We start from the raw sequence: 72,089 nt of genomic DNA, 5'->3' as shown, positions 1-72,089 counted from the left end.
ATTTTCAAGATTTTATTTCATTTGTTCTCAGTTAGTTTCAATCCACTCTCATTGGGATTGTACTTCAATATGAAGTTGGGTAATGTCATCCTTTTGCTTTTTTGTGATATTTGTCAACTTTTGCACTTCCAACTCCAAATTATTTGTTCAATTTTGTGCATTCTTAAGTTGATTTTGAATAATTTGTTTATGTGAAAACTTCTTTGTTATTGCTGCATTGCCAACACCTAAATAATGGCTTAACTTTCTTCCTAATACCATGGCAGAGTGGTACAGGAGCTTTTGAAATTTCCTCTTGATATATATCAACCACATTCTCCAAAGCTTATTGTACAATGTTCAAAAAATATGTCTAATTTTCATAATGACATTAAAATCTTCACATTACTAGTTGATAAATGGAATGAAAAACATTTCACAAAAACATAACTAGATATGATATCAAAATACAATTAATGTCTTTAATTCTAACATAAACATCAAGACTTTAAAATGAAATTTTTCTTTAATTACCATTATTTCTTCTCCTTTTGGAATGCACCAAGTTCCATTAGATCTCATGTGTGTGGCCTTCCAAACTTTCATAGCATCTAGCCACTCACCAGATATTGAATCTTTTTTCTATTAAAATTAAATATAGCAAAAACCAAATTAAATAATATAAAAATAATATAATCTAATGCATAATGCCTTTACAAATTTCACCAACCTTTCATATATCATATAAAAACAATCACAAAATAAAAAATGAGTTATTTTTATATAACTTAAAAAAATTAATATAATATGTTAAAAGATGTTACTATTTCAAATGTCTTTTGCACAATTGATTTTGTGCCAATAATTAATTTTATTTCTTGCTTGCTTCAATTAGCTTTGTTTGTCAAGCTTTTTTCCTACATCAAAGTATAAATGATTTTATATTATAAGTATAAATCTATTAAAAAAAATATGTTCAAAATAATAAAATAACTTTACCTGAAATTTTGAACCACTCCACTTGTTTTTAATTAGCCAATTTCATTCTTCTAAAGATATATATTTTGGACTACCTTTTTCTTTAAGATAAGCTTGGTGTAAATGATAAAGTTTATTCTTGTGTTGAGATTAATTTTTCTTCATTGCATATTCTTTCACCTCATTAGATAAACTAAAAGCATCCTTATATCACATTTTTTCATCAGAAAAAGTAAAAAATTAAATACTATCAAGATATATTATCAAACCAATTTGAAGATATCACTAATATTCAAATATATAAATAAATTGAATATGATTGACCTAATTATATATTAACCTTCATATGTCGCCACATTTCATCTATATCGTTTTTACTAATTTCACTCCAACCATTAACTTGCAAAGGAGTTTTATGGCGAATATATACTTGTACCTCAGACTTGAAATATTTTGCATGTTTTTCGCAAATCTTATAAAATGGTGGAGGAAATTGGATGTTAGTGCTTTTTCCTTTTGCCCAAAGCTTTTTCTTTTTCTTTTGAAATTTTGCATTTTTTGTATGCCCACGTCCCTTCTTTATGACATGTTTGCCTAAAATAAATAAGTTATAACATTTTCAATAATAATTTTTTATTAAAGATTATTCTATAAAAAGTACCAGCATTATATCCAACTTGTTCTACATTGGTCAATTATGAGGCATGAGATGCACTATTAGGTAGAGACTCATTCACTTGTTTCTCAAGAGAGTGGTGTATGGATGAATCATTATAAACTCTTTTAGAATTCAATATGGATGATTTCACCATCTATCAATTACAACGAATAATCATAAAAATAAGAAATAAAATATAAGTTAAACTTGTGTCTAATATAAACTATAAATGTAATACATCAAGAAAGCCCAAATATTTATTTGAAAAAGTATATATTTTAATTTTTTTCATGCCTAAAAGAATAGATCAATTTATAAACAAAATATATACAATTTACAATTCAAATTAACCAATTCTCCAAATTTAACTTCCTAGCATCAATCGATACACTTATGGCACAATTAGTCATTACCTAATTTTATTTTTTTAAGCAAGAGTGAATTTGATTGAGATTTTTTTTAAGCAAGATGTAGATAGATCGAGAAAATGAAACCAATTTCCTATGGAAAAGAAAGACCTCACATGTTACACGGGTACATTATTTTTAACTAAATTGTTTATTGCATTGAAAAGTTGTCTAGATTATTAATACACACTATATATCTTACTCTCACTCACAAAATCACCCTACTCATTTATTAACAAAATATTGTATATTAGCATTATATTGAAAAAATTTCAAGAGTTACCTTTCTTTTTGTGACTCAAGATCATTTATAGTAGCAAACTCATAATGTTTGTCGTTCTTAATGTTCACTTGAAGAATTTGATCCAAGTTCCCCTTCTAGGTACATAGTTTTCATCATCATCTTCATTGACCTTTTTATCCTTTTTCTTAGCCTTTTGAATTCTGTCCTTGAAAATGATGGCCAATTTGGACAACCCTAAAAGCTTTTATTTTTGCTTGATTCTATGTCATTCTCCGCATTCTAAGTTTCCTCGTACTTGGAACCTTCAACATTTGACATTATTTTCTCCTTCTCTACTATGTAGAAGAAATGAAGGAATAAACCATTTAGGAATTTTTCCCATAACAAAATATTCATGTTTAGTGCTAAGTATATAAGAATAAAATAAATACATATATATTTAAGAACCAAAACATGAAAAAAAAATACTATTCATAAAACCATATATTAACATTTGAGAGGAAAATCATATACCTCATCATCTCATTAAAGAAAGCCAATTTTTTTTCTAATGGTAATAGGGATCCTAGCTAACCCATGCTACCATAACTTAGATTAGTTGATTCATGTAAATTTTGGAAACAATTGATTCAACATGTCAATAAAAAGAAACAGAGAAAATCATTAGTAATAAAATTATTCATTAAGCAACAATGAGAACGGATACAATTGTACTAAAACATCAAAATCTCTACCAAATAGTGGCCAAAACATCACTTGCAAGGACGGAACTAGAAAAAAATTGTTAAGGGGACAAAAAATTTTCATATGATCGATAAGCAAGAAATTTGAAATTGTTGGACAATTATTCCATTGTCCTGAAAAAAAAAACATATATAAACAAACCTTGATTTTAAACACGTCATATTTTATCTCTTAGATTAAAAGGAAAGTACCATATCTTTTGGATATTAAAAAATGTAATTGAGCACATCAAAATAAAATACAAAGTTTAGAGTTTATGAGTTCGGTTGAATGAAAATCTAATTCAAACGTACCTTAAATATCCTAGTAATCTATATAATCTAGTAACTCAAATTCAAGTAACAATTGTTGCCTTGCTAGTACCCGAACATAAAGTCTCTAAACCAAAACTTTGATAAAAATAAATGATTAAATAGTGAATAAATGATTTAGAACAATAATTTATGAAAAAAGGAATAAACGGTGTTTCATCTCTTTGGTGCTTAGATAGTTGGATAAATATTCACTTACTTATTTAAACATGGATAAAGAATTTAACTTATAAAATTATCTTGTATTTCCTCTCTCCTTCTCTTTCGATTACAAATCATTGACCTTTTGAACAATTTTTTCTTGGACAAAAGAAAAAAAAACTACAAAACTAGAAGATACACAATCTAAATTTTGACTCACTTTTTCCCTGCTTGTTTTTTCTGATAAGTTTCATTCCCCACTTGTGCTCTCTCATGTGTTTTTCAAATGTACCAAGAGTGGGCAACAAAACGGTGTTGAACGCTCAAAGTGTAATAAGTTTTGAAAAATTATCTAAAAATAACTGTAAATCTAAATAATTAAATAAAATTAAAACTGAACTTTTAGTCGATTTAAAAGAAAGATAAATTCAGGTAATTAAAGTTAATGTAATAAATTGCCTTTTAACATTTTTTTAAAATGTTGATAATACTATTTTTTTAATCAAGATAATTGTATCATCATAATTAATTTATTATATATATATATATATATATATATATATATTTACTATTATTTTATCATGTGCATTACATGGGTCTATTTTAATGTATAAAATATATAGTTATCGTTAAAATATTATAATGTAATTAGACTAAATAAATATTATGGATTAAAAAATATTTTAAAAAGTAAAAAAATCAAATTATTTACTTAAAATTTATTTATTTTTATTTTTGGATGAACATTTTTTCTTATAATGCAATTTTGTCAAAAATATTTTTTAAAAAACATATTCATTTGTAACCAATTAAATAATGAGTAGTAATAGTTAATATAAAATGACAACAAATATATAAAAATGATAAAAGAATAGTTGTTAATAAAGCAAAAAGATACGGAAAAAAAATAAGAAAGATAAAAACTAACCAAGATAAGAAAAACAAAATTCCGGTGAATTTTTACCCCACACACCCACCCACACACACCCCCCCCCCATTTTTCACCCCCCCCCCCCCCCAACAGTTAATGCATATGTGAATGAAGAACATTTTTCTTCCTTTTTCAGTTTTTTGTTTTATTTCTTATTTGTTTTCATTAATTTTTTTTTAGCATTTTTGTGTAGCTATTAAAAAATTAAAATGTATCAACTTTTATCTCATTATTTGAATTAATTTTAACATCAAGATTAGATCAATAAACTTAAAAAGAAGTATTTGAAAATTTAAAAAAGAAAATTTTAACCTTAAGTAAAAAAATCATTTTGCATCACGCAAAATTATCTCTATTGAAAAATTTGAAATTTAAATGCTAGATTGTAAAATAAAAAATAAAAATATTATGTTTACTATAAAAATTAGAAATGAATTTCTATGAAGAAGAACATTTCTTTTACCTTTTGGTTTGTCATTTTACTTCTTATTTATGAGAATAAAAATGTAAGTGTTTATATTGATAATTTATTAATTTTCTTTGATAGATATGCAGTTAAATAAAAGTTAGATGCAAATAGCGACTCTTCTATATGATAAAGGAGTTTAAGAATTTCTTGATTTTGCATTCAATAGTTTTGAAAAAGTAAAGTTATTTTGTTGGCCCGTAGAAAATACAGAAATGATTTTTTTATGGTCGAAAAGTTATGTACAAACACTTGATCATAAACGAGATAAAAATGGACTATGTTATATGGGAGCATCATGGGGAAGTGATTAGTGAGCCTAATGAATTTGATGATGATGATCAGAATAATTGCAATGATGGGGTTTATGATGTGTGTTAGATGATCTTGGAAGTGCTGCGAATATTGAAAACATCACAAGAGCTAAGGAAATAACTTATACAACTAGCACAAACAGTAATAGTGTGAACAAAGAAGAAGATAAGTTTTATAAACTATTTTTTATTGTCGAACAAGAACTACATCTTGGTTGTGAGAACTTCTCTAAGCTATCATTTAATGTTCAACTATTGAATATCAAATGTCTCTTTGGCTTGAGTGGGAAAACAATTGACACCTTACTTTCTTTGTTGGCAAAAGCATTTCTACATGGAAATAAAGTTCATGTGTCTTACTATGAAGCTCAAAATTTTATTCGTTAACTTGGGCTAGATTATGTTAAAATAGATGCTTGCTTGAATGATTGCATCCTTTAACAAGGTGATTATTTGGAATCTACATCTTGTCCAACTTGTACTACTTCTCGTAATAAAGATCCAAATAAAAAATTGCCCCACAAGGTTTTATGATATTTTTATTTAGCACCAATGTTACAAAGGTTATACATGACTTCACAAATTGCTATAGAGATGAGGTGGCCAAAGATAGAAAAACTGAAGATGGGCAATTGAGACATCCAACTGATTCGATTACTTGGCAAACTCTTGACTCAAAATATTCATCTTTTGCGGCAAATCCACGTAATGTAAGGATTGAGTTAGCTAGTGATGATTTTAATCCATTTTGGAATTATGAGCCCTTCAAACAATATTTGGCTAGAAGTTTTAGTTCCTTATAACTTGTCGCCTTAGATGTGCATGAAAGATCCTTTTTTTCATGATATCACTACTTATTCTAGGTCCTATGGCTCTTGGAAACGATATTGATGTATATCTACAACCTTTAATTGAAGAGTTGAAGGAATTATGGGAGAAAGGTGTAGTGACATATGATGCGTCAACCAAAGAAACGTTTAGGTTATATGCGTGAATTTTACCGACTATTAATATTTTTCCAACATATGGAAATCTATCAATATGGAGCACTAAAGGGTGATATGTTTGTCCTTGTTGGAACATACATGGTCTTTATGGTTACTAAATGGAGGAAAATTTTCTTATATTGGAAGTGGTCGATTTTTTCCACATGATCATTCTTGGAGAAATAATGCAAAAGCATTTGATGGCAATAAAGAAAAAATAATCTACCCCTAAACCATTATCCAGGGATGATATACTTGAATAATACTAACATGTTGACCAGAGTAGTATTTTTAATTGCTTACCCTAAATTTCAATCGATAGCCATTTACAATGTGTATTAATTTATTAGTTGACACTCATTCAAATAAAATTATTTTAACGTTATTTTAAATAAATTTTATATTCACTTTTAAATTAACAACAACAAATTAGTTATATTAATTTATAGGTTTAGTTATCTATTAAATTTATCTATTTAAATAAAATTATAAAATTAACGTAACTATAATTAATTATATAATAAATAAATTTAAATCTTGTTAGTGGAATAAAATTTTAAACTTATTATACTAACTCTCTAACCATAATATATTATTAGCGTAGTAAAATTTAAACTTACTTATTTGATCAAATTTAGTTATATTGATTTAAGTTCATTTAAAATAAAATTTTTTAAATATTGATTAAAGAATAACATATAAATGAAATTAAAAGATACTAGTCGAGAGAGGCACAACCTCTCTAAATTTTTTAAATAATAATAATAAAATAAAAAGAAAGAAAAATAAGAAATTAAAAAAATATAAAAAAGAATTAATAGTGGATAGTTATAAAGGGTAGAATAGGTATAGAAATGTGGACACCAAAAAGTGGTTACACAAAATGGTATCCCCTCTATATATTGTTATAGATAAAAGATAATGCAAAATTATTGTAATGTTAATTATTTAAATAAATTTAAATTTTTAATAATTAATTTAGTTAGTATTTTATTAGGTGAGAAAGGATCATAGTTATACATAAGTTTAGTTAAATTCTAATTTAAAATCTTTAAAGATCGAATATCATTGAATAGATAGGTTTTTTTTATATATATAATTTTATATCAAATTCTAATATTTTTTTTTAAAAAATGAGGTGAAGTTTGGTAAATATGAAAAAGAGAGAAAGAGGGGAGAAAAGATTCAATTGCCTTGGAATTGGAATAAAAAAAGTATTTTCTTTGAATTACCTTATTGGAAATCTCTAAAGTTACAACATAATTTAGATGCCATGCATATTGTAAAATATGTGTGACAACATAATATGAACACTATGAATCTTGAAGGGAAGACAAAAAATAATATAAAGTCTCATTTTGACTTAGAGTGTTTGGGTATTTGACCTAAGCTTCATGCAACCATGATTGAAGAAGGTAAATATACATTCCAAAATGCATGTTACACTATGTCATCTTAGTAAAAACGCACCTTTTGCCAATTTTTAGTTGATTTAAAGATTCTTAATGGTTATTCATCCAATATTTTTCGATGCATAGATATCCAAGAGGGAGAAATATCTCGGATGAAATGTCATGATTCCCATGTGTTTTTGCATCGTTATCTCCCGCTTGCAATATGTGGTGTTTTAGGAAGTTTGTGAGACATTAATTGAATTTAGTTTCTTTTTTAGAGAATTGTGCTCTAAGACATTGAGTTTGGAGAACTTGGACTTGCTACAAAGAACAATAGTTGTAAACTTATGCAAGTTAGAGAAAAATATTTCCTCCTTTTTTTTGTTGACATAATGGTCCATTTGTCCATTCACATAGTAGATGAGACAAAGATTGTTATGTCAAAAATAAGGTCGTCTAGAAGGATCTATTGCTGAAGGATATATTGCACAAGAATGTTTGCATTTATGTTCTAGGTACTTACATGGAGTTGAGACAAGATTGAATAGACTTAGAAGAATTTATGAAGGTGATTTAGATCAACTGAAAAATTCAAAGTTGAATTTTTTTTCACAAGTTGGCAAACCATTGCTCGGGAAAAAGTACATTGAGTTGGGTTTAGTAGAATGTGTGCAAGTAAAAATTTATGTTCTTCAAAATTGTCATGAAGTATCACCATTTATTAAGTAATTTTATTAAGTTATATATTTACATTTATTCTAATTATATGTAATTCATCATATTTATTATATGTGTCCAAATGACTATACTACACAAAAAAAGAATTAGAGAAAACAAATTTTCAAAATATGGAATAAAGACAAGAAAAGGAATTTTTGCAATGGTTTAAAAATCATGTAAGTATGATTTTATATATGTTCATTATCTATAATCTATAATCTATAATCTATAATAATATATAAAGGGGATATCATTTTGTGTAACCACCTTTTGATGTCTACATTTCTATATCTATTCTATCATTTATAACTACCCACTATTAATTCTTTTTTCATATATATATATTTTTTTAACTTCTTATTTTTCTTTCTTTTTATTTTATTATTATTTTAAAAATGTAGAGAGACACGAAGTGCCTCATTCCCTTTTAGTTATAATAATAATATTATCTATTATTGTTATTATTATTATTATTATGTAATTTAAGAATATGACCACTTATATTTTTTTTCAACATAGTGCAACACTTTTGAAAAAACATGGGAGAGAAAGTATGAACAAATCATTGTTTAACTTAACTTGTGGAATTGATACATGTGTTTTCCGATACACGAGTTATCTTATAAATGGTTGGAGGTTTAATATAAAGGATCATGATATGCATTTAAAATCACAAAATAGTGGAGTTTTAGTTAAAGGTGATGGAAATACAGGTAATTTAGATTACTTTGGTGTCTTAATAGATATTATTGGATTGAGTTACTCTGGTGGAAACAATGTTGTTTTGTTTAAATGTGATTGGTGGATGTGTCCTTCAAAAAAGGAAACCAGATAGATAAATATGAATTCTTTCTTATTAATAGTAATCGTAAACTAAGGACTAATGAGCCATATGTCTTCGTCAGTCAAGCTCAACAAGTATATTATGTTAAAGATACCAAAGATCATAATTGGTTAGTTATTGTGAAAACAAAGTCTCGAAACACTTGTATGATGTGCATGAGAAAGTTACGCCTCGAAACAAGTATATTATGTTTAACCATTCTTTTATTACCCAATTATTATAAACAATATAATATAAGATACCTTATTGTTCCAGCCATGATTTATAAATACCTTGTCCTTCATCCTTCTAATTAACTATCTTAAACTTCATAAATATAGCAAATGCCTTATAACTCCCCCGTATAGCAACCAAACATAAGGAAACAAAAGGATAAAATACTATCAATTCAAACATGATAAATCCTTAAAATGCTTTCTACTTAGAATTGTTATTAAAAAAATGCTATGATGTAAAGTGAAAGAAGAGAATGCTCAAGAATTGTAACTAAATACATGCAACTAAGATCAAAGAAGATACTTGTAATAATAAATTAGTGGACATAAATCTTTAAAGATTGCTCCAAAAAGAACATAAATCTTTAAGACATGAGACGGGAGACACGTTGCAGGTTCCGACGGGCATCCAAAGAGGCTGAATAGATCTCTAATATAAATGAAATGGAATCAAAATAGTGGAAATATATAGAATAGGAATTTCGATCATATATAATGCCATCAGAAAAATAGGGATGCTGTGAAAAAAAGGAATACTTGAATGGGTAATGCAAGTTAGACATGCACATAAATCTCACTCATGTGGGCATACATGAGTCTCATCCCATACGAGTGTACCCAAGCTAAGAAAACTCATTTTCCTACTTATAACTATTAAAAATCTGCATGGACCACTCCTCAAAATAAATAGAAATTTAAATTTATGACAATCACCATATTTGATGATGTTTTCTTCACTTTCATTTTCAACTAAACATCTTGATTCATCTAATGAACAACTTACACTCAAACTAATTAGAAGACATTTAGGCCTATTAAAAGAGCAAGCTCAAATTCATCTGCTGCTATGGGAAATAGAAAGACAAGACAGACACACTTTGAAGTTCAACAACCTTCATAGTTTTTGGTGTCTCAAGTTACTCAACCTTTAGCTTGCTTCAATTACTTGTTCAAGCTGGAAAATATAAGTTTGAGGCTCCCACTGTTACTTAGGACTAGAGTAAGCATTTCTCTTTATTAGTTTAAGTCACACCTCATCCATTTAAGCCAAAACAGCAGTTGTGCCAAAAAATAATCTGCATAACACGCATTGAAACCTAACTGACAAGAATATTCAGCAAATATTCTATAAAACTTGAAAAATTATGGGACCAGTGAGGCTGCAAAGAGGACTTCCAGATCTAAAGTCCCCTAAAATATCAAAGACTAACTCTTCCAGACCTTAACACACGAACTTCTGCAAGAAAGCCTATCTGCTGTCAAAATTTGGCAGCAACCACTAACCATTTCAATTCTAAGCTTTCTTGAAGTTTTAACCATCCCACTCTTAACTTTTCCCAAACCCATTGTGCTAAGCTTGTTAAACCTTAGAGTTTATCTTAATTAGAAGATTTTACCCTTTTGGTTCAAAACACTCTAAATATAAGTCCAATTAATCAACATGATGAAGCACAGTTTCTTCACAAATAATCCAAAGCTCTTCATGAAATAAAAAAAAAATTACAGCTAGAAATAAACTATTGAAATTGCTTTGCACCTTGATCCAGACAACAAGGCCATTGGATTCACTGCCAATAAATTTCAGTCCATAGAATGCTTTCTGACTGCACTGCTTCCTAAGCTCTCAAGCCACCAACACCGTTTCAGACCCACCTTGAGCTCCTGTGAGAGCTATGTAATTATTGTTTAAAATGAATATAACTCAACATGTATTTTATTATTGGTCAAAATGAATATAACTTCATAAACGATATGCACATCAATCTAGCATATTTTTCCAAAAGAGACAACATTTAAAGGCAAACAGAAATCAAACTCACCGAGTCCTATGTTCAAATTATCCGAACACTACTTAATTAAACTTCAATTAATCCTTCACTGCAAGAAATCAAATCAACTACGAACAAATCCTTCAATTAAAACTTCAATTAGCAAATGACATTATATTTTAGTTTCTTTATGATTTTAGGCAAAACACCAAAGCATGCTCAATTCAGAGCTATATCCAATATGCAACAATGTAGTTAACGGACTAAGTTATCAAACCAAAATTGAATTAAATATGTGAACATTTAAAATCCCAAAGCAAGACCACTTTGTTTGGCATGAATGAGTTGCTGAAGTTACCAGCTTGATAGGACCTGGTGGTGAAATTCCATTATGGTTGTTTGTGAGATAAAACACTCTATCAAGTCATCATCAGGGGTCAGCAACAAAATAACAGAACAAAGCAGTAATTAGATAAGTGAACAAAAAGGGGGAAATACATGGAATTCAATTGCAAATTTTGTAATTCAGAGTAAAGCTTTTTGTGTCATCTACCATTAAAGTCAATAAAAAAAAAAAATTCAGAGTTAAAGATCGAATTCAATCACAAATTTAAAGTTAAAAATTATATTCAATGGAAAAAGAAAAAGCCAAAGAACCTGGTGTTTGTAAATGGAAGAGTTGTTCAGGGTGAAAGAATAATAGGCGTAAGTGTGACTAGTGCTCTTTTGTGGGCTAACAGAGCGTAAGCGTAACTGGTGTGGGCTTGTCGGAATATTATCCCTATTCCCTATCTAATTTTCTCCTCCAATTTCCCCCTTATTTCCCTAAAAAACTGAACCCAGAGATTAGAAATCCAAATGATACTAACCCCAATAGCCATAACCACAACCAAAACTCACTAAACCCACATGAACAATCTTTAAAATTAGCAGCAACACCATGGATAGGGGAGGACAAACCTGATTTCACAACTAAATGAAAAAAGGGGACCTAATTTGAATGAGAAAACGAACTAAGCATGACCAAATTAAGGAGTAAGAACGAAAAGGTTTTGTTCTTCGAAAATTTTGCGAGAAACGTACTAAGCAGGACCAAATTGAGGGACTTACCAGGCTGCAAAGTGACGAGAAACAAGAAAGGGATTGAGGAGACGAATGGTAAGGGGGAAAGTGTTTCAACGAGGGATATGAAAAAATTCAACTTCAATTTAGGGGGGTTTGGTTTGGCGCCTAGAACTAAGAAAACTTGGTTCTCATTTTTAATCTAACGGCTCACATTAGTGGAAGAGAAAAAACATATTCCTAATTGAGGGTGAGGATTGTTGTAACAGTCTAGTCTTGATAATAGTCATTAGATTTAATTAGATAGGATAGGATAACAATAAAAAAAAGTTTAAAAAATTTCTATAACTTACATTTTAATTCTTTTTAGTTCATATAGTTTTAAAAATGGTTTTTTTTAATCCTTTGTATTTTAATTCTCTTTTACTCATTTGAAAGTGATCTTTTTAGTATCTTCTATACTTTATATTTTAATTTTCTTTTAATCCTTACCATTAAAATATGAATAATATTATTATTTACAATTAACTAAAAAAATATTAGTAAATAATTCATAACTAATTTATCCTAAAATAATTTGCAATAAAAAATAATTAATAATTTATAATTAATTTATAGTTAATTATTTTTATATTTGTTTTGTATTAAGAACTAAAAGGTAATTAAAATATAAATTATAAGGACTAAAAATATCACTTTTAAACTATAAGAACCAAAAGAGAATTAAAATACAAATTATAAGAACTAAAAAGAATACTTTTAAACTATAGGAACCAAAAGAGAATTAAAATACAAACTATAAGGACTAAAAATAATACTTTTAAACTACAAGGACTAGAAGAGAATTAAAATGTAAAGTATAGGGACTAAAAAAACCACTTTCAAACTATAGGGACTAAAAATGTAAAAACCATGAAACTATAAGAACCAAATAAATAATTTAACCTAAAAAAATATTAGTAGATTTACCTAAAAAAATAAAAAATTACAATATAATTTTTTTATAAATATTTAAATTTTTCATATAATTTGAACAGTATTTTAACATGGAAAATAATGTTTTTAAAAATAAATTACCAATATAATAAATTATAATTATCATATTATCTTATTTAGAAAATAAACTACTATCTGATAAAAAAAATTCCTTAAAGATGAAATAATTTAATAGACCACACTCTTTTATTAGCAAACATATAAATTTTCTCTTAAATTAAAAAAAAATAAAACTATGAGAAAAAACTATGCACTTATAATATAAAATAATTTTATATTATCATCCAATCACAAATCATCATGTATTATAAGTTTACTTTTACAAAATTATCTTCAAAGTGTTACTAATGATTATTTATAATTAGATGACAATATAAAATTATTTTACATTATCGTATCATCGTTAAACTCTTGAATATTTGTATTTACTTGTATAATATAAATTAAAATAAAAAAATTAGGTGTGGGAATTTCATTCTCCTCAAACTTTTAATTAGACATTTTTTATATTCTCTTAGGATTGGTCAATCATTAGTGTTATACTTGAGCCTTATTGGGTCTTGATCAATGTTCACTATTACACTTATGACTTATTGGATTTTGGTCAATTATCAGCGCTACACTTAGATTTCGTTGGATCTGGGTCGATCGTCAATCTTTCACTTAGACCTTGGTCAATCATCAATGTTGCACTTTGGTTTTATTAAGTCTTGGTTAATCATAAGTGTTATACTTATGTCTTATTAGGACTTAGTCAATTATAAGTATTATATTTGGGCCTTGATCAATTATCAGTGTTACACTTGGATCTTATTGAATCTTAGTCAATCATCATTGTTACACTTAGGTCTTATTAGGTCCTAATCCATCATTAGGGTTACATTTGGATCATATTGGACATTGGTCAATCATTAATACTACACCAAAGTCTTATTAGACCTTGATTAATCATTAATATTTAACTTAATCTTATGGGGCATTGGTTAATCATCAATGTTGTACTTGAACCTTATTGAGTCTTGCTCAATTATAAGTGTTACACTTGAACCTTATTGGACCTTGATTAGACATTAATATTATACTTGAGCCTTATCAAGTTTTAATCAATTATTAGTGTTACACTAGGATCTTATTGAATCATAATCAATCATCATGGATACACTTAGGTGTTATTAGATCCTAATCCATCATTAGGGCTACATTTGGGTCATATTGAATCTTGGTCAATCATTAGTATTACACTTAAGTCTTATTGAGCATTGGTCAATCATGATAATATATTACACAAATTAATTATTATAAATATAATATTTTTTGAAATAATTAAAAGGGTTGAAAAGGTAAAAATAAATTATTATTATATATATTTATCAATTTATTTTTTATTTTATCTTTACAACTTTTTGCAGTCATCTTTTTCAACAAATTGTCTAATGGAGCAAAAAAAATATTTCTTTAATATTGAAGTAAAAATATTTAATATATTCAATAAACAAATACGTGGATCTAGGAGGGTTTAATTTCATATATATATATATATATATATTTATTTAAAATTACAGTTAACATTAGAAATTAAAAAATAAATTCTTATATATATTTATCAATTGATCTATTTTTTTTTATATTATATTAATACACATTTAAATTTCCATTTTAAATATATCTTAAAAACCTTTTTAATCAACAATAAAACTTTTAATATATGTAATTATATTTAACAACGTTTTGGGACACAAGTCATGTCAGTTTGATATTTTAAGACTTCTTTTAAAATTGGCATTGATAAACCTAATCATGTTGATAAAAAAACAAAAAATATTAAATGAAAATTTTATAAATATAAAATCTAAATTTATGCTACAATATTAATAATAATGCAATCTAAAATATAATTATTTTATAATTAGTTAATAACAGTTTAAAAAAATTAGTTTATAATTTGATAAAAATAATTTATTAATGATAACAAAAATAATTATCAGTGAAAGGATTAATTGGATGTAACATCTTAATCAGTGGGGACACATCTTGATGTGTTGAAACTTCTCTCTAAATTGGCACTATTAAATCAAATTAATTTGCTAAACACACACACATCAGCAAGAAAATAAAAAAAAACAAGTCTTTGTCTTTTTTAATTTATTCTGGGTGAGATAAATATTAATAATAAAAATGTAGCTTAAAATATAAACATTATGGTAAGAAGTTAGTTTTTTTTTTTAAATTAAATTTATTTAAATGATTTGTTGTAAACAAATTTTTAAACATATTATCTGTATTCATCAATAAAATCAATTGTACAGATTGACAACTCTTTTTAGGGAGATTATGATCGAAACAAAACATATCAAAGATAATTATAATGAGATAGTTGATTAAATACTTTATTGAAAATACATTAAAATGCAGTTTACATATTTCTCTCCTTACTCAATAATTAAAATTCTAAATTCTCCTAACATTTATCTCCTTATTTGATAATTAAAATTCTAAATTCTCCTAATAATATCACTCTTGACAAACCGGCATAGATTGAAAGCATCACGCACGAAATGAGCAAAACACCCTAATCTGGTTCAGGGTTTTTTTTATCAAATAGGGATAAAATTTTACCCAATTTTCCAATAAGAGATATATTTTAAAAAATTATCTAAAATGAAATGAGTCGTACTAGGTGTTACAACTTTTAACTCAGAAATCATAACACTTTTTATTTTTTTTTATTTTTTTAACTAAAGTCGTAAAATTATTTACGACTTCAGTTCAAGTTTTTTTTATGACTTTAAAGTCATAATTTTTTTAAACTGAAGTCATAAAATTATTTACAAATTTAGTAATTTAGGATTTTTTAACCTTTTTTTTAATATTTTTAAAGGTTTACGACTTTGAAGTCTTAAACCTGTTTTTTTTTTTAATTTTTATTTTAAATTTACAATTGTTACGGTTTTATTTTTATTTTAAATACAAAAATTAAAAAAATATAATATTAAGTTGACTTATTTATTAATATTTTTTTTATGATTTTATTTGATATGTTATTAATTTATTTTAATATTTTATTATTTAAAACATTATATATATTTTTAATATAGTTTAATTTAAATGTTTTTTATTTAAAGTTTAAATAATCTATTAATAAAAATTAAAAAAACATAATTAATACATTAATATAACATGTTTTAAATAATAAAATATTTAAATTAAACTATAAAACAACTCTAGCTTATACAAGTTTAAATAGTTTAATTTTTTTATATATTTTTATTGAGAGATTATTTAAAATTTAAATAAAAAACATTTAAATTAAACTATATTAAAAAATATATATAACATGTTTTAAATAATAAAATATTAAAATAAATTAATAACATATCAAATAAAATCATAAAAAAATATACTAATAAATAAGTCAACTTAACATTATTTATTATATATTTAAATATATATTTTTTTAATTTAAAATAAAAATAAAACCATAAACAATTGTAAATTTAAAACGAAAACCAAAAAACAGGTTCACGACAAAAAAATGTTTTAAGACTAAAGTCATAAAACAAAAAAAAAATCATAAATTACTGAAGCCGTAAATAATTTTACGACTTTAGTTAAAAAAAAATTACGACTTTAAAGTCATAAAAAAAGATTGAACTGAAGTCATAAATAATTTTACGACTTCAGTTAAAATAATAAATAAATAAAAAGTCGTAACAAATGTTATGACTTCTGAGTTAGAAGTTGTAACACGACTTACTCTATTTTAGATAATTTTTTAAAATATACCCCTGATTGAAAAATTAGATAAAATTTTATCTCTATTTGGTAAAAAGCCCTGGTTCAGAGCACGATCCATATGAAAAACTGGCAAAGATTTATTAAAAAGGTTAAACATCAGCTGAATAAAGTAAAGATTTTATCACAATCATCTGAGGGGCCCAATTTAGTTCACAGTTAACTAAGTTATAGACAAATAAAAAATGAAAAAAAATGTGGAGCAGTAACAAGCCCTTCAGTCTACAAGGTAAGACAGTTACAGTAAAACCAGGAGTTATCCAATTGCATGCATGAGTTTGTAAGGGATTTATTTGTTCATGTATGGTTTTCCCAAATTACCAGCCTACAAAATACAACAACACGAGTTGTTTGCACTAACTGAAACGATGGTTGTCTATCTTCCTATCCATTAAAGCAGCATACAGTAACTAACCACAACCGCATATTCAAACCAGTATTCATCAATTGATATCAAACTAGCCTTCTCATCTAAAGTTCCAGAGCTACCAATCATCATATTGACCATATTGAAATCTCACCAGGCAGAAATGATTTTCCAAATCCAGAAGGGCTCAAGTATGTAGGATTTCTCACAGTTTTTTTTTCAGTCACCAGAATTTGAAAGATACTAAGGAACACAAGTCAAGGAATTCAAAAAATGCAAATTAAGTTATTGGCGGTGAAATGAAGGGCCAGCAAAAGAGTAACGAGATGAAACTGGCCCACCTGAAGCTTCCAACTTGTCTCCATGATATTGCCGCCTTCGATGATGATCAGACAAAGCATCAGGAGCCGAATATATTGGGTAACACCTATCTTGAACAGCCTCTCTCTTTGGCAAGTTATCCGTCCCAACAAAAGGTCTTCCCCCAACCAAATAAGAGTTTGGAGAAATTTCTTCCCTACTTAAAGGTGCAAAATATGCATCCATAGGTGAAACACCACGGCGATAGGCATGATAAGGATCCCTACTGCCATCCAAATAAAGAGGATCAGTTCGAAGACTTTCTACATGAGCAGGGGCATTTCTTGGGTAGCCACGGTCCAGGTGATGGGGTTGATAGTCTCCCTCATAAAATTCCAATAAAGGATTAACATGAGAAGTATTAGCTAAATTCCTTCTATCTCTTGGGAGATGAGATGGTGTGTAGCCCTCCATTCGAAACAGATCATGAGGAATTCCCACTCGAAACAGATCATTAGCAATTTCCTCTCGCCAGCCAAATTGATCCCTATCAATAAACCGCACATTATAGCTTTCCCTCTGCAAATGGGACCATGATCCCCTAATACCGTCCAAAGATTCCCTTTCTCGAATTATTACTTTTGGCTGGGAGTGGACAGGGTGCACAGCTGAATGAATCTCCCTTTCCCGAATAATTACTTTTGGTTGGGAATGCACAGGGTGCACAGCTGAATGAATTCCGACTGGTCGGAAAAGTTGAGTGAGCTTCCTAACCTGAAACAGAATATTTTGAATATCATTCATGATAAAGAATTATAGAAACAGACAGACAGGCCACCAGAGGTTACATTTAATTCTTACTTGTCTAACGGTAAGTTCTGTTCTGAACTTGTGCTTTTCATTATAATTATCCTTGATGGCTTTTTTGAAAATGCTCTCGGGTAATGGGAAACAATCAGAAGCAATTTTGAACCGCACCTGAAGGTGTTAGCCATGAGCCATCAGCATATTAATCAACGACAGGATCAGGATAATTTAATTAGACAGGAAAATGAAAGAGACTAACCTGAGCAGGAAATTTGCCACCAAAAGCTTTGGGTTCAAGCTTCATGGCGCCAGAAGATGAAGCCTTGTAAATGCCATACAATAGCTTCAGATCAAAATCATAAAGAAAAAGCTTAAGCCCAGGTTTGATTTGTAAAACATCATCCTTTTTACCAGCTGAAACACCCATGACATGATAGCGGAAACAATCAGGCTTTGTCTTTGCATTGCACAAAAAGATGAAACCACCAATTTTTTCACCCTTCTCGCCTTTTAATTGACTCCTTTCCATGCCACTACTCTTACCTTTGTTTTTTCTACTGCTAGAACCCTTGCTTAACTCCCTATGCTTCTCTTTACTCTCTTGTTTTTGTTCAACCTTATCCAACTGACTAGTCTTATCCTTTTGAGCCTGCTGGCTCTTCTCCCTAGGACTTTTGCCACTAGTGCTCCTGTTTTGACTTTCTTTCACTTTATTTTCAGCCTCCTGACTCTTCCCCTTAGGTAGTTCATCATTAGTTTCCTTCAACTGGCTATTGTCTAAAATTTGCTTCTCATCGGCATTATGACAACTTTCAGCATTGTCTACTTTTTTGGAAGTCTTAATTCTTCTTTTCCCACGAATCTGTTGAGAACCATTGTTCTTCTTAGCCTTAAGTTTACCAGCCTGAGATTTCTTAACAATTATAGATTTTGCCTTCAATGGTTGTGGAGTATTCTTGTCACTCAACTCTAGTTTACTAGATCCATCAGGAGGATCAGTATCCTTCAGCTGGCTAACGTCTGACTCTTCCTTAGGACTTTTCTCACTAATGCTTGTATTTTGGCCTTCTTTCACTTTATTTTCAGCCTCCTCACTCTTCCCCTTAGGTGGTTCATCATTAGTTTCCTTCAGCTCACTGCTGTCTGAAATTTGTTTCTCATCTGCATTATCACAACTTTCAGCATTGCCCACCACTTTTTTTGAAGTCACAATTTTTTTTTTCCCATGAAATTGTGGAGAACCATTGTTTTTCTTGGCCTTAAGTTTAACAGCTTGAGATTTCTTAACAATTTTAGATTTTGCCTTCAATGATTGTGGAGTATTCTTGTCACTCAGCTCTGGTTTACTTGATCCTTCAGGAGGATCAGTATCCTTCTGCTGGTTACCGTCTGACTCTTCATTAGGACTTTTGTCACCAGTGCTCATATTTTGGCTTTCTTTCATTTTATTTTCAGCCTCCTCACTCTTCCCCTTAGGTGGCTCATCATTAGTTTTCTTCAGCTCACTATTGTCTGAAATTTGTTTCTCATCTGCACTGTGACAACTTTCAGCATTGCACACCACTTCTTTTGAACTCAGAATTATTTTCCCACAAATTTGTTTAGAACCATTGTTCTTCTTCGCCTTAAGTTTAACAGCTTGAGATTTCTTAACAATTTTAGATTTTGCCTTCAATGATTGTGGAGTATTCTTGTCACTCAACTCTAGTTTACTAGATCCTTCAGGAGGATCAGTTTCCTTCTTTCCGTCATCTTTTCCAGAAGTAGGATGATCAGAAGTCACTTCAGGAATATTCTCAGTGCTCATCATATCATCTTTTCCTGATGATGGAGGGTTAGAAAACACTTCAGTGGGATTCACAGAGCTCATAAAACTATCTTTTCCTGATGATGGTGAATTGGAAGACACTTCAGGAGGATTCTCAGCACACATCTCACCATCTTTTCCTGATGATGGATGATTCTCAGTGCCCATCATATTGTCTTTTACTGAAGGCGTATGATTAGAAGACACTTTAGTAGGATTTGCAGCATCCACCATACCATCTTTTGCAGATGAAAGAGAATTAGAAGACACTTCTGGAGGATTCTCGGTACCCACCACATCATCTTTTCCTGATGACAGAGGATTCTCAGTGCCCATTGTCTCATCTTTTCCTAATGACAGAGGATTAGAAGACATTTCAGGAGGATTCACAGTGCCCATCTTGTTGTCTTCTTGATCCATATTATATAGGCACTCAGCACGGAGGATTCCAACAGAAAATTTTACTACAACCAGTAAAAATAATAAAGCCAAAATCAATGACTTTAAAATAGGCTGATATTTCAGATGAACCAGAAAAAGCAATAACAGTTAAACTAAGGAGACTGAGAATGAAAAAAAAAAGGAAAGGAAAGAAAGTGTCAACAGTCACGGAACCATTTGGCCTAAAAACTGTGGATAAATATGGGCCTAACATTTAGAAACTCTGCTAATGTGTAAAGCCATTGGAATTGAAGCAAGGAATAAGCGCAAACTTACAACCACTTCTACTAACATTAAAACTGTGATTACATAGAAATTTGAAACTTAGTAATAATGCGAAGTACTGTTTCAAAGCCGCCTTAATTGTAGTCATCCCAAGTCCGCCTAAGTTGCACACTCTTTTGGTCTTAATTGCAGCCTCAAGAGTGGTACTTAGTCCTACATCAACTAGAGATATGGCTTAAATAATAAATAGAGCATATTTAGCTTGGGCAATCCTCACCTTACAAGTCGGTTTTGAGAGGTTGAGTTATGCTCTAAGTCCAAATTCTAAGAGGGACTAAGATAACTTCATGTCAGCTCCAACAATATTTCAAGAAATCACTTCATTCAAAGCTTAACTCAAGCTGAATTCTTTTTCTTTAATGCATACTCATTCTTCATTTTTATCAGTTACTAATCCTAATTATTGGATTTATATACTTTATTTAATAGTGAATAAATGAGATAAAATATTAAAAAAATGATTTATATTATTTTTCATTGAAGGACTATTCATCTATTGCATTTTACATAAATAGAGGAAAATGCATGAAAAAAGTTTATGACAAAACCTCCAAAGCAAGCAATACTGTTGTGCATTGTAGAGGAAGCTGCAAAAGGATGAACTTGGCCAGAAAATGAATGAGTTGGCTGGAAAACAAATGGTTAGGCAAAAATGGTTTGCGCTCAAATAGAAGGGTTTGACTGGAAAATGGATAGGCAGAGGTGTAAACAATGAATAGCAGCACTATCCCCATTGATCTGGCAGCTATTTGCATGACACAAAAATGCAATGCTATCAGTTTCTTGTAGCAGCCAGTGGCCCCAACCACAATGCTATGCTACAGTGATAGCAATGCTATATGCCGTAACTGATAATTGTTGTTTATAAGCAGTAATAAGTAACAACCAATGGTGGAAAGATATTTATTCCAAAATTAAAAAAATATATATATTGCATAATCAGCTCAACAAATTGAACAGCAAAATTAAGTTTGGCCAATTGTGAGATCCAAGAGCAACCCCAAGTAACTGCTACAGAATACAAAGTAGAAATTTTAAAGGCCATATAAGAATGTCATCATTTGCTATAGTTTAACAGAATGTACAGAAAAAGACAATGTTTTACAGAGTTAATTAGGAAAAGAAAGTCATACGAAAAGACAAGAGAAATACAGCAGAGGAAGAAATTATATTCTATTAAACCCTAAAAAGACTACCAGTGGCAGCGAGGCTGCGACATAATAGAATAATAATAAAAAAAACTCCAAATCAAAGGATTAAAGCTTAAAATCATGTCCCTGATATATGAATGCATCCCCCAAAACAACCAAAGATTAACTTCGAGAAACTTACCAGAAGCTTAAAAAGAGAATTCAGTACTGCAACTTCCTCCAGTTAAGCAAAAAAAAATCAAATAAATCAAAACTATTTAAAACTTTTATAGGTTGGATAGTTTCAAGTGTAAGACATGAAAGAAAAATGCTGTTTAAATGAGATTTTAACAATAGAAACCATATCTATATCCTTTTCTATAGTCAACTAAAGAAGTTCAAGGAAATGATTTGTTTCTCCATTTCTTTAATTTAACCAAACAATATTGATGGAAGAATATGTAAAAAGATAACAATAAACACAAACTTAAGCAAACACAGAGAGAGAACCAAAACACATGATAGTACGATACAACAGGACAGCCACACAGCTAAAAGTAAAACAAAATAGCCTAACATGACACACACACACACACAACAAACTATAAGCTTAAAAAAATGCACGTCTAATATAGAAAATTTGAATAGATAAAAAAAACAAGTTATTAAAATACTATATTTATTTTATTTTGAGTGTGATAGAGCCGCTAGTTTGAGCTCTGATATAGGAAAAGATTTAGTATGCTAGACCACAATTTGGAAAGTGTAGAGTGAAACGAATTAGAAGGGTCCTAAGTCAGTTAATTGGAAGAGGTGGTAGGTTGTTAGCATTTGAGGAGATGGGTTACATGAGCATGGGGGGTTATTTGTTTTTGCATGAAAGAGGAAGGATTGTTAGGCCCTTTGGCTAGGCAGAGAAAGTGTTTACTCTGAGGGGCAGGAACTTTTGCTCTGGGAGAGACTGATTCCTTTATTGTATCTGTTCATTGAGCTTGTTTTTGGATTCAATAAAGCCCTCATTTCTGTTCTAATTTCTGGTTTCCTAACAGAGTGTCACGTTATAGTAAAAGCACCATACTAAGAGATGCTATTAAATATAAGTAACATGTCCACATTTATTTATTTCAAAAGAAAACTTGAGCACCATGCTGATTCTCATTCCAATTCCAACCAACACTCTTGTCCTCATAATACATAATTTCCACCATTCAACAGAAGAATAAGGAACCTAAAAGGGAAAGTGCAGAAGTTTAAGAGTTGGGAAACAAAGACTGTAGAGGGTACTTCATAAAACAGGTCTAATTGCAACATAGCTTCATTCCTTAGTATTGGAGGTAACAATCAAAACTCAGATACTGAAGCAGGTTTTCTAACACTTACAAAAATAGTTGAAAGAGGATAGCACAGCTTTCTTACAGAAACTACTAAACAAGCTTCAGGGAGATTCCTTTCTGTGTCTTTTTATTCTCCTTTTGATATTAAGAATTCCCTACCTCCAATCTTATCACTTCTTTCCTTCCTTTCTCTAATAAATTCTCTTTTCTCAAATTAATAATTAAAAAAAGAAAGAAACGGAGAAAGCCAAATGAATCTTTTCACTCGCTCATACTCAATTGTGTAGATTTAATGTTAAAACAAAAAATAGCATTACCAAATTCCGATCACATTAGAATGTTACATATTCCACTGATTGCGTTCCTAAAATCCATGCAAACAACTGTAATCTTATCAAAACATTGAAACAATTTGATTTTTGCGCACGCGATTGAAAACTCAAAATTGAACAACTGTAATCATACCAAGGTGAGTTGCTATTGAGAAATTAAAGTGCAGCATAGAACCATAATCAACTTGATTTTTGCACACGCGATTGAACACTCAAAATTGAGAGGCACACATTCTCACACGACAAAAAATAAATAACAAATAGAGAAATAACAATAACAAAAATAGGCTATGAACAAATGTGTGCCCTAGAAACGATTTAATTCCATGAAATTGAGGTTCGCAAGTTCCTGAAATGCAATTCACCGTTTGAATCATACGACGCAAACACAAGAAGGTGTAATCAAGGTGGAGAGGGAAAGTACCTTAGGGATCTGAGTCAACTCGGTGGCATCGAACGAGTCGAACGGTTGAGAGCGAAGAAATGTGGAGCGAAAGAAGGGGTTTCTTCAATCAAAACGAAACCAAACGAACATAACTCAATCAAGGCCCCCTATATTTATCGATACAAACACAAATTAGAGAGATTGAGACAAAGAATATATGTTTAACAATTATATTATATTATCAATAAACTGTACGGTCAAGGAAAAAAGTTAAGACGAAAATATGGTAGGAAAATTATTTCTATCATATTGCTGGCAAATTAATCATTGTTAATTGTCCATGCGAGTTGAGACGGGATAACCCTTTTTGCTCCTCTTTTTTCTTGGATCTCGACTTTGATGACATCTAAAGTTATTTTTAATATATTTTTATGACAAAAAAATAACTCATATTTAACAGTTATCATTGTCTTCTTGATATTTTAATCTTTCCTTTTCATACTTGCAAGCCATAAATAATAAAAATATCAATTTTTATCACTTAAGCCAAAAATAACTTCTAAATAAATATTTTTAAAGATATTTTCAATATATTTTTTTAAAGATATTTTCAATAAATATTTTTAAAGATTTTTTCAATATAGCAGTTACTGCTCTTTGAAATTTTATGTCTATTGTATAAGATACATGTATCAATTATTTTTTACTATGTTTTTTAGTTTATTTTAATACTACTAAGATTATAATATTATAATTATACTTTAAATATTATATAATAAAAGGTAAGACTATCTAACTAAAATTTTTATTTTATTTTATTTTAATTTTATAATACTTGGAATTATAATTAATTATGTGATAAATCTAACCAAAATTTTAAATTTTCTGAAATTTTATAATAATTAGAATTATAATTAATTATATAATATACGCTTTACCGAAGCAGTTAAAATACTAATCTAGGGGTCTCCATTATTGGTACCCATTGGAAAATCATATCCTTTCATTTATTTTAATGACACATTTTACAGTACAGATCAAATTAGCCCCACAATGTACCTGGTATCCAAACTTGTGCACGGTACAAAGGAGTTTGCCTTACGTACCCTAATCGTGGTCGTGAACATAATATGAGGTAACAATGTGTTGATTTTCACGCTATTAGTAACAAATGAATAATTAATTTTATTAAGTATTTCTTTAATGACAGTCAATTGAAATTTAGGGTCACCAATTATTGTAATTTGGTAAAAAGGTTGAGATTGTTCAATTCTATCATTCCCGAACAATGGTTGAGGGTGATATTGTTTTTGTTTGTTGTCATTGAATTCTTTGTTGTCCCACATGATTTGCCCTTTACGCAAGAACTTCTTCCGTACGATCTTACGGAAGATAGTATGGAACAAGTTCTTTCGTAACATCATCCTAGAGAAGAAATACGATGTTACATGATTCTTTTTTCGTGAATACACCCTCAATCTCCTGTATTTTCCCAATCAACACTACAATACTTGCAATTTAATTCCCAATATTCCCAATATAATATTTATATTATAAAATATAAATATTATATTAAATAGATTTTTTAATTGATTTTAAAATTACATATTTATTAAATTAAATTTTATAATTTGTTTTTAAATTTTTTTAAAGAAAATATTATTATTAAATAAAATTACTTTTGTTTTATTATTTAATTCACGTAACATATTTTTTAGGTAAATATTTTTATTTAAATGTGAATTATGTAATATAATTATTTTTAATTTAATTATATTACTAAATATAATTAGTTTGTTTATGTCATTAGATTTAATTAAAAATAAGAAGACTTTTTGTTCAACAAGTTATTTACAGAAGAACATTATATTGCATTATCAATAAAATACATAGACAATTACACTTGGCTAAGAAAAAACTTAAGATGGACATATGTTAGGACAATTGTTTATGTTATTTTGTATATTATTTTTATGATTAATCGTTGTAATTTATACATAAGCAAATCATCCATATTGAATTGTAAAAGAGTCTATATGGATCCATTCACAGACGAGTGTTCATTTACCGAATAATGCATTCGAAGCCTAAAATTTGACCAATGTGAACAAGTTCATTCAAATGCAGGTACCTTGATATAATAATGTTTCAAACAATAAATATTTTATTTATTTATATATTTGAATATTGGCAAAAATTAAAATAAATAAATAGGAAATAAAATAAAAAAGGCCAAAAATAACTTAAGTGCATAAATAATATAAAACTATTATATTAAATTGTTAACATATTATTATATTAATTATGATTTTTAATATTTATTTTATGTTAAATTGACAACAAAATTATTGACAACAAGTTTACCAGATTTATGAATTTACAATCCATAATGTGTGAGTCCAATATGAGTTGTGGTAGGTCCAATACGAGTTGGCAATTGGTATGACCTTAATTAGAGTGCTGCTAGGTGCACCCAGCATTATTGCGGGTGCACCCAGCAATTAAGAGGAAAAGACAATTGTACCCCTGGGCTAATTAATTTTAAAAAAACGGTTCATTTCTGCCATTTCTTCTTCTTCGCGATTTCTGCTGCTTCTTCCTCTTCCTCACCATTCCTCTTCTTCCTCGCCATTGTTGCTTCTTCGTGACCTTCATTGGTGACCTTCGCATCCTTCTTCGAATCCTTCTTCGAATCCTTCTTCTTCCTCTCGAAAAAGCTTGGCTGCGTCTTCTTCGTGACCTTCATTGGTCTTCTTCGTGCTTCATTCATCTTCTATGGGTGTTGACGGTGGTGTTGCTGCGTCCTCGCGTCGGCATTGTCGAGGTAAGTTCCTCTTCGTCTTCGTCTCCGCCATGGGTGTTGACAGGGAACCTTCTGGGAAGTTGCTGGGCTGTTTACGATCACCTGATCCGTATCCGGAAGAGGCTTACGGATCAGGTGATCCATAAACTGTTTTTTAGTATTTACGGATCACCTGATCCGTAAGCCTCTTCCGGATCAACTTGATCCGGAAAAGGCTTACGGATCAGGTGATCCGTAAATACTAAAAAACAACTTACGGATCACTTGATCCGTAAAAGTACCAGTTTCATTTTAATTACTGTTTAAATGAACTTGAATTATTTTGTTTTTGGTTGTTTCAATATTGTTGAACTTTTTGGTAGACATACATATTAGTTAGGATGCTCCCCCTTATATGATGAATAAAATAAAACACACATGAGTGGTTACATTTATGGGTCTATTTAGATAAACTTTTCTATATATATAGATATATCCTCTTTTAGTTAGGGAATTATCCAAATAGTATATATTGATTAACATTTTTTTTATCAGCAAAATAGGATATATATATATATATATATATATATATATATATATATATATATATATATATTAATAAAAGAGTACCAGAGGTACTATAATTACAACGTGTTAGAAAAATCCTAGTGGATCCTCATGTGATGCTACTTTCGGACTGATGTGATCCACCCTACAAAAAAAAATACATCATCAATACCCATTGGCGTTGAATAATTAGCATGAATTACTTCATTTAAAAAATTCCAAGAGATAGGTAGTGCTTGTATGAAATTATCCAAATATTCCAAACCAAATATTGCTAGTAAAACTAGTCTCATTATTACAAAGATAAAAATCACAACTAGAGTAAGCACAGGCACGAAGATGCCACCCCCACCAACACCTTCCACAGTCCTAAATGCTGATTCCTAGGAATCCTAGGAATCCAATCATATACTTTTGGTAAGTGTTATACTCTTAGGTAGCATTTGGTAAACATATTAGAACAAAAGTTACAAAATGGAACATAACCAATGGTGAATTATAAAAATATAACAAAACACAATATTGTGTTGAGAAATGGTATATTTTGATTCTATTTCGTTTATCCACACACATCAAACACTATCTTAGCATTAATTCCTAATTTTTGTTTATCCACACACATCAAACACATCAATCCTGGTTTGATTCTATTTTATTTATCCACACACATCATTCCTTCATGAATCATTATCCGGTGGTCACACTACTAACTTCAATTTCAACATTCACAACATATTTAGGACTAGCATTATTTGCTTTTTATAGAACTGGTCAACAAAAACATATTGGTCAATGTGGATTATTTCTAGATAGAATGCTATAAGGACAATCAATTAGTGTATATAGAAAACATTTAGAGATAAAGTTTTATGAGGGTTAGGAGAACAATTAATCCAAATCCTATAATGATTGCAACTTTTACTAGCTGTTCTTATTTCTATATATTAATATATATTGTTCTTAGATGGAATTGTCACAAGCAGTATAACAAGGAATGGTCCTAGTTGTGATAGCCAACAAGGGAGGGAATTGACATTGATATCATAATGAAGTGAACATGTTATGGCAATTGAATTAGTTTAAAGTAGTGGGTTACTTCTATTAGAGTCATCCAAATTTGTACATTTTAGTAAGAATTTAAGTCTTCTTCTGCACTTGTTCAAGTTAGCTATTTTATTTCTTCACTCAATCCTCTAATGGGTTCTATTCTAGCTTTGGTCAATCATAAAAATAGAACAAAACACATCAAACACTATCTTAGCATTAATTCCTAATAGAACAAAACACATCAATCATAAAAATAGCTTTGGTCAATCATAAAACAACACCTTGCTGAATCAAGGTCAATACCACTAAGCATTTGAGATGCTGTTGACCATTGTTTATGCTTAGTTTGATTTTCCACACAAATTTGAGATGTTGTTGACCAAAAACGCAAATTTGTTGACCATTATTTGTCAGATTCATAAAGCTCAGCAAGTTAGAGTAATTGAATTGAGTTAACCAAATGCTTGAAATTTGAGAAAATGAAATGAGTGATGGATTTTGCGGTACTCATTTGCAGATCATGGTTAGGACCAGAGGATTAGGTCGTGCCTTAGGTCAGGTCACTCGCAGAGGTGTGGGCAGAGGAGATCATGATGATCCGATGATGCTCCACAGTGTCGACGACCTACTACATCCGCACGAAGGCAGCGAGTCGCTGTGACTGCGGATCACGTCGATGAGCTAGTCATCGCTGACCCAGATGTTCAGGATGACCCAATGGAGGCACCAACTGTTGTGGAGGACATTCCTGCGGACGCAGGCGCAGAGGCGGCTGAGGATCAGCCTCAGGGATTTTCGGGTGGTCCGAGCGACCTATCTGTGCTGACAGCGTATGCAGATCACGTTGCTTGCAGCATATGGACGGGAGAGGTATTTATACTATTTATTTTTAGTTACTTGTAAATTATACTATTAGTTTTCCTTTAAATGATAATTTTAACGAATTTTGCGTTCCTTTTATACTTCAATTCAGGAGCGTCCTGAATTGAAGTTATCCTTGCATGGGAGGAAGGTCCATAGTTTAGGCAGGCTTGTCACTGCCATTGAGGGACTTATCGCTGGTACAAGACTAAGTCCTCTGATCGCGTGTTCGGTAGACACCGGCGATCGGGGACTTTTGTCCGCGTTTGTGGAGCGGTGGCACCGGGAGACGTCTAGTTTCCATCTCCCGGTGGGTGAGCTCACAATCACATTGGACGACGTCTCCTCTCTTCTCCATCTTCCCGTTATAGGCGACTTTCACGCATTTGAGCCCTTGCACGTGGATGATGCGGTTCAGATGCTGGTGGACTTGCTGATGGTGTCTCCAGAGTCTGCTAGGGCTGAGACAGTCCAGTGTCGCGGACCGTACGTACGTCTGCAATGGGTACGTGATATATATCAGCGTCGATGCCAGACAGGTCATTGGACAGCTGCGGCTCGTGCATATCTTCTTCACCTACTGGGTTGCACTCTGTTTGCTAACAAGAGTGCAACCAATGTCCATGTTGTCTACTTGGAGGCCCTTCGGGACCTCAGTATGATAGATAGGTACGTTTGGGGAGTGGCTGCTTTGGTTCATATGTACGACCAGTTGAACGATGCATCCATGAGCCACAGTCGACAACTTGGCGGTTACATCACACTGCTGCAGGTAACAAATATGTTTTTCATTCATTCAGGCTAAACAATGTTCAACTTTAAATTTTCTTACACTTTCATTATTAATGTTTATAATTTGAATGTTACATCTGTAGTGCTGGATTTACGAGCACTTTCCCTCAGTTGCGGAGTCCACCGCTGATCAGGACTACGACGAAGAAGACCGTGAAGAGCATACGCACGCCATCGTATAGGGAGCGCCTGGACCGACTCCGGATTCCGGATGTCTGTTGGATCCCGTATGGGGAGCATCGGGAGGTCCGGGACTTCCACGTCAGATCATGCTACTCCGGTCTCTTGCGCTGGGGGCCTGTTGCTGTGTATTACCGACCGGAGAGGGTCGTGCGACAGTTTGGTTACAGGCAGACCATTCCTGTTCCTCCTGTCGATTCATGGGTCTCGTATGATGATATACACGATAGGTGGATGCACTACGAGGATCATATTGTACCTGTAGGTGAGGTGTGCGTGGTGCCAGGGGCATGTTCCAGTGACTACATCGACTGGTTCTTCCGCATCTCCCATCCTTTCATGACACCAGGCCACGCAGTAAATCCTCTGCCTCATGGTCACGCCCCGCAGCCCCGAGTCGTCCCTCAGGCCCTGCAGACGGATATCCCTCGCGTGCCGGATCCAGGAGCATCGTCGACATCTACGGAGGAGCCCAGACATGCAGTGATAAGTAATACTAATAATTTACATCATTTACCTCAATATTTGCATAATAATTTGTGTAATTAGTTTGTTTTGTATGTAACAGGAAGTTTGTGATGACATTGCTGAGCGGTTGGAGCGCCATCTGAGTCTAGGGGTGGTCACGCATGGCTCATCGACACATGAGGTGATCGAAGAATGCCTCAGATTGGCCAGGAGTGTCTCACAGGACCATCTAGTATACGTTAGGTGTAGACGCAAGTGGCGCACTGATCAGACTTAGTTTATATACATATTTTACATTGATATTCCTTGTGTAGACAGATATTGTACATGAACTCATTTCATGAGTATTGTTGGTTTTATTTATTTTCATTACTAATGTTAGTTTTATTTATTTTCATTGATTGTGTATTCCATTTATGTCTATATACACGCGTGTTATAACTTTAAATATAATTGAAATAAAGAAGTTGAAAAGGGTGTAAAAAAAAAATAATTAACCAAAAAATGGACATCACTCGTTATCTAAGATCGTATATAACGTACTAATATTTTTAAATTCTCTTATAATTACAATTTTTTCACTTATACTAATGATCATGTAAACAAATGTATTGTAAAGTAGTTAGTATTTTAATTTTTTATATAATACTAATTATTTTTTTATATTCTTTATAATATTAATAATGATATGATTAATTCTTTATAATATTATCTTTTATGTATTTATTGATTTTTATTAATATGTACAAAATAACCTTAAACAATAATTATAATGGGACTGAGTAAGTATTTTAATATTATCTTCTAAACAAATTTATTCTAAAAAAATATATTAAAAAATTAATTATTTATAATAAATCAATATTTATAAATATATTATATTTAATAAAATAAAAATAGATTTAATTATATTATAAATAAATATGTTGTATTTAAAAGTATATTATAATTTTTTTTCCTCTTATGGATTAACTTGATCCGGAAGAGACTTACGGATCAAGCTGATTCGGAAGTGGAAAACTAAGTAAGGGTAATTTTGGCATTTTTCAAGAATGCTGGGTGCACCAGCAATAATGCTGGGTGCACCTAGCAACACTCCCTTAATTAATGGCCTTTGCTAACATAAAGTTTTTGGCCCATTATGCTGAATTTCAAAGATGGACACAAAGGTTGACTTCTCCCAACTACATTTGCTTCATCCACAAGAGGTGGGGGTGGGGATAAAAACCCCATATTTTGCTGAAGGGCAAAACTTGAGTTGGTAAACAAAATGCTATATGCACTCTATTAGCCCGTAAATATTATTGAAGCATCCAAATTCTAAATTTACAAGTGAGAGATCAAAATATGAAAATTCACCCAAATAATTCAGGTTAGCAACTAATCCTGGTGTATACCTGACATTCTCCAATGTTTATGCTTCCTTTCAACTCCAGTATGCGAGGAGTTATTGGCTTGGGTTTGATTTCTGGTGGCGGAGCAAATATGTCATGCCCGCTAAGCTCATTGCACTTTGCATCAGAGAGTTGCTTTTTCAATATACAGTCTTCACTTTGCAAAGTTCCACTTAGGTCACGTTGCTTGGCCAACTCTAGCAAGGAAGTGGGCTTTTTTGGAGAAACATTCTCCTCCTCACCAAATGAGATATGGATGATTCCACAAATTGCTTGCTTCATTTCATCAGTGAACAATAAAAATCAAAGTTAGCTGAAATCCACTGTAAATCTATTATCAATCAAATATGTAAAATCATCTTAGTTCTTCTATAAATACCTGATACATACGTACTCCAGTCTTATTCCATCCTCCTTATGATTCATATCCCTTCTTGATTAAAATTCTTTAGTTATTGGTGTCTTTGTCAATTGTCATTAGTATCTATTCCTGATCTATAGAATTATTAGATTCTAAAAGCCATCAAGGTTTATGCATCTCATAAAGCAGCTATAATTCTCCCACCACTTTCATTTTGTGTCGGTCACTTTATACTTTATTCCTAAACACCAAAACATACCAATAGGTACCATACTATACCCCATAAATTTTAAAAATAATTAAAAAAAAGGAGAGGGATGGTACCAGTCAATTGTACCAACCAAATATTCGTTATAAGTAAATGTGTAAGACAGGATGTCTGCCAATCAGGACATGGTGATTATAGCATGGGATTTAGCAATGAAATTAACATAATAATATGTTCCACCCTTTTAGTAACCTAAAAGTGTCCACTTGATTAGGATATAGTAGTAGCAGTATTATATATTCTTAATAATAAACATGGAGAAAACATTTAGCAGTCTTTGAATATTTATGTCACGAGCTTGTTCAGATATTGTCTTTTATGGTTTTAACTATAACACATTGTGTAGATCTGTTTAGGCCTCAATTTTTTACTACACTACTTTAATTGATAATTTCAAATGTAGGCTAAAAGACCAAAACAATTGCTAGCTAGGAAAATTCTACACTGTCGTCATTCTCTGGGTTACCCAATACATAGTTAACAGAATTGCATAATAAAGTAACTAATTGAACTATCAGAACCTTTCACAGAGCTTTGCAATGAGCAGCATACAGAACATCATGTGTAAATGTAAACTCCGTCTTCTAATGCTTCATCTTCTCCATTGGCTACAAATATTCCACTACCAGTTATCTCCTTCGCCTTATAATTCGAACAAGGCTTTTTGGAAATTCCACACTAGATAATTTCAGATGCCACAAAATATATAAACAGAGCAAAATTGATCTAGTATTCATAATATGATTCAATAGTTAACCTTCTATTCATTTCACAGAAATCTAGAATCACATGATAAGGTAGGAACAACAAACTGAAAAATACATATAACAAAAGGAAACCAATATTTTCTCTTTTATATCCTTCTTTACACGCTCTAGGTCTGGGGAGAAAGGGAAAGGGACACAAAAGATACATGAATAACTAGTGTTTCTTCATTCATATCAATGGCACAAACAACCACATGAAGAAAAAAAACTAACATAAAAACAAAAACATAAGCCTAAGGAGAGATTCAGCCTTTTTAAAGTAAGCTTCAATCGATTACGGCATACCCTTCTCGAGGTTATTGACCTCATAGGAGGAAAAAGTGAATGAAAGTTGTGGATCTGCCCCCGTAGCTCCACCAACCAGGGCTTTCTTTCATCCTCTGCTTCAATCGCTAAATCGCGACCTCTGTTGGGGTGAGGTAAAGCGAAAAGGGAGGGTGATGAAGACAATGAGGCTGAAGCTTACACCAGAGGGCTCTGCTAGGGTATGCGAGGGTAAGCTTCAATCGCGAAAGGGGAAAGCTCACACAAAACTCGAGGGCTCCTAAGCTTCAATCACGAAATGGGGAAAGCTGACACAAAACTCGAGGGCTCCTGTTACAACCGGTAGCCCTAAACACATCTCCACCATTTGATTTTCTCATTTTAAAAATGGACAGCAGCGATTTCCTCTTTTTTTTTCTAGCAACTAGCGTTGGGTGCGAAAGTAGTTTCACTTTCGCACCCTAGTCGTCGTCTTTCTTGGATAAATAATCTCTTTTTTGATTTTCCAATAGTGATTTTAGATAGAGAATTTTAACTGAGATAAGTAATTTACTAGAAAAGTTAAATTTCTTTAATCTAAAATTTATTGTTTGGATGTTTTTTACGAATAATTTAAATTTTTGGAATTTTAAAACAGAATTTTAAATAACTAAAAATGTGAAATTTTAATTTTATTCTAAAAGGTGAGAAATTAAAATTCTCTTCTCATAGAAGAACTTTCTAAAATATTCTCGTGTTTCCTTTATAACCTTCATCATCTCTTCCAACTAACAGTTCCCCAGTTCCTCGAAATCTCATTCTTGAACTCGCGACTCATTTTCTTTCACCCTTACCATTTTATTTTATTTTATCTAAACACAAAATTTTGAAAATAAAAGAATTTCAATTGAAGTATTTGAAATTCTTAGAATTTAAAATTCCTCAAAATTTTAAATTCTCTCATCCAAACACATTCTTAGAGGTGTAATTTGCAGATAAATGCGTACATGAAAGATGAAAATACAAACGTTAACTTCTCTCACCTTTAATAAAATAACCTGTGGCACAAAGGACGAATTTGTCACATATAATTTTGGAAGAGTTACATCACACTTGTTTCCGTTCATGATTCTCTATTTCAAAACCTGGTGGCTGTAGTATGTACACCTCTTCTTCTAGGTATCCATTTAAGAAGGCTGATTTGACATCCATTTGATACATGGACCAACCTTTGTTACTAGCAGACATGAGTCGCAATCTTGGACAAGACTCTTTTCAGCAAGCACATGCACCTTTGTATGAGAAAATAGAAAGTGATTTGCGGAAGCCATTGTATGAGGGATGCACAAGTTTTACAAGGTTGTCAGCGGTGTTAGGTTTGGTCAACTTGAAGGCAAAATTTGGGTGGAGTGATAAAAGTTTCACTGCATTGCTTGAGTTATTGAAGAATATGCTTGCTAAAAACAACACATTGCCGAAGAATCACTACGAGGCGAAGAAGATTTTATGTCCTGTGGGAATGGAGTACAAAAAAATCCATGCATGCACTAATGATTGCATATTGTATAGAAATCAGTTTGCAGAACTGCGCAAGTGCCCCACATATGGGGTATTAAGGTACAAAGTCAAGGGTGATGAATGCATTGATGATGCGACCACAAACAGTATTCTTCCAGCTAAGGTGTGTTGCTATCTTCCAATAATACCAAGGTTTAAACGATTGTTTGCTAATGAAAATGATGCAAAAAACCTTACATGGCATGCAAATGGTAGAAAAAGTGATGGATTGCTCTGACATCCGGCTGATTCTCCGCAATGGAAGACAATTGATCATTTGTATCCATATTTTGGGGAGGAACCAAGAAACCTAAGGCTTGGTCTTACTTCAAACGGAATGAATCCTTTTGGTAACTTAAGCACAAACCATAGTTCATGGCTTGTTTTGTTGATGATTTACAACCTCCCGCCTTGGTTGTGCATCAAGCGAAAATACATTATGCTTTGTATGGTGATAGCGGGTCCAAGGTAGCCTGGCAATGATATCAATGCGTATCTTAGTTCGTTGATTGAAGACTTAAGAAAATTGTGGGAAGACAGGGTTGATGTGTGGGGTGCCAATCTACAGCAGGCCTTCAGGTTACGTTCAATGGTGTTTTGTACTATTAATGACTTTCCAGCGTATGGAAATTTAAGTGGATATAGTGTCAAAGGACATTATGCATGCCCTATATATGAGAGAAACACCAGCTTCATCCAACTAAAACATGGAAAGAAGACAACATATAGTAGGCACCGAAGATTTCTGAAACCTTATCACTCGTATTGGCGATTGAAGAAAGCTTTTAATGGAAGTCAAGAGAATGAAAGTGTGCCGCAACCATTACCTGGAAAAAAAGTTTATGATCTGGTGAAGGACATCATAACTATCTTTGGGAAGGCCCAAAAGAAGACATCATCTGAGACGAACATATGGAAGAAAAGGTCAATATTCTTTGATCTTCCATACTGGTCCGATCTACATGTGTGTCACTGTCTAGACGTAATGCATGTGGAGAAAAATGTCTGTGATAGTTTAATTGATACCATTCTTAACATTAAAGGAAAGACAAATGATGGTTTGAAATGTCATCAAGACCTGGTTGTCATGGAAATACAAGAGCAGTTGCATCCGATATCACAAGGTCGGCGAACGTATCTGCCCCCAGCATGCCACACAATGTCAACAACATAGAAGAAAAGTTTTTGTCAATGTCTACGGAGTGTAAATGTCCCACAAGGATACTCTTCAAATATCAAAAGCCTTGTAGCCCTCAATAATCTGAAGTTGGTTGGCTTGAAGTCTCATGATTGTCACGTGTTAATGTCACAACTATTGGCTGTAGCGATTCGGGGTATCCTGCCTGACAAAGTTAGGGTTGCCATAACTCATTTGTGCTTTCTTTTTAATGCTATATGTAGCAAAGTCATTGACCCTTGACAATTAGATGATTTGGAGAATGAGGTTGTCATTGTCCTTTTTCAATTGGAGATGTATTTTCCTCCATCATTTTTTGACATAATGGTTCATTTAATTGTTCATCTCGTCGGGGAGATCCGGTTATGTGGTCGTATTTTTTTACGGTGGATGTATCCAGTTGAGTGGTACATGAAGGTACTAAAGGGTTACACCAAGAATCAATACTGACCAGAAGCTTCTATTGTTGAAAGGTATGTTGCTGAAGAGCTATTGAGTTTTGTACCCAGTACATTGATAGCCTTGAATATGTTGGGCTTTCAAAAAGTCGTCATGATCGGACAGGGGGAAGTAAGGGTACACGAGGATACAATGTTGTAACAATGACTCAATAGGATGTCTCACAAGTGCAGTTGTACATCTTGAATACTACACAAGAGGTTCTTCCTTACGTACGTACTCACAAAGAATAGTTGACAGCTATTCACCCAAAATTGAACATGATCAAAGAATTGCAAAAGCATAATAGAACTTTCATAAACTGGTTTAAAGAAATAATCTTTACTGATGAGAGTGCTTCCAAAACATGAAGACTGTTGGTTGTTGGCCCAAATCTTAATGTCCCCACTTGGAAGGGATATGATATCAACAATTATTCATTTTATACAAAGTCACAAGATGATAAAAGTAGTGTGCAGAATAGTGGGGTGAGTGTTGAGGCTCATTTTGAACACTTTTGTAGTGCATCAGATAACAACCCGATTCAAGCCTCAATGCCTTACTTTGGAGTCATTGAAGAAACCCAAGAGCTTGATTATATTCAATTCAGGGTGCTTGTTTTCAAATGTAATTGGGTTAATGGAACTAGTGGTGTGCATCGAGATCAATTGGGATTTACTTTAGTAGACCTTAATAAGGTGGGTTACAAGGACGAACCTTTCATTATGGTAGAACAAGCCAGACAGGTATTTTACGTCCAAGATCCGTGTAATTCAACATTGTCAATGGTTTTACAAGGAAGACCAATTGGTATTAGTGACCATAATGATGATTCAACACTTGACATTTGTGAGATGTCTGCTTTTTCCACAAAAATGCCTTCTACAATTGAAGAAAACGAGGTCGATGACATACATGTAAATTGTAATAATCATGATGAAGGTCTATGGGAGAACATTCCCACGTAATTGTGTTTTGTCAAAGTAATGTTTATCATATCACGTTATTTGTAACCAATTTCTTTTATGTGCATTTTTACAATTTGTTACGTTTATGCTATTTGTAATTTATGTACATTAACGAATTTGTTTTATTTGCACAAGGTCATGGGAACACTGCCAAGGTCCCCTTCATATTTAGATTGGCATTCAGAGTTGATGTCGAGGAAGAGTAGACAATCAACACGACTAAGAAGGTTGACTTTAAGAACCTTGCATCATCCTAGACCGGTAGTTCACGTCGACCTTGCAACCGGGAGAGGATCAGGCCTACAAAAATAGAAGTTCCACAACTATTTAGGGGTTGTAGCCCGAGAAAAGATTCCTATTGTACATGAAAATTGAAAACATGTTCCTGAATCTCTAAAGGACCTAGTATGGGATGACATTTTGGTAAGTCTACTTAACAAGGAGGTGTATTTAATCTTTTTCTGTTAAACACTCGTTAATGTTGACATGTAGTAAATGTTACACTACAATATGTTTTGCAGGCCAAATTTGATATCCCAGAAGCCCCAAATGCCTAGAAGAAGGTAATGTCCATGGTGGCCAGTAGATGGAGGCAATTTAAGTCGACACTGACCACTAAATTTGTGTATGCTGACACTGAGGGTCAAGATAAATAAAATCTTTCTGTAAAATATGGTCTAGATCAACAAACTTGGGAGGAATTTGCTGCAAGCTGCAAGACCACAAACTGGTAGGTTAGATGTCCGTGTGTTTTACTTTAAATTTGAATTTAAATATATGCAAATGATTTGAATTAACTAGATGGAAATATTATATTGGGTATCACAGAAAATTAGGAAAAAGGCACATGAAATTCAAAAATACAATGACGGTCCCCACATACTGTCTTGTGGGGGTTATGATTTGCTTGAAAAAAATCTATTAGACGAGAAAAGGAAGAAAAGACAACAGGAGACAATGCTGACTGAGAATACACCATTGATTAAGGACCCTCCATCTCCCATTGAAAGACATGTGAAATGGAAGTTAGCCCGCACTAAGCGATATGGGCAGATGACATCTCAGGCGGCATAAGAAATATCTGATAGAATTGTGAGTTCATGCTCAACATATAATTTCATAAATTTTTTATTGTTAAATAATTTTTTTTTCATTTGTTGTTTGTGTATGTCGTGCTTGGTATAAGACTATTTACAAGAACAAAAAACGCAAGGTACCTTTGTTCCCCATGGTCGTGATGACATACTTAGTATTGCTATTGGGCGACCGGAGCACCCAGGTCGTGTTCATGCAGTGGGGTTGGTATGACAATCAGTCATTACTATGGAAGGCATCACATGGCTCCAACAATTCCTTGTTGGATCAAGTGGCCTCTAAATAATTAAGAAGAAGGGGTTGAATTAATTATTAATGTGTCTTGACTAATTAAAAAATTATCCTTCTTAAAATTACTAGAATCAATTAGGCTTTACTACTAAGTTATGAGGAAGTAAAGAACAAAAACAATAACTTAGACAAAAGTAAAGCGGAAATAAAAGAACACAACGAAAAAGTAAAGAGTGTAGGGAAGAAGAAGACAAACACAAGATTTATACTGGTTCGGCCATAATCCGTTCCTACGTCCAGTCCCCAAGCAACCAATGGTTCTTGAGATTTCTTTCAACCTTGTAAAATCTTTTACAAGCCAAAGATCCATAAGGGATGTACCCTCCCTTGTTCTCTTTGAACAACCAAGTGGATGTACCCTCCACTTGAACTGATCCACAAGAGATGTACCCTCTCTTGTTCTCAGTACAACAACCCAAGTAGATGTACCTTCTACTTGTACCACAAAGGATGTATCCTCCAATGTGTTAGGACAAAGAATTCTCAGGCGGTTAGTCCTTTGAATCTTTGTAAGGGGAAGAAAAAGATATCTCAGGCGGTTAGTCCTTTGAAATCTTTTGTTTAAGGGGAAGGGAAGAATCAAAAGAATTCTCAGGTGATTAGTCCTTTGAATTCTCTTGGAAAGAGAGAAGGGAGACACAAAAGAATTCAGGCAGTTAGTCCTTCTATTCTTTTGGCAAAGGGAGAAGTGGATGAAGAAGAAGAGTAGCACAAGTTTTTGATCAATGAACTTTTCATGAAAGAGAAAGTATTGAACAAAAACTTTTAGAAAGATGAAGAGAAATGAATCAGAAAGTTCTGTAAAAAAAATAGTTATTAAAATTCATGCCATGGTTACATATTTATAGTCATTTAATGACTCAAGTTAAAGTTTGTAAGTCTTGGCAATTTCTTTAAAACTAATCACTTTAAAAGATTGTGACCCTTTTAAAAACTAGTCACTTAAAGGTTGTGACTTTTGAAAAACTTTTCAAAAACAAGTCACTTTAAGAATTGTCACTTTTGGTAATTTATTTTTCAAAATCAGTCACTGGTAATCGATTACCATTAAGGTGTAATCTATTACACATCAACAAATGTGACTCTTCATGTTTAAATTTGAAAATCAAAACGTTTAGAAACACTGGTAATCGATTACAAGTATTGTGTAATCGATTACACAAGTTAAAAAATATTTGAAAATGTTTTATCACTAGTTATGACTCTTGAAATTTGAATTCTAACATTTTAAAACATTGGTAATCGATTACATGCTCATGGTAATCGATTACAACTTTGTAAATCAGTTTTGAAAACAATGCTGGCTACTGGTAATCGATTACTATCTTATGGTAGTCGATTACCAGAGAGTAAAACTCTTTGGTAAAAGATGTTGTGAAAAATTCTTGTGCTACTCAATGTTTTGAAAAACTTTTTTAGTACTTATCTTGATTGAGTATTCTCTTGATTCTTGAATCTTGAGTCTTGAATCTTGATCTTGATTATTCTTGAATTTTGATTCTTGAAACTTGATTGTTCTTGAATCTTGATTCTTTGAAACTTGATTCTTGAAGCTTTTTGACTCCTGATTCTTTGGAACTTGCTTAACTCTTGATTCTTTGGCATCATCAAAATAATCTTGGAAGTCATTGCTTCCACATTCCTCTACATCCATCACCCAACAACAACTGGCAGAGATTATTGTAAGTCTTAAGGCAGAGTGAGGAATGAGTAGGAACAAGAAAACAAACAGAGCCTAGAGAAAATGAAGCAAGAGTTGAAGGAGGCGATCAAAATAGAGTTATCCCAAAGGGGATCGTAGTACTCACCCCTGATTGAGGCGAATATACAGTTATTAGGTGCACGTTGTTGGATCAGGTGGCATCGGAATAATTAAGAAGGGGGGTTGAATTAATTATTAATGTGTCTTGACTAATTAAAAATTATCCTTCTTAATGTTACTAGATTCGATTAGGCTTTTACTACAAAGTTAAGAAAGTAAAGAACAAAACAAAAACTTAACCAAAAGTAAAAGCGGCAATTAAAAGTACACAGCGGAAATTAAAGAGTGTAGGGAAGAAGAAGACAAGCACAAGATTTATACTGGTTCGGTCACAATCCGTGCCTACGTCCAGTCTCCAAGCAACCAACCGGTTCTTGAGATTTCTTTCAACCTTGTAAAATCCTTTACAAGCCAAAGATCCACAAGGGATGTACCCTCCCTTGTTCTCTTTGAATAACCAAGTGGATGTACCCTCCACTTGAACTGATCCATAAGAGATGTACCCCCTCTTGTTCTCAGTATAACAATCCCCAAGTAGATGTACCCTCTACTTGTACCACAAAGGATGTACCCTCCAATGTGTCGGGACAAAGAATTCTCAGGCGGTTAGTCCTTTGAATCTTTGTAAGGGGAAACAAAAGATATCTCAGGCGGTTAGTGCTTTGAGATCTTTTGTTTAAGGGGAAGGAAAGAATCAAAATAATTCTCAGGCGGTTAGTCCTTTGAATTCTCTTGGAAGAGAGAAGAGAGACACAAAAGAATTCAGGCGGTTAGTCCTTCTATTCTTTTGGCAAATGGAGAAGTGAATGAAGAAGAATAGTATAAGTTTTTTATCAAAGAACTTTTCTTGAAAGAGAAAGGATTGAACAAAAACTTTTTGAAAGATGAAGAGAAATGAATTAGAAAGTTTTGTGAAAAAAAACTTGTTATGAAACTTGTTGAAAGATTGTTATTAAATTCATGCCATGTTCACATATTTATAATCTCTTGATGACTCAAGTTAAAGTTTGTGACTCTTGACAATTTCTTTAAAACTAGTCACCTTTTAAAAATTGTGTCTCTTTTGAAAACTAGTCACTTAAAAAGTCATGACTTTTGAAAAAAATCTTTAGAAACAAGTCACTTGAAGAATTGTGACTTTTGGAAATTTATTTTTCAAAATCAGTCACTGATAATCGATTACCATCAAGGTGTAATCGATTACACATCAACAAATGTGACTCTTCATATTTAAATTTTGAAAATCAAAACGTTTAGAAACTCTGGTAATCGATTACAAGTATTGTGTAATCGATTAGATAAGTTTAGAATGATTTAAAAATATTTTATCACTAGTTGTGACTCTTAAAATTTGAAATCTAACGTTTTAAAACATTGGTAATCGATTACATGATTATGGTAATCGATTACAGCTTTGTAAATCAGTTTTGAAAATAATGCTGGCTATTGGTAATCGATTACTACCTTCTGGTAATCGATTACCAGAGAGTAAAACTCTTTGGTAAAAATTTTGTGAAAAATTCTTGTGCTACTCAATGTTTTGAAAAACTTTTTAGTACTTATCTTGATTGAGTCTTCTCTTGATTCTTGAATCTTGAGTCTTGAATCTTGATCTTGTTTGTTCTTGAAACTTGATTCTTGATTCTTGAATCTTGATTCTTGAAACTTGATTCTTGAATCTTTGGAATTTGCTTAACTCTTGATTCTTTGGCATCATCAAAATAATCTTGGAAGGCATTGCTTCCACAATCTCCCCCTTTTGATGATGACAATCCTGAAATCAAGAGAATGCATACAAGTTTTGTTCTACTGTTCACTCATCCCTCTCTCCCCTTTATTTTTGAATTTATGCTTAATTTTAAAATATAATATCTTGATTTCTAAAATACCCATTTTCTCTCCCCCTTTGGCAACATCAAAAAGCCAAAGTGCGTAAAACATACATAATTTAAAACATACACAAAGCATGCTATGTAAAACAATCATAAAAGATTCTGAACCATACATGAAGCAAGACATGAATAAAACCAAATTTAAATGCAAACCACATAGTCATATATCACAACAAATATTAAAAATACTAAGTGTTCAAATGTCATAAGCATATAGCCAAATACAAGGCTTTAGAAACAAAATATAATAATAATAATAATAATGTCTAAACTGATGGTGGTGGTGGAGGTAAATCAAGGCAGTCGCGAATGATGGTGACATCTTCTTCAACCTTTGTGATCCTTGAGTCTATTGCATCGAATCATGTGTCCACTTGTCGTTCCAAAGCATCAAACCTCTCACCTACATAGGTTTGAAGTCCATCAAACCTTTCAAGAATACTGTGCAAAAGAGATGAAGAGTCATCTCTCTGAGAATGTGGTGATGGAGAGCGATCTTCAGCAGCTTGTATTGGAGCATTCTTCTTTACCCAAGAGCCATCCCTTTCTTTGCAGTAACCGAAGGAGGAAACTACATTTGCACCTATAGAGAAGGATCTCTTGACTTTGACAAAGGGCTGAGAGTCAAGAGGGACATTGAAATGTTATAGAAACAAAGTAATCAAATGAGGATATGGGAGTGGAGCATTTGATCGCAATGCCTTATGCATGCGATATCTCACAAGATGGGCCCAGTCGATTTGACGACCGGTTAAGAAAACCCACATGATTATCAAATCTTCCTCAAACACCTGTGCAAGGTTGGAAGATCTAGGGAGAAGGATGCGCATAATCAAGTAGTTCATGATGCGGCATTCAAATGCCAATGAACCGGCAAGAAGTCTTCCGGTTATATCCACTTGGTTGGTGCAAACCATCCGGCGGGCATCAGATACAGAGAAATTAAACTTCCACTCATCATCAAGTAAACCCTCAAATGGTACGCCATCACTTGATAATTGAGTGAGATCAAAGAAAAGGGACTGGTCTATGACCATCCTAATCCCATAGACTTTGAAAATCAAGGAATCTTCTTGAATTTCAAAGTTTGAATAAAAAACTTTAACCAATTCAGGGTAAAAGGGAAGTTTCATGGAGATAAACTGAATTAAACCAGAATTTTGAAATGCTTGAAAGCAATCAAACACTTCATCATCAACGAAAGCTAAGTCTACGAACTTAGGGTCTATAATGGAACGAGAAGAGAAAAGAGAATTGTACCGGGTACGTTGTTCTTCTGAGGAAAACAACGTAGGAGATGATATGGAGGGAGGAATTTGAGATGTGTATGAATCATGCAGGTTTTGATGATGTCAAAAAGAATTTGTTTGATAATGATTGTCATCATAAAAAAGGGGGAGAATGTGAATCATGCAGGTTTTGATGATGCCAAAGTAGAATCAAACAAGGTTGCTTCAACAAACATTCAAAGGTTAAGCATTGCTTCAAGATTAATACAAGGTTGCTTTAACAAACATTAAAATAAGCATTGCTTCAAGAATAATTCAAGGTCAAAGCAAACAAGATCAAGAAAAAGATAAGGCATCAAACAATCTCATTGGTTGATCAAGCTTTTGCCTCAAAACACATTGTTTCCAACATCCAAGGCTCTGGTAATCGATTACCAGGCAACGTAATCGATTACCAGAAGACAATTTTGAAGCAATGGGTTTAAAAAGGGTTTTGAATTTGAATTTTGAATCATGTAATCGATTACCAGATGTTTGTAATCGATTACTAGCAATGCCACTTCAGAAAACACTTTGAAAAGACATGACCCTTCAAAATATAATTGTGTAATCGATTACTAGAAACATGTAATTGATTACCAGTGGAGAATTTTAGAAAAAGCTTTTTGAAAAGACACATCTCTTCAAACCATTTTGAAAAGGCATGAAGGGCCTATATATATGTGTGTCTGACTTTGAAAAGGAAGAGAGAGATATTCTAAGAGAACTTAATTGTCAAATGCTCTCTCAACAACTCTTGGGCAAACACTTGCAAATCTATTAAAAATTCTTCCAGGAACTTTAAATTGTATTATCATCTCTAAAAGAGAGAAATTCCTCTAGGAACTTCAATTTGTATCATCCACTCTAAAGGAGAGAAATCTTTCTGTTCATCTCAGAAAGTCAGTTGTAATCAAGAGACTGGTTGTCTCTTGGATTGTGAGAATTGTAATCAAGAGACGGGTTGTCTCTTGGAGAATCATTGAACACAAGGGTGAGGGATCCCAATGTGTGTTCAAAGTCTGTAAAGGATTTACAAAGATAGTGAAAAATCTCAAGTGGGTTGCTTGAGGACTGGACGTAGGCACGGAAAGTGGCCGAACCAATATAAATCGAGTTTGCATTTCTCTCTTCCCTTATCTCATTTATGTTATTGCAATCAATTTTGTCTTGCATGTTTAAAGAACATTATTAAATTGATTGTTGCTTCTTCTTCTGCATTTTAAGCCTATCATTTAGAAGGGGGTTAAAAGTTTATTAGTAGAAAATTTTGAAACTTAATTCACCCCCCTCTTAAGTTATTGAGTCCACTTGTCCAACAATGTGAAGGACTTTGAGAGCAACCCGGTGGTGCAAATGGAGCTCTGCCGCAAGCCAATCATCAGAGCCATCGGAGGATTCACCGTCACTGTTGGCTTCAAAATTAATTGCCCTCGCCTGTGACATCTTGGTTGCTACCTAGGGATCTAAGTTCATGGACACTCATGCTAGGTTCGTTCCCTTTTTTTCTTCTATGAAATCAACTCTTCAAATTTTCTCATATCAATAGTCAAGATTGTAGGACTGAACATCTTGAATGTTAAATTAGCATTTGCAAGATCAGATTTTTGCGTGTGGTTTCATATTAGGGACTCAATGGTCTGATAAGAGATGACCTTACGGATCTAACAACAATCCTTAAGATAAGCTTTCATGACCATTTTAGAATCTGTGTTTGTAGGATTAGTTATTTGCAATTGTACCGATACACCAACAGTTATAGGAATAAACTTTGATATCATTTTAGAATTTGATTTGACTATAATACCAGTAGGATTAAGCTAACTCATAAGATGAGAGTTGTTCCACTTATATGCACTATTTTGATTATATCACATGATCTCTAACATTATTGGATGTATAATTTTCTGTTCTTATAGCATGGTATTGTTGCAGGTTTGGGGTATTTCTTTTGTGGGGTTTGACTATCACTTTTTATATCATAGGATCTCCAACATTATTGGATGTGATTAGAGCCCATGGAGCTTGCTGCTGCACGAGTGTCCATTGCTTTGTTCAACCAAGCTTCAAGGATTACCATCTTCCCTTTGGTTAGCATCATAACTTCCTTTGTAGCTGAGGAAAGTACCATTAAAAAAATCAATACAGAAAAGAAGTTAAGTGATAAGGCCAAGTCCAAGAACAAGTAATGATGGTTGATCATTCCCTTCAACACATAGAGAAAGGTGCATCTGAAGCAAACAATGAGACTGAGAATGTGGAAATGGATGGTACTTTCTATCCCTTTCTAGTTTTTCCTTTTCTACTGCTGTGTATAAATGTCCATGCTGATGTAAATTAATTTGCTTCAATTGCATAAGCAGAAACCAATGAGTAGGCATTCATTATGATAAACGTAGATATATGAATTGATGGAAATTAATGCATTGAAATTTTGTGTTGTCACATTTTATCAGATTGCAATACAAGTATGTGCAAGTCTACCTTTGATACTAGTAGTAGTAGTTGTAATGGGTCTGAAACATGTATGTATCTTTATTATCAAGAGTATATGTTATGTTACATTAACATATCTTCAATATCTAGAGTGCATTTTTCTTATCTTTTATACTAAAGTGGAGCTATTTTTCCTTTGTGTAGGATTCTCCTATGCTAAACCTTGCTATTAAATACTTGAGATTGAGATCATTAGGTGCTCCTAGAGTGCTTCTGTCCTTGGCCATGCAAGGAATCTTTAGAGGATTCAAGGACACTACAACTCCTTTATATGTTATTCGTAGGTTCAAATGATCCATATTGTCTTTTGAAATGAAGCCTAAATAGAGAATGTGTGAAAGAATAAAAATGCATAAATTAAAAGCATGCTAGTCAAATTTAAAGGATCTTTGCATAAAAATTTTGATTGCTTTCAAATGTATGCATAATGAAAAATAGAAGGAAATCCAATTAAAAGGTTAATGGAAGATAGTTTGTTTTTTTTTTTTAATTTGTCAACATCTTCCTCAACTTGGTTCATCTGCGTATGTGGTTTTGTTCAGTTTCGGGGTATGCATTGAATGTCCTTTTGGATCCCGTGATTATCTTCTACACCTTTAATATTGGGCATCAAAGGTGCATCCATTTCACATGTTCTCTCTCAGTAAGTCTTACTTTAATTTTGTCTTATATCCTAGTAATGTTCAAACATTTCATTTAGCAAAAAGTGAACTTACTAAATGGTGACCCTTTCTAATTAGGTACTTGATGGCATTGGCCCTCATGGTGATATTAACTAGAAAAGTGGATCTTGTACCTCCAAGAAATAAAGACTTGCAAATTTTCAGGTTTCTTAAAAATGGTACAGTGGATGGCATTAAACACAACATATTGGTTTTGATTGTTGTACTAATTTTGAAATCTCAGTCTTCTCTATTAAAAAAAAGAGATAAAAAAATGGTCTGGTAGAGTCGACTCAAATATTATATATAGTAATAAAAAAAACCACACATATTGGTCCTATCTGATTTGAGCAAAATTGTCTCTGGTACATAATATTTGTTGTCTTTACCAAAAAAGAAAAATTAAATATATGTTCATCACTTATCAAGCTAGAATTTACTCATGTTCAAATTTATTTCATTTTGAATAGGAGGTCTGTTGTTGGCAAGAGTAATAGCTATGACATTTTGCTAGACCTTGGCAGCTAGGTTTGGTCTAATTCCTATGGCTGCATTCCAAACCTGCTTGCAAGTGTGGGTCACATCTTTCCTTCTTGCTGATGGATTGGTTGTTGTTGTACAGGTATAAAACATTAAGTTTCCATGATGTCTTAAGTTCAAATTGTAATATTGTTATTATAAAGGCCTTAAGAAAATTTTAATATTGTCTTAAGTTTTCATGATGCCTTAATAGAAGAAAAGTGGGTTAAGTTGTTAAGAAAGAAGGAAAGGGGAAAAGGTCGTGGGTTTGATCCCCCTGCTAACAAAAAAAACTAACAATTAACAACTAACATTTGTGAATAAAAAAATTATAAAGGCCTTAACTTCTTGAACTTCATTGTCAGTAAAAATCAAATGAGTATTACTAATTACTTTTTCTTTCTCAGGCAATTCTAGCTTGTTCCTTTGTTGAGAAAGACTATGAAAGTGGGTAGGTGTTTCTTGTTTATTTTTATACTTTGTCAAACAAGAATCTATTATGTATGGTTTTGTTTTATATGTTCACCTTTTATACCACTTTATCATTATTTGAAAAAATAGTTTGTCTACAACAGGAAAATAGGAAGTTAACTGCCCTTGCATCTCTGTTAAGCACTTCTTTCTCTCTCTCTGGTTAACTATGTCTCTTATGATTTTAATATTCTATGTGTGCTGGTTCTTCATTAGGTTATGGAAGTTCTTATGTCCCTTCAAGTATCTCAAATGGAGACAGATGATCCAACAACAAGTTACATGCTACATGTATGCTTTTTATATATTATTTACAACATATGCATAAAGTGCCAATTGGTCTATGTTTTAGTCTAACAACTTTAATTTGTTACAAGCATGGGCTAGACTCTGCAAATGTCTAGGACAAGATTTTCTTTCTTACATGGAGTTTGTCATGCCTCCACTGCTTCAATCTGCTTCACTTAAGCCTAGTGTAACCCCTTTTCTACGTAAAAAATTTAAACAATTACCAAATTATGAATGCATAATGTATCGCTTTTATCACACATCTCGTCATTTTGGTCTTGTATGTTCACTAATAGTGACTTTAAGCCTTAGGAGTTAAGGGGCATTTATTGCTTTACTTATCTTGATATTATGACATCCATTCATCTGTAATTACGCACACACAAAACCCTAACACACATTCTTATTTACTAATAATGATTTCATTCTTATGGAGAATTAGAAGCACACATCAAAACATTTTTGTTTAGGCAGGACAAATATAATTAAGTTTTATTTATCCATTGTAGTATGGAGACTATTGCTCTTAGGGACAAACGAATTGGAATCAAGGCTAGTGTTGTAGAGGAAAAAGCTACAGCATGTAGCATGCTTTGTTGCTATGTTGATGAGTTGAAGGAAGGATTCTTTCCATGGATTGATCAGGTTAGACTTAGGCTTTCATTGAATCCCTTTACATATTAATGCTTGTTTATGTATTTCTTTACATATTTTTCCTTGTTAATAATTTGTATGCAATGCAGGTTGGTGGAACTTTAGTTCCACTCCTTAAATTTTATTTCCATGAGGAGGTTAGAAAAATAGTTCTTTCAGGTACGAAAAATTATTGTTGCTTTGCATCTTTTTTTGGTCGGTGATTTTTCCTTGCACAATAAATGTGCTTTATATCATTACCCTATCTTTTTGAATGTTTATCATTTCCAATATTGCTATAGCAATGCCGGAGCTATTACGATATGCAAAATTAGCTATAGAGAAGGGGCAATCTCATGGTCGGGATGTTACTAGCTTGAAATTTTTGACTGACAGTCTCATCCCAGCTCTGGTGGAAGCATTGCACAAGGTAAATTGATATTCAAGTTTATCCATTCCTAGTTGCGTTATGGAGTTTCTATATTTGGATTTTGGAAGTGAATATTTTTATTTTTGATTTGAAATTGTCATGAAAATATTTTAAGTTATGAATATTCATAAAAACCAAAGCAATCCTTTGAGTACAACATGTTCTTTTTTGTTAGTTTAGGAGACCCGATTCTACCATGGGTTTGAGGACTAAGATTACTATAGGTGATGTTCGTGGGGAATGATGCCTCACTTGTGAATGGCCCTTGGTATTTTTTTGCTGAGATTTTCCCATTTCTGTTTACTTGCAGGAACCTGACATAGAGATTTGGGCAAGCATGTTGGATTCATTAAATGAATGCTTACAGGTTTGGATCATGAGATAACATTGCTATATATTTTCTATCTTTTTTTTTGGATAATTTTCTATTCTTTATTATATAGAGCCATGACTGTTGAATATACCTTGGCATAGTTGATGTTATATCTTATAATTTGAAGTTTGATGTTTATCATCATTAGAATTCAATTCAATCAAGAGCCTCACTGGCACTGCTATTATTTATTCTTCTAACTGATGCCTATCCCTGCTAGGTTTTGTCATCAATTGGCAAATAAAAACTAAATTTAATAGTTTAATTATTTCCTTTTTCATCATTGGCATGTTGAGGATTTAAATTATTATTCAGTGGACTTAATCACGAAATTTGTCTTTTGCACTTAACAACTGTCTGCCTCATTAAAGTTGACACTAGGTGCACATTACTTTATACTAATGTAGATGCAGATTTTGCAGTATTAGAGTGAGGTATGCCATGCAAAAAATTGTTGTGCCTTCCTCTGAAGGTGACTGCATATGTTCATCTACTTTGGCACAACCTTTTATGATGTCACTTTATATAATTTCTCTAGGAGGCCCTAGTAAGGAGATCCTGGTAAGATGTCGATTAGTCCTATCACTGGAGCTAGAGTGTGACTGAGAAATATTATAGGAAAAACTATTTAAGATTTAGAGGTCAATGATTTATATATAATTAACAGAGAATGCTTGGTTATGGTTTATATTCTTCAATTGGGCATGAGTGTGCTTTTGTTTATTGTGCATGAGTGTTTAGTAGTTGTTCATGTGATGCATTAGTGTGCTTTTGGTTGTAGTAATGATCGACCTTTTTCTTGTTTTTTGTCTGTCTTTTATATCTTTCCCTTGAGTGCCTATGGTGTACTATAGATACGTTTTGGATGTGTTCCAATCTTTTTTGTTTCCTCTTTTAGATCTTTGGGATGCTTTTTGATGAAAGCCAGGTCAGATCCATTGTGGATGAGATAAAATAGGTGATCACAGCTAGTTCAAGTAGAAAACGAGAGAGAGCAGAGAGGACCCAAGCTGAAGATTTTCATGCTGAAGAGAGGGAACTAATTAAAGAGGAAAATGAAAAAGAGGAGGAAGTTTTTGATCAAGTTAGAAGTTTTTTTTATCTCATATAACTAGTGCACAACAATGAATTTGAAATTGTTTTCTATTTCATTTTTAATTTTACCCGCCAGTTTGAAGCTGCCACACAACCAATCAATTCATTGGCCTTTGTGCATATTCTGCATACTCCTTGCGTAGTTCAATTTGCATTTGTAATGCATCAATTATTTTTGAATTTTTGGATTGAGGGCTGGTGTCTTATTAGTGTTGCCTCCCATTACAGATAATGCTTTTCAACTATGAGAACTTGATGAAAAAATAAAATGAAGGCAACTGGAAAGTGTTCTTACTTGTTTGTGTGGAGGCCTATGCTTCTCAAATTTTGGTTGCTACTTCCATGGTTGATAGGTTATTTGTGGTTCATAATCGATCTAGTAAAAGATAGGTTATTTGTAGTTCATAATCAATATGGTTATGAAATTCATGTAAAGCATAATAGAAAAATGTTTCCTCACCATGTAAAGCAGGAAATTTTTAAAAATAAAAAAAATAAAAAAATAAATTCTAAGATGGTTCTTATCTAAAAACTGTCTTAGAATGTGTTTATTCTAAGACGATTTTTAGCTAAAAACTGTCTTAGAATGTGCCAATGCAAAATCATGCTAAGACGGTTCTTATCTAAGAATCCTCTTAGAACGTGTCAATATTAAGTCATTCTAAGACGATTCTTAGTTAAGAGATAAATATTTTAAGACAGTTTTATCTATAATCATCATCGTTCAATTACTTTTAACATCGTTGACTTCAAAGACGGTTCGACAACCGTCTTTGAATGAACATTAAAACCATCTTCAAATGTCACTTTTCTAGTAGTTTTTATGTTCTTGCTACGTTTTCTGTTACATATGTTATATATTTTAATTCAGAACTGAAGAAGTATTATTGATTAATGCGTTATTGGTAATTTAATAATATTGCATCTTAATGACTTTTGATAATTGCTAATATCCCATGCACGTATATCCAAAATAATGTTGACTAATTAGGAAGGTAATAGATTCCGTAATTTTTTTTTACGTGGAAACTCAGTTGCATGCATGCAATTGTTGGTGGGAAATGAGATGATTTTAGGCGGAAAATTATTTTTGGAAACTTTATTTCACTTTAATATAAGTACGATAAGATAAATGCCATGAGAAGGAGTACAAGTGTACAACCCTCGATTTTAATTTAAATGTAATGAATAAAAGTGAAATAAATTAAAAGAAAAACTAATTTCAAAATAATCATATTTTCAAATATTAATAACATGTTTAAACTTTTAAATAGTCAGGTTACTTTTAACTGATATGGTTTAATTACTTTTAAATTTTGAATTATGGTATGGTTTAAATTTTTAGATAAAGTTTAATTTGATAAAGGCAATAAAACGTGGAAAAGGTTGCTTAACAAACAGATTACTGAAAGTGAGAAATCGGTTCCCAAACCAATTTCTCACTGTCATTTTATTTTGTTTTTCGGTTTTTTACGTTGTAAAATCAATTTCCCAAGAATTATTTCAGTGTTTTTTTTTTCATAAACGATGCAGTAAGGCATTTTTTTAAACAAAGGTTAGGATGCTATATTTTTCTTAGTTTTTTTATTTTATTTTTACTTATTTGTGTTTTTTATTTTCCGGTTTTAAAAAAATTATCCAAATAAATAAAAAAAATCAGTTTAATTTGATTTTCAATTTTTTTAAATAACTTTTTATTTTAAATTGATTTAAATTTCAACAACATATTGATATCTGTGTTACTATGTAGAGAAGTTATAAAGATACAGTGAGCCACTAGTTCAAGTGTCGTAACCCTAGACTGCACCTACACTACAGTTGCAGCTACCACAAAGCAGGCTTTTCAGCACTGAAAGTGGATCTGGTCTTCATAGTTAAATTTTCTCGGTGTATTTATTTGGAAAGAAAGATAGTGAAAATAAATAAATAATAAAATGATGGAATATTTATATTTTACACTTTATTTTATTTTAAAATTTTATTATAACTTTTTTATTTCTTTCTACTTTATCCGATGGATTGTTTAATTGTGAAAAAACGAGTAAAAAATGAAGATTTTTTTTAAAACATGTGAATTTGATAGGGGTATTATATTATCTTAATTTAAATATTTTTTTTCTCTGTTTCATTTCATTTTCTATCGCTCTACCAAATCAATTCTTCTAATTCTTCGTATACCCGTGGCACATTCTTCACGGAGTCATGAACACAAAATTTTTCACCCCAATAAAATATGTTAAGAAAATATAAGAATTGAGTTTGATGTATTATTAATCAAATTTTATTTTTAGTTTTGATTTAATCTATTAAAAAGTTTAATATGTTTTATTAATCCATTTAAAGATATATTTTATATTTAAGTTTTTACATAATTCTAGATAAATTATATTTTTTATAAATTCATATATATATAAATTAGTAAACTAAAAAAATTGAAGCAAATTAAAAAAAAACAGTAATTTTTTTCATAAAAAACCTTTAACAGAAAAACTGAAAACAATTTTTTAAAAATAAAAAAAACTCAAATAAGTAACAAAAAAAGTAAAAAACGAAAAAAAAAACATTACGACATGTGTTAAAAAAATGCCTTACAAAAGAAAAAATAAAACACGTAAAATCAGTTTTGGAGAACCGTTTTTACAACGTAAAAAAATAATAATAAATAAATAAATTTGAGTGAATCGATTTCTCATTTGCATATTAATTTGTATTATTTGTATAAATAATTTTTTGGATTGTATTATATGAGTAATTGTTATTTTTTTTTATATTTTTCGTGTAAAAAATTCATCTATCTGTCCCCCAAAACAAAAGAAACAATCTCATAGCAAATTCTAAATTTTTTGCTTCATGGAACAGTCATTGGAAACGATTCAGACTTTGGAAATCTTCTTAAAATGGTATGTGGCATCATTAAAATGTAAGGTATTAATTGAGTCTAGAAGTTTCTAATGCCTTGCACCAGTGTATTAATTGTTAAAGGCTTAAAACATTATTTCATTGGACCGCAATCAAGGGAGGTGCCACAAGACTTAAGCAGGTCGGGGTTTCCAATCATTTTTCTTTTTCCTGGAGTGTTAATCCTCTTAAATGTTTTTTTAGACTAATTTTCTTGGATTTCTAGAACTTTTAGTAAATGGGTTAAACTTTTTTTTGTATTTTTTTAGTTATAATTTTATTTACCTATAAAAAAGTGTCGGGAGGAAAAATAAAAGGTAATTTGCTTGCTGCATACTTACAGTAATTATCAATCTGTACCTTTTATTTAAGCTATCATCTATAAGTTACACATTAATGATAGTAAAAATTTCGTGACGTCAGTACACAAGTAAATGACAATTTAAATTAATTTTCGAACTAAAACTTGAAATGAATGGTAATAGATAACAATTCAATTTAAAACTTGAGTTTCGGTCTTATATTTATTGGCTATTTTATCGTTATAATTGTATGATTATAAAATTTTAGTACTTTAATTTTTTTATTATACATTTAGTTTTTTTTATTTTTAAATTTAGCAATTTTGTTTCAGTAATAGTTATCATGTAATCATCAATATCATGATATGATGTAACATGATTAGTAAATAATTTATTCCTTAAACATGTCATCATATAAAAAATATTTGTTAGAAAACATTAATCCCTTGTATAATCTCCGGAAGTCCGAGAATTAATTTTTGACTCTTGAGATATCTTATTCACACCCGTTGTAATTTTATTTCTCAATTTTTTGTTTTTTTTTACATTTGGTTCCAATTAACAGTCCTTCAAAAAATGAATTTTATTTTTCAAAAATTTTCGATTGTTACTTTAACTAATGCAATCCATTTACCTACTTTAAAGACATTTATTGCGAAGTTTATCAATCCATCATCCATGTACATGAAGATTGGAAATTAACAAAATTTCTCGTAACTCCTCATCCATTGATAAAACAACTCTAACGCTTTATCCTCTCACAGCACTCCACACAAGAACTTATTTATGTAATTTTTCATAAAAAAAATGTGCTCATTAGTATAAAATATATACAATATCATATGATTGTATTATTTGTGACAGGTTATTTAACATTAATTAAAACGAATAACCAACTACAATTACGACAACATAACTCATTCATAAAACTAAATTACCAAATCTGTAATTCGAATAATGATATTCCCATTATCATCAAAACCAAACTAAATGGACATGTTCAAACACACAAGGGGCCTACTGCTTCAACCAAAATATCAACACCTTAACTGATAGTCCCACAAACTTGAGTGACTAAACTCAATCAAGATAAACCTTGATATCAATCCCATTATCAATAAGTGATTGAACTACAGCTCTGATTTTCCCTTCAAACTTGTCCCTGTCCCTTGGAGTATAAGAACCAGTGTAAACATCAGCTTCTTTTGCTCTTTCAGCTAAAATCCTACCAATTGCTATGCATGCTGGTATGTCTGAACGAGACCTAAGAACAGCTTTTATGTCCTTGGAGTTGGTCCCGGCAACTGCAACCTGTTTGCTTGTTACCCTATGAGTGAGTGAAGCCGATACAAAGCGCTTTGAGATAAACACATCAAGTGTAAAAGGTTCCATGTAGGCAATTGTTCTTTGTTTGAATGATATGTGCTTATTTGGATTCTTTGACTTCTTCCCTTTTTGGTATGTGTAAGGTCGGCTATTGTCATCATCAAGGAAATCCTCTACCCCAAAAAAGCTTCTAGGTGCCATGTGCGCCTGTATAATAAAGGAAATGCACTGAAGATGAGTACTAATACTACTACATAAACAATTCACCTCAAATTGACATTTCAGGCTTGTTAATTGTAAATACTTAATTTCAAGTTTCAGTTTGATAAAATCCACACTAACTACATGATATGGCTACATTTGCACATAGGCAACAGATAAGGAGATACAGCACAAAGTGCTACATGTCCTGTTGAAAGGCATAGTTTCATTATGAACAGTGAAACAGTGCTTGATAGTTGATACAAGTATATGTGGGATCAATGAATTCACAAACAAGTGCTTAACATAATTAATGATGGCGATCATCAGGAAAAGTGAACTCAATATGAACTAAATTTACTTAACCGCAAGTAACAATTCTGTTGGTGTTAGGCATGAGCCCATGCCAATAATTAATGAGGAGAATAAGGCTTGGAGGCTTAGTCTAGGAGGAATAAACAGTAACAATACGTGTTTCATATGCCATGAGTAAGGCACGGGTTTTTATGAGTTTAATGAGTCAGTTACAACTGGTTTTATTTGGAGGGAGTTAGGTGGTCAATGAGTCAGCTACAAGAGGTTCCTTTATGAGTTAATTGTAAAGGAAGTATCTTGGAAAAAATAAATAATAAACTGCGTCATTCTCAGTGAAAAGGTGGCATCCCCTTATAAGAGAGTTCTGCCTCTTGAGTTCTTTTATGCTCATCTAAATAAGAGAACCCTTCATTTGTCATTTGTTTACCTATCTTTTCTGTTTTGCTTCCTATTTATCCTATTATTCTATTTTGCACATAAATAAAAGTTTTGACAAGGCAAGTGATTCCCATGTTAGAATAACTTGGGGAAGACGGATTAGAAATCTTCTTCCACCAGATTGTATATGTAAGAATCTAGATGGACGTAATGCAAATAAATGAAAAATCACTCAAGTTCACACCACAAAAAGGAGGACCAATAATATGACAAGCACCTTGAATTTAGTTTAGTCAAGCTGTGAAAATTGTGAAATGACTAGTCTTGGGGTTGTTCCAGAATCCAAAATAACAATAAAATAATGCATAATCATTAAACATTTGATGAGAACTCAGCGGAGGAAAGATAATATGGGAAGAAATTTTCTTAATGAAAGAAGAAACAAGGGGACAAGTTCTCTTTACAAGGGATCACTTCCTAGTGCCTTCACACTGTGAACTTCTCAGTTTCTACGGGATTTTTTCACACCCCTCCAAACAAAACTCCTCTCTTAACTATCAACAAATGCTCCTCAATATCAACTGTTACAATCTTTATTTTTTTGTGAATTCAACTGTTACAATCTGTAACTGATGTACGGACATAAATCCTTTTTCAACTATCAACCAATGCCCCTTACAACCTGTAACTGCTGCACTACAATTTAAAACTAGAGTCATTTAATATCACACAATAATACCAGCTGTTATAGTTTGTAACTGATCTTAATTACTGAATTTTATTTCTATTGCAGTGCACCTTCCAAACCTTATTCCTTCTATTGAACTCAGGTCCATTCCTAAGTATATTCAAAAGCTCACAAAAATTATTTTAATTATCATAATTGAATATATCAACATGCAAACTTAACCCTGTACAACTTTATAAGCTTCAGGATTTCATACTTCGTTTGAAGTTTGAACTTTGAAGCTTAGCATCTGATTCCCTGATTTATCTATGAAATGAATTATTTCAATTAGAAGCAGTGATGCTCATCATGCCATATTACTTGCAACAAAATGGAAATGAAGTGTCCATCACCATTTGTTTTTGACATATATTTGAACTGTTTACCTTCCACCATACGTTGCACTCAAAGTCGCTTATTTATAAAAGAATAAAGCTGCACCCAAAGTTGGACACTTAAATCCATATGCAGCCAAATTATACTATTTAGTAAACAGATAAATCAGAAATTCTACAGTAAAATATATAAAAAATAAATAGAAATTGTGATTTGAAAGGAAGAATAGGAGACTTTACTTGTCCATGGTGGAAAAAGCTCGAAGGCACATAAATCCAAGGCAAAACTCTATTTCCTTCACAAGCATAAACACCGGTTCTGAAGATTCTGCCAATTGCTTGTTTCAACATGTTTTCAGAACCCAATAATAATTCCTCCTTATTAGCAGAAGATTACAATAGCCTAAGGAGTATAGGATTGACTGGAAAATGGAAACAAATCGCACCCTGTATCTGTAAGAAGCTTATTTTAAATTAGGATCCAAATAATAATCATAATAACAATTTTCACAATTTTATGTAAGCCCTTGCTAAGTTCATTAAACAAATCACCATTCCATCTTCTGATGGGGCCTCAATAAGTTCAAATTCAGCACCCTTGTACCACTATCACAATTTTATGTAAGCCCTTGCTAGTGCAAAAACATAACCTTAACTAATTTCCAAAAGAGAAGTGGCTTGGCTAAATTGTTTTTTCTGTTTAGATGTACAAAACAAAGCAATACCAGAGTGCACAGATAAAACAATCAAGAATCAACTACCCCATACAAGGGAAAAGAAAGCCACATAAGTTCTGCAGTAGTGTTGCATTAGGCAACTTGGGGTGGAGTGGGCACGATTCAGTTCGGACTGGAGAACCAAATCTCTAATGTGGTTCGGATTTCAGAACCAAACTGTCTTTTATGGTTCACAAATTGGTTTGGATTTCAATAAACTATTTTAGAACAAGTTTGGTTCAGGAAGCAGTTTTAGAACTGGTTTTAAAACGAGTTTCAAAACAGTCCAGAACTGATTTTTAATGCAGAACCACTTTTTAAACTCCCAACTGGTTTTAAGTTCAGAACTAGTTTTTTTAACCCATAAATGGTTTTTAATCCCCAAAAGAGAACTTTGCAGGGAAAGATCTACAACTTTAGGAATTTATACAAGAAAATGGAAAAACAAACAGATCCCAGAATCAAATCAACAAGGTGAACATCTGCTGAGATTCATACATGATCCACCTAACTGATGGTTAGTATCAAACTATCAATATAAATGAAGAGCGAAAAGTCACAATAATATATATATATATATATATATATATATATATATATATATATATATATATATAAAGTTGTGCCTTGGTGACTTGTTGGTCATGGGTTCGAATCCGGAAACAGCCTCTTTGCATATGCAAGGGTAAGGCTGCGTACAACATCCCTCCCCCATAACTTCGCATAGCGAAGAGCCTCTGGGCAATGGGGTACGAAGTTTTTTATATATATTATTCTTGAAATTTATTTTACTCTGTTTTATTAGAAGCATACCAAACTCATAGCAACCCTTACTGGCTCAGAAAAAGAAAGTTGCAGCGGACATATATATTGAATGAGAACGAATAATTCTTAACTTGGATAAAGGTATGACGTGTCGTATATGTATTTTTCAGCCATTATTTGACATGTAGAGATATGTATGTTTCTAGCATAATTCTATAACCTTACACGTATCAAATAATGACTTAAGCGTTTATATGACAAAATTTACCTAAGAATTAGATGAGAACCTAAGGACAAGAATGATAAAGTGTAAAATCTAAAATGTATAAAAACATCATACGGAGCTCTATTGACAGCTCCAACAGTGGAGACTGAAGCAACCAATAAGTGGTTGAGTGTTAACTGGGGATGGAGGTGGTAAGTGGTATTTCCAGTATGTACCTGAAATACCATCATCATGAGTTCATGATCAAAAGGGACTTCACTTTTCAACTCATGACAATGATAAGCAAACCCCTCCATCTCTCAAGCAACAATTTTGAAACTTCCAGAGGAAAAATCGTGCTGTTCGGAAGCCTTGAGGCAACAACCTTCAATCTGCTACCAATGAAGGCTAAACTGGGAACTGGAGCTCCAGTCCAGAGCTATTCAAGCTCAGCCTCAACATTCACTGTAGCTACTCTTTCATACTATTCAAACTAATTTAGAAGTTCACTAACTTGTCACATGCTTCCAATTTCCAAATAGGGAATAACACATTAACACCATTCAAAATCTGCTTTCAAAAGGAATCAAAAGCAATTTCAATATTAGGACATACCACTCAATCCCCATACCCGTGCAACATAGGGCTTATTGGAAGAAATACCAATACCAGAATTCAAAACATAAAATGGGAACTCACTACTCAGCTTCAGCCTCGCAAGACAAATCCTGACCTCGCAAACATATCCAAAACTTCTATTGGAGACCAATATCTCGAAACCCTGACAACGAGGTGCATGCGCAAAACAAACCAAAAGGCAGGCACATATTCCACCATACCGTATGTTCTCTATCATTTACTTGGGCAAATAATCAAACACGCGGTGCGCAGTGAACGCAACAGAGGGACAATGCTAATCAGAGAGTTAATAAGCAACGAAACACAAGTGGGCTTAGTAAATGGAACGAAATGAGATTAAAAATGAAACGAAGTGCGTAGGAAAGATACTTACTCAGTGAAAAAAACAAAAATTTTGCGGTTCAGTTTGGAGCAGGAAGAGGACCAGACAATGAGGGAGAGTTTGTAGATATGAGGAGATGAAACGAAGCAACAGAGAGATCATGATTCAGATTAGATGAACAGAAGCGGGTAGTGTAGTGTGTAGTGTTCTTGTGCAAGTGATGATTGATGAATGCGTATTGAGCAATGTTATCAAACAAGACCTAACTAACCTCTAGCTATGTCGTTTGAGGTTTGCCACTGCGAGGAGTCGCCGACAACGAAGCATGGCGAGGACTGCGAAGTGGGAATGAGTTCGAAGTTCGAACGAAATCAGAGTCAGAGGGAGGGCAGTGTTGCGAGTTCAGGGACGCCGTTTCAGTGACGGTGAGGGAAGGAGCCGTTAGGATAAGAGACGCCGCCGGAGACGGAGGTTGGGCGAAGTGAGGTCTTCGTCGAGCCAAACAGGAAGTGAGGGTCTTCTCTCAGTTCTCTGTCTGGACTGATTAATGTGATGAAGGATTCTTTAACCAAAGGCCAAAACAATGCCTTTTCATGTAGGGGGCATTTGGCAAGGAAAAACGTTTTTCTTTTTTTATGCAATCATGATTCGTTAGAAAATCATGTTTTTTCGTAATAAATAAAATTTATTTAATTAATTGTTGAAAATCTTTAGATAAATTTATGCATATTTTTATTAATTATTTTAATTGTTTATCACATTATATAATTTTTAATAAAGAATAACATGATATTTTTATTATAGTAAAAAAAATAATCTTTGAAAAGTAAGATTCTCACTTACTTCTGGAAAATTTTTAGTGGGAAATTGATTAAAAATACATTCCCAAGGAAATATCATTTCTCATGAATGTTATTTTTTAAAAATGCATATCAAACATGGAAAATTAAGTTTTCAACCTATGATTTTCGAAAAATCAAAAAATTCTCTCCTACTAAACGTCCCTGTAGAGAAAAAAAATAAAAAAAATGCATGACCCAGTCAGTTTAGTGTGACCCATCGGGTCACTGGTTCAAACCCAAAACTCGTCGAGTCGTGGTTTGCATCGGGTTTATTGCATACCTGATCCAAAAGGTGACTCAGATCGGATAAAAAGTCATCTATTCGACTCGACCGATCTAGGATGAGTCCAATAACATTGTGTTAGGGAAGCTAAGTACAATTTGTAAAAGGTATTTTCAATGAGATATCGAAAAAGGACTTGATGAAAAATTTGATCAAGTTATTTTATGAAAAAGGCATAAGGAAGTATTTTCGAGGTACAATCGTTCTGTAGTGAAAATTTTCGAAAAATGTCATCTTCAAAAAGTAGTCTCCTCGAAAATATGTCTTTCAAAGATGTGATGAGCTTTGAAGTTAAAAATGACTAAGTGTTGAAAGACACTATGAAGATCTTGAAAATCTTTTTAAACTGTGCATCAAGTACATTTTCGAGGTGAAAGGATTCAAGGAGCAGTTATCAAAGAAGTGTTTGGAAATAGTTTCCAATGGTTATTTCCCATAAGGCACTCGAAAACTATCTTTAGCAGTTATTTCTCAAAGGCGTCATCGAAAAGTTGTCTAAAGACAATTTTTGGCAGTTATCAAATTCAAAACTTCAAAGGCAGGTGTCAAAATCGTAGATAGGGAGTTAGGAATCAATGTAAACATGTCAAAATCATATAATTTGGCCATTAGACTAGAAAATCTATAAATAGGAGGTCCTGAAGCCATTTCATTTGATTTGAAACACTTACACAATCTTTATAACACCAATCACGCCACACACGGAAATGACTACAGGTTCCTTAAGAAAAGTGTATGATCTAACCCATCTTTCATTTCAATGCAATTCCTTTTCTCATCTCTGATTCTATTTTCGATGACTTATGCTTTGCCTATGACTCCTTCTTTTCTTATGACCGATTCTTCTATCTATGTTCCTTTCTTTTACATTTAATTATTTATCTTTCTATAGCTCTTTCTTTATTTTATTGTTTTATTGAAATCATCCTCGAAAATGCTTAATTGAATATATCTCATCATAAATTGCATATTTTACATACAAATCTGTATTTTCATCAAAAGGTGAAAGAATTGTTACTAGAAATCAAATTTCAGTGCAGTCTTTTCAACAAAGGTTACTACAAAATTCAAATAACTTGTTTTTTCACAACTTGATATGTGAGAAGCCGTTGATTCAAATAAAAAGAATTCACATCCTTGAATCTTGTGATTCTAAGTCCCACGAACTGAAAAATATTTTTATTTGTTGACTAGAATCATTGTGTGAAGTTATCTTGTAAGTTTTCGTAAGTCTTTAGAACTTATTTTCAAATTTCAACCATCAACACATTGGTATTGAGTGTTAGTTGTAACTGGTAAACCTTGATTTTTTTAATTTCATAATAAGAAATAAATAATGTATTTTTAACAAATAAAATAAAATTACCATTTTGGAGTTATGTTTTACATGCTAATGCATAGTTTGGTAGGATGGGGTGGAACGGAAAAAAGAAATATTTAAATTAAAGTAGTGTGATGAAGGTGAGACCTATTGAAATTTTTTAATTTTTCCTTTAATTAAACAAGTTGTCAAAACGGGCGAGTCTATTTCAACACAACTTATTAGGTGTCAACCTAACTTAACTCACTTCTTGGTGAGTTTATAAAATGCTAGCCTGACTTGGGCCACCACGGGTTAATGAGTTAAGTGGGTTGACTCACCTAAAAAAAGCTCTATCACATTTATCTCTTTTTTATATAAAAAATGCATATTAATATATTCTCAAAGGAACTAAAATAATGTAAAATTTTACCCCAGTCCAAATTCATGTTGGGTCAGTTGGGCCACGGGTTTTAACCTGTTTTGATGGATCTAAAAATTATCATAAAATCTGATTTCGATGGGTAAGAGATAGAGAATAATTTTTTTACAAATAGAAAAAAGAAGAAAACCAAAAACACAAAAAGAAAAACAGATTCTAATCATTGGTGAACGCAATAGTTTGTCAAAGTGGGCCTACATGGCCCATCCGGTCCAACCCATTGTAGGTTGCTTAAAAGGTCGACCAACTCAACTAGACTTACTTTTTGGTGAGCTTATATAAAAGTCAATCTTACCTCGTATACCATGAGTTGGTGGGTTAAATGGGTTAGCCCATCTAAAATAAAAAAAAATGTATAGCAAAAGAAATAATACAATGAAAACAAGAGAATAAGGACAACATATGATTGCAATAAAATAATACAATGAAGACAAAACAATCCAAGCTCTTATTGATAATTGAATCATGACACATGAACAAAACATCAATAAAAAATATGAAAGCAAAGTGGGTTAGCCTGACTCACTCACGGATTCAACTTAGGTGGGCTAGGTTCTAAGTGGGTTGAGTCAATTTTTTATTATAATTGTTATCAACCTAGCTTAGATAGAATCTGTGGTGAGCGGGGTTGGCTGATAGGTTTTGGCTCACTTTGACAGCTCTCAACACCCATGATGTCTGTTAAAAGCAAAGTGTTGATATTTCAAGTGGAATTATTTCAAGTCACAAAGACCTCCTCAAGATTAAATTACAGTTATGGTCATGATTGCAACTATTGTGGTGATCATGGGATGCATCATGGTTGTTGCGGCATGAAATGATTTGCATTTGCACTAAATGTAATTTTTTTATAAATATATTAATTCTCTATATATCTTTTATTTATAGAGTTGTATAATTTTTTTTTTCATTTTTTTACCTTTACATCATTTTTATAAATTATTTTTATTTAATTATAGTAAAATTAGTATTATTGTAAACATAATTTTAAAATGCATTGGTTAAGCATATATATAAGTATAGCGACACAAAAAAGCATATATAATTATGATATTATCAAATAAAAAACTTTAGAAAAATATATAAATTTAAATAAATCACAAATAAATTCAATAAAAATAAATTAGGCACATAGAGGAATATAAACACATACAACTTTGATTGTCATTAATTTTCTGAGCAACAATGTCAAATAGTCAATATTAAATTTAGTAGTAGATGCAAATTATGCAATGTAAATTATCATTGTTTAGAAACATATTATCATTAGTGAGATATGATTTCATTACAAAAGAAAACATAATAAACTCATAATTAATATCGAGAAACTTAAAGAGTGCCAATATTTTTCTTCACAAATAATGAAATAAATGTAACATACAAAGTTGTAGAATAATCAAGTAAATTATTAAATTCATAATAATAAATAAAAAAATGGTAGAAATAGAACTTACATGATACTTGCTACCACATGGTATAATGACATGGAAGATCATAAGTTCTATTTTCACTTTGACTATCATCTTGTGAAGCTCCTTGTCCAAAGACATAATCATAATATCAACCACTTTGGTTGTTGATAATAAGGGTCTTGATAATTCATTGATGATGGGTGGTATGAGGGAGCTTGGTTACTTGCATTTTGAAGGTATGCATTGAAATGAGGATATTGAAAAAGAAGATGGATAATGTTGACTACTCTTGTAAGAATCATTAATGCTGAAGTCACTAAAACTTTGTGCAAAACTAGAAGAGGAAGAATATTCAAGTGGAGCCTTTTGTTTCTTTTTTCCTCTCGTAGAATATGACTCATCTCTTCTACTATCTACTAATGAACAATTAGAAGGAACCATACTTGATCCATGAGTAGCCATATCAATCACCAAGTTCATATCATCCTACTATTATATGGAATCTCCTTATATGGATAATTCCACACTTGTTCATACTTTATGACCTCCATCAACATTGTTATTATTTGGTGGACTTAAACCACCCCTACTTTCATTAGAGTGTACATTATCATATGCAACTTCTACATCTTCATCATCTGTATCAATTTTAAGAACCAATTTTAAATTTTTTACTTCATCTAATAAAGAGTTTTATCTTTCTTCAGTCCATGAAGATAATGGATCATCTTCTCACTAGTACAAAAACTTGTTTTTACGACACTGTTTTTAAGACGGTTCTTAAGAACCGTCTTAGAAATGAAGGCGGTGACATTTCTGTAATTTGGGGGAGAAATATTATTATTTACGTCGCACATTCTAAGGTGGTTTCAAAGAACCGTCTTAAAATAGAACCTAGTGGCATTTTTGTAATTAGAAGAAATAAAACAACGTCGTTTATCACCCAAGACCATCTTTGCATACCCTACTAATATTTTGCCCTGCGCCGGCCCTAAGGCGAACTACTTTCGAATTAACATTCTAGCCGCAGCTTGAACCCGCACGTTTTGTGCCCTAGCTCCATGAAAGCATGTCTCCCTGAAGCACTGCACCCGACGCTTTGAAGGACTGTGTCTCCCTGAAACCTCGCTCTGTCTCCCTGAAGCAGTGTTGGTCATCCCGTGAAGACTGTCTTCGGCCATCAAAGTGAGCTCGCGCCGTTAGCATTGTGTCCCTCCACGTGAGCTCGAGGTAGCCGTGAACCACTCTAGCTGAAACCCGATCGTCTCTCCCTGAACCACTATAGCTATCGTGAACCACACTAGCTGCCATGAACCACTCTCCCTAGAACCCCTTTTCCCTTCGAAAGTCAACCAAGTACTCTCTCACTGAAACCCCTTTTCCCATCGAAGGTGAACCACTCTCTCTCCCTTAAACCCCTTTTCCAATCGAAAGCGAATGTAAGGTCGTCGTACCGGTAACTCTTCAAACCTATTTTTTATAGAAGGAAAAGAGTTCTTGCTTCGTTGCACAACAGAGTTAACGAATGAAAACATGGGTTTAGAGTAACACTTCATGCTTCGTTGTACATGTAACTCTTAATCTAATCCTTTGTTGTTTCGTATGGCTATTTTCATTTTTCCTTTTTTTTTAAAAAAACATCAAAATTGGTTTCGATCTTTTATTTTATTATTAATTTACCTTGTTGTTATGATTAAGATTTGATTTTGCGAAAACAGAAAGAGAGAGGTGAATCTGAAGGTGCTCAAGGTTTCGGAAATCGAATCGAAGGTAACACTTTCTGATTGTTGCCAATTTCCTGTTATTTGTGTAGATTTCGTTGAAGTTGTTACAATTCTTGCTATTTTCATTGAAAATCCATTGTTAGAGTATGAGAATTACATTTATTATGGATATATTTTTCTCGATAAGGATTTATGCGTTTCTCTAGAATTAATTGATTTGAATGGAATGTGTTTGAGATTTGATTGCGATTTGTGAAATAGTACTTCGTTCTCTACCTATTGTCACATAATTTTCCATTAATTTGTTGGCACAACATGGTGTTGTTGGTGTTGGATAACTGCTAGATTTCATATATTCACAAACTTTAAAGCCACTACGATTGGCCACTGGTGTTATGCTATTGAGTGTTTTACCATGTTTCATATTTAGGTGCTGGATGCTACTGATAATGAACCTTGGGGTCCTCATGGTACTGTGCTGGCAGAGATTTCAAAGGCTACCAAAAAATTGTAAGCAACTATCTATCTCTTTTATGGATATATTACTTTATTTTTATTTGTTTTTGGTTTTTATATTTAGTGAAAATTTCTGATATTTCTTCTAGTAAGTTGATTGCTTCTGCTATACTTTTAGTACTGAATGTCAAATGGTCATGAATGTCCTTTGGACAAGACTGGGTGAAACTGGAAAAGATTGGCGTTATGTATACAAGGTAATGCTTTCCAAAGAACCATGTTATTTCTTAAGATTTTAAGATACATAGAGAAGAATTTTTGGTGGCATTTTCTATGTTGATAGATACAACTTACTTTTCTTTCAATAACTTGAATTACTTTTAAGTCAAGCATTAGCTGTCATAGAATATTTGGTAGCACATGGATCTGAACGTCTAGTTGATGACATTATAGAACATACTTTTCAGATCTCTGTAAGGACCATTCTCTTGTATTTAGTTAATTTATTCTTGCAATTAACAACAGTGCTGATAAGTAGAATAAGAGAGTATTTTCTCATAATTTACTCTGGATTGGTAAAAGCACTTTCTAGTTTTGAATATGTCGAACCTAGTGGGAAGGATGTGGGACTCAATGTAAGGAAGAAGGTTGAAAACATTGTGTCACTTTTGAATGATAAAGATAAGATACATGAAGTCAGAAATAAAGCTGCAAACTGTGACAAGTAGGTCAAATATTTCAATATTTTCATCCTAGAAATATTAGGTTGATAAAGATCTACTCTAAATTGTGTATTAATTTTCTTTTTTTTGTCTTGGGTTCTCAATTTAGGTACGTTGGAGTTTCTTTTTTTAGTTAATACTCTCAAGCAATGTTTTTGGGCATCAAATTACCAAGAGCCAAAAATCTTTTCTCTCCCTTAGCAAGTTGACCTCCCAATGAAAAAATGAGGTGCCCTTCTGAGATATTATGAATCATAGAGTTCCAATAAGAAGAAGCCTGACAATTTCCTCATAATCATTCCCCAATCTGACACAAGTACCTAGAGTTGCAAGATTAAGGGACCCATCTCTTCACATCCATACTTGCCAATCCAGTCTTTGCCAAATTGAGTTTCAAGTCAGGATTGACTTAAAAATCTGATGTGAGTCTGAGCAATTGTTAAATTATGCTTATCTCCTTCAGATAATTACATGAGAAATTACCATTTCTACACTGTCTCTTAGTTCACATGGAAATCAGCTATGCAGTGGTTTCCTCGAGGGATCTTCCTAGCAGATATGCAAAGAAATTGGAATGTCTAACTTCTTTGATAAGGCTATGTCTTTGATAAGTACCATTTCTACACAGGAATTCCAAATAATTTATTTTTGTTGGAACTTTGAAAGCCATTAAGTTGGATATTCTTTTTTTTTATTCTACAGTGGCTTTCGGTTTCTTTTTAGTTTTTATTATATGTTGATACGATATGTTTTCAATTACTTCAATAATTACAAAAAATGTCATCTTCTATTTTTAATTGTTTCTTGTTTCCAAGATGTTGTCAACGATGTGGTAAAAGCATGATTTTTAATTGTTCCATGTCATTTTGTACCATGTTTATGGTAATTATGTTTTTCCTTTCCAAAGGTTTTGATGTTGTTATTAACATGGAATTGTGGCACTTGCAGGCTTTTACCTAGACATTTAGGGAAAGCAAGCCAGGTTCCTTGGTGAAATTGGCCTGTGTTTCTGCTATTGAAGATATGCTAACTCTCGTAAGTTTGACTTCATATCATTTTAGGAACTTCTTTGAAATGAAATTCTTGACTTTTGGATAATCTTATGAAAGCAATTTATTTGTTCCTCTTCTCTCCCTTTCCATATTAACATTTATTTTTGTCTTTGGTTCAAATCTAGATTGAAAGCATGCTTTCCATAGAGACAAGCAATCCCAAAAATTTAGAACTTCAAGATGCTTTACTCACATGGATTAGAGAGCTCCCTCTGTTGCTTATCCAGCTTGGAGATAAACACCCAACCTGCTTCAACATGTAAGTAGAAACTTTGTTTTATTGTTTATATATATATATATATATATATATATATATATATATATATATGTAATTGATTGTAATTATAATGATGTTTAAATAAGTGATGTGAATTTGGTTGGCTTCATGTTTGAAAATAGAAGGTGAAACATTAGAACATAAACTAGCATTATTTGTGCTTTCTTTTCTCTTCAATTTCCTGGTCAATCCATGTAAAAGTATGACCTTGTTTACTTTCTCCCTGATAAAAGTATACCCCCTGGTCCCCTTTTCTCTATCCATATATAGAGATTTGCTAATTTACCCCGACCTTTTTTAGGAGTATTTTAATTTAGCAAACTATACCTTGGCCTTGGATGCATTTAAGAAAATCCTAGTTATATCTTTCACTTAGATTCCATGGCTTAACTTTTCTCTTCATTGATTCTATCACATTCCACTCTAAAAAGCAACTGCTTCTGTTCCTGCGTCTAATTTGCCAACCTGTGAATATGTTTGCAAGAAGATTCTGTTCACCTTTCTGATGGAAATAAGAATTTTGAAATTCTATTTTGTGTGAGTAGATTTCCTCTTGAAGAAGCTGGGACCAAAGGTGTCAAGCTTTGTTCTTTGTGGCAGGAAAATGTGAAGAATTCAGCTTGGCATCCATTTAAAGTGGTCACAGTTGATGATAAAGCAAGGTATGTACAACCTTGACATGCTTTGTGTTCATAAAGGAGTTTTGCCTCAATTGGTTAGTTGGTGTGGTTGCTTGTAATTTCCTGTTTGCATATGAAGGAAGTTTGATTTATATGCTTTATTGTCCCAATAAAATGGTTTTCATTCTTAGTAATTAAGATGCTTCATGGTAGTATAGTTTGGTACTATATTGTCTCCAAAATACAAATATTTAATCTGTGAAGTAGGTTGTGATTTGCTGGTAGTTTATACAAAAGTCATTTCCAAGCTCTTTTTTTTTTCTTTGTTCTTGTGACTTTTACCAACCTTGTTAATACCAGAATACTGGCATAAATTATAGCTTAAATTTATCACGTATCTTTCAATTGAATGCTCCTTGAATAAATATGTAGTATGCCTCTTCTCATGTGTTCATTTATCTTGCTAAAAGTTTTCTACCAGCAAAATGGGGGGCAGGTAATCGATAGTTGCTAAATGATGTTCCAAATTTTGAGTGTTCTAAACTGACTAGGTACATGTGAATAGATTAAGGTTTATATTTTCCCCTCCTTTGTGTCCTGCAAGTAGCCTTCGTGAATGAAAAAGCAGTTTCTTTAACCTTGGAAGACGATATTGTGCAGACCCGGAATGATGCTTGCAAAGATTCAGATCAAACATTTATAATTTTATATCTTGCTGCAAATAGCAACTTCCATGAGAGGAAAAAAAGTTCTTCCTATAAGATATGAGTTGGTTAATACATATTTCACTTCACTAATGTTGGATTCTGTTTAAGTAAAGATCTAATTTTGATATTTACTACTTCATTTTTTTTAATAGAATATCTATATGTTTTGGCTCATATGTACTTTGATTAACCAGCTATTGTTTTTAATTGGCGTTGCTCCCCGACTTACCTATTTAGTTTAAAACATTGAAAGCTGGTGCAATTAATTTTGAGGTTGCAGTGGTGTATCTTGAATGTTCTTTCAACTAGAGTGCCAATTTTAATTTTGGGTATAAGTATAATTAATTCAGAGCAGTTAGGCAAGTTTGGCAGGAAGATATGATGTTAGTTATGGCATCCTTTTTACAATTTATAATAAACCAGGACAAAGCATAGTTATCAGTAGTGGCAAATAGGCAACACTACAGTACTGTAGCTGAGTGGAGTTCCTGCTGCAGGAAATTCATAGTTTAGCATTTTTGCATCGTACATGAGTTGGAATTTAAATTGAGATCCTTCTTCATTTGTCTACAACAAATTGAGAGAGTAATATACCTATAGATGTGGCTAATTATTTTTTGAATTGGGTTCAACTTGATTTGATGAGAAAAGAATCAACCACTCTTATATGTCTATACTGATGAAATAGTCTGGTGAACTTTACTTTGTCAGGGGGGCATTATTTTGTTTCATTTTTACTGCATTATGTTGTGGGAGTTTGCAGGGCAGGCTTATTCTTAGATTCCATCCCACAACATGCTGTGATGTGATATCTAGTGAATTTTTACATCAAAGCCGATAGAACCAACAGCAAGACACAGGTTCTAGCTGTAATAAGTGAAAAGTGAGAAAGGAATCTCTACAACTCTTACCTAAGAAGTAAACTTGCTATTTTGATTCCCAAGGTCATTGCATTGGATTTTTTATTAAATGTATTATCAACATTTTAAGAAAGTTAGTCATGTCAAGTAAAGCTTAGTTTAAAGCTTATTCAGCATGAAATTAGGCCAAATAAATCTTCAGTGCTTCACAGATAACTAAATGATAGATAATGTGATCATTATACCAGTGCATTAAAGGCCCCTTCCAATTTATCACTCTGCACTACTTGTTACCTGTGTTAGGATTTCGTTTAATGAAAGTACTATAGGCAAAGGTGCCGAAAGGCGTGCCAAAGCCACTGAGGCATGGTGCACGAAGCTTTTTTTGCTTTTTTTTTAATCATTTTATGCCTGCTATCTTTTCAATGAGTTGTGTCTATCAAGTTAATAGTGTGTTGAACTTATTTATTTATGCTTGGTAGTGTCGTGCATTACAGCCTTCAGACATTATTTTCTTACTTTCAGGTTTTGTCTGTGACATTGGATGAATGGTCAAGTGATGAAATAGATGCAATGATTGAAGTTAGAGGAAATTCTTCTGCTAATTCAATTTATGAGACTTATTTTCCCAAAGGATATACAAAACCTGGACCAGATGTCAGTCATGAGCAGCATGCGAAATTCATCCGGTTAGATATGTTTTCATCTAATAACTTTACACTGTACATTTACCATTCTTAGCATCATTTTTCTTGTTTTATAAATCTATTATATATTATATTTATGGTCACCATAAAATGGGTAAAAAATGTAGTCAACTTTATATGATATAGATACAAACTTCTGTGCCCTCATTGCAATTTTTTCTTCTCATGTTTTTCTTTTTTCTTTTTTACCATTTGGCTTTGCTGAGTCATTTATGTTCAAGTTTCTGTTTTTTTCTGGTACTCTTTTTAATTGCAGCCCATTGTCCTAGGTT

General features: G+C 32.2%; 3 protein-coding genes, 1 long non-coding RNA gene and 1 pseudogene across 15 annotated transcripts; 2 read left to right on the top strand and 3 right to left on the bottom strand.

The window, feature by feature from the left end:
- Positions 1-9,515: 9,515 nt before the first annotated feature.
- Positions 9,516-12,335, bottom strand: LOC100780108 (uncharacterized). 3 transcript variants are annotated; one of them, XR_001387904.3, is made up of 4 exons: positions 12,212-12,335; positions 11,460-11,517; positions 10,870-10,994; positions 9,516-9,762 (listed from the first exon to the last, which is right to left on the bottom strand). It is a non-coding gene; the product is annotated as an uncharacterized lncRNA (long non-coding RNA). The 3 variants fall into 3 exon arrangements; XR_005891265.1 differs by having other exon boundaries at positions 11,460-11,934; positions 12,212-12,312; XR_001387905.3 differs by lacking the exon at positions 12,212-12,335 and having other exon boundaries at positions 10,870-11,003; positions 11,460-12,204.
- Positions 12,336-17,189: 4,854 nt separating this feature from the next.
- LOC100779568 (otolith matrix protein OMM-64) lies at positions 17,190-24,342 on the bottom strand. Of its 2 annotated transcripts, XM_014774642.3 has the most exons (5): positions 24,179-24,336; positions 22,291-22,326; positions 18,685-20,696; positions 18,480-18,596; positions 17,190-18,392 (listed from the first exon to the last, which is right to left on the bottom strand). In XM_014774642.3, the coding sequence occupies exons 3-5, from the start codon at positions 20,650-20,652 to the stop codon at positions 17,604-17,606; spliced, it is 2,874 nt and encodes a 957-aa protein (XP_014630128.1). In that variant the 5' UTR covers positions 20,653-20,696; positions 22,291-22,326; positions 24,179-24,336; the 3' UTR covers positions 17,190-17,603. The 2 variants fall into 2 exon arrangements, with proteins under 2 accessions (XP_014630128.1, XP_003523899.1); XM_003523851.5 differs by lacking the exon at positions 22,291-22,326 and having other exon boundaries at positions 24,179-24,342.
- Positions 24,343-29,026: 4,684 nt separating this feature from the next.
- LOC121174717 (protein MAIN-LIKE 1-like) lies at positions 29,027-31,113 on the top strand. Its single transcript, XM_041014634.1, has 5 exons — positions 29,027-29,038; positions 29,151-29,405; positions 29,509-30,168; positions 30,300-30,851; positions 30,937-31,113. The coding sequence occupies exons 1-5, from the start codon at positions 29,027-29,029 to the stop codon at positions 31,111-31,113; spliced, it is 1,656 nt and encodes a 551-aa protein (XP_040870568.1).
- A 15,222-nt stretch (positions 31,114-46,335) lies between these two features.
- LOC100778508 (protein DETOXIFICATION 43-like) lies at positions 46,336-48,449 on the top strand (annotated as a pseudogene).
- A 6,937-nt stretch (positions 48,450-55,386) lies between these two features.
- Positions 55,387-61,010, bottom strand: LOC100804348 (50S ribosomal protein L18). 9 transcript variants are annotated; one of them, XM_006578311.1, is made up of 5 exons: positions 60,465-60,678; positions 60,152-60,365; positions 59,689-60,022; positions 58,007-58,219; positions 55,387-56,017 (listed from the first exon to the last, which is right to left on the bottom strand). In XM_006578311.1, exons 4-5 carry the CDS (start codon positions 58,115-58,117, stop codon positions 55,565-55,567), a joined length of 564 nt encoding a protein of 187 aa, XP_006578374.1. In that variant the 5' UTR covers positions 58,118-58,219; positions 59,689-60,022; positions 60,152-60,365; positions 60,465-60,678; the 3' UTR covers positions 55,387-55,564. The 9 variants fall into 9 exon arrangements, with proteins under 9 accessions (XP_006578374.1, XP_006578371.1, XP_006578373.1 ...); XM_006578308.2 differs by lacking the exon at positions 59,689-60,022 and having other exon boundaries at positions 60,465-61,010; XM_006578310.4 differs by lacking the exons at positions 59,689-60,022; positions 60,465-60,678 and adding an exon at positions 60,685-61,004 and having other exon boundaries at positions 60,152-60,311.
- Positions 61,011-72,089: the final 11,079 nt, after the last annotated feature.

Source organism: Glycine max, chromosome 4 (genome assembly GCF_000004515.6).
Source record: "Glycine max cultivar Williams 82 chromosome 4, Glycine_max_v4.0, whole genome shotgun sequence".
Taxonomy (NCBI): Eukaryota; Viridiplantae; Streptophyta; class Magnoliopsida; order Fabales; family Fabaceae; genus Glycine; species Glycine max.
The sequence above is the reverse complement of the archived record's forward strand: the minus strand, read 5'-3'. Positions and strand labels throughout refer to the sequence as shown.

What these genes read in the sequence shown, in the direction of transcription:
- LOC100779568 (XM_003523851.5), bottom strand. Translation starts at nt 20,652, where the DNA reads ATGGATCAAGAAGACAACAAGATGGGCACTGTGAATCCTCCTGAAATG. An exon ending in GTGGCAAATTTCCTGCTCAG is followed by an intron (nt 18,597 to 18,684) that starts GTTAGTCTCTTT and finishes TAACACCTTCAG; the next exon opens with GTGCGGTTCAAAATTGCTTC. An exon ending in CAGAACTTACCGTTAGACAA is followed by an intron (nt 18,393 to 18,479) that starts GTAAGAATTAAA and finishes ATTCTGTTTCAG; the next exon opens with GTTAGGAAGCTCACTCAACT.
- LOC121174717 (XM_041014634.1), top strand. An exon ending in GCAGCATATGGACGGGAGAG is followed by an intron (nt 29,406 to 29,508) that starts GTATTTATACTA and finishes ACTTCAATTCAG; the next exon opens with GAGCGTCCTGAATTGAAGTT. An exon ending in CGGAGGAGCCCAGACATGCA is followed by an intron (nt 30,852 to 30,936) that starts GTGATAAGTAAT and finishes TGTATGTAACAG; the next exon opens with GAAGTTTGTGATGACATTGC.
- LOC100804348 (XM_006578308.2), bottom strand. Translation starts at nt 58,117, where the DNA reads ATGTTGAAACAAGCAATTGGCAGAATCTTCAGAACCGGTGTTTATGCT. An exon ending in GCTTTTTCCACCATGGACAA is followed by an intron (nt 56,018 to 58,006) that starts GTAAAGTCTCCT and finishes TTTATTATACAG; the next exon opens with GCGCACATGGCACCTAGAAG.